General features: G+C 38.1%; 1 protein-coding gene and 2 long non-coding RNA genes across 4 annotated transcripts; 2 read left to right on the forward strand and 1 right to left on the reverse strand.

Moving 5' to 3' along the window:
• Positions 1–462: 462 nt before the first annotated feature.
• Positions 463–2,899, forward strand: LOC149496830 (uncharacterized). Its single transcript, XR_016320575.1, has 3 exons — positions 463–955; positions 1,093–1,172; positions 2,661–2,899. It is a non-coding gene; the product is annotated as an uncharacterized LOC149496830 (long non-coding RNA).
• A 35,141-nt stretch (positions 2,900–38,040) lies between these two features.
• On the reverse strand, positions 38,041–41,424 carry LOC105636767 (protein LIGHT-DEPENDENT SHORT HYPOCOTYLS 10). 2 transcript variants are annotated; one of them, XM_020680348.3, is made up of 2 exons: positions 40,691–41,424; positions 38,041–38,365 (listed from the first exon to the last, which is right to left on the reverse strand). In XM_020680348.3, the coding sequence occupies exon 1, from the start codon at positions 41,218–41,220 to the stop codon at positions 40,711–40,713; it is 510 nt and encodes a 169-aa protein (XP_020536007.1). In that variant the 5' UTR covers positions 41,221–41,424; the 3' UTR covers positions 38,041–38,365; positions 40,691–40,710. The 2 variants fall into 2 exon arrangements, with proteins under 2 accessions (XP_020536007.1, XP_012075501.1); XM_012220111.4 differs by having other exon boundaries at positions 38,041–38,354; positions 40,691–41,422.
• A 6,071-nt stretch (positions 41,425–47,495) lies between these two features.
• Positions 47,496–49,569, forward strand: LOC149496831 (uncharacterized). Its single transcript, XR_016320650.1, has 3 exons — positions 47,496–47,651; positions 47,789–47,868; positions 49,341–49,569. It is a non-coding gene; the product is annotated as an uncharacterized LOC149496831 (long non-coding RNA).
• Positions 49,570–72,089: the final 22,520 nt, after the last annotated feature.

A 72,089-nucleotide genomic window follows, 5' to 3' on the forward strand; every position in this document is an offset into this window, starting at 1 on the left:
AAAAGATATGGACAAATAATTCTGCTGCCTTATCCCATAAAGAAGATAAGATTAGATTTTAGCAAAAGATTAAATTGGATAAGTGTAATCTCCAAAAGATATTGACAAATTATAAATGCTGCCTTATTCCACATGTTGACGCGTGTCTTTAGGCCCCCACCTGATCCGATGAGGAAACGAGGATGAAAAATGAATGGGTTAATGATTATCTAGAAATCTTTTAATCCAAGGATTTAAATTAAACTGATTTTAAGTGTCTGACTGGGTCAGAGCTGCGTCACGCAACTATGACGGCACTATGGCTATGCACGCAGCTCTTGTAACAGACTGATTTTTTTTTTTTTTTAGTGTCGGTAATAGTGATTTACCGGTCTGTGAATAGTACCATCGGTCCGGAACTTGGTATTATTTTAGTCCGGAAAAATTACTATGCATAGTTAATATTTTATTTACTATTTTTGGAGCATGTTTGCATGATTTAGGTGGGTAGAAAATATTTAATGAATATTTTTGGAGAGTTTATGTATTGAATGCATAATATTTCTAGTGTGGTATATTAAGAAATAAATGAGGAATTATTTTAGTGGAGTTAATTTAATTAATTGGTGGAGTTAAATAAGAAGTAGAAGAGAATTATTTGAGGAATATTTAGAGCCATTGGATGAGATTACTTAGGACTTGATCTTAGCCACACATTTGCATGATTTTAGGAAGTCAAATTTGACTTTGGCACTTAAAGTAAACACCACAACACTTATTTCTTTCTTCTCTTCTCCTTATCCACGCCATCTCCATCTTCTTCCTCTTTCTTTCATTTCTTCATTTTCTTACCTCCAAATTTACCACCAAACTACCTAATTAAATCATAGATTAGTACTTAATTCTTAAGAATTAAGAAGTAGAAGTTGAGTTTGGTGATTAAAACCAAAGAGAAGTGAAGTTACCATTGAAGCAAGTAAGTTGTGGTTTTTGAGTTTTGTGAATTTTTAAGTAGAATTCATGGTTTAGACATGTTATTGATGCATTAAATCATGCTCCAACTATTTCTTTTGTTAAGTTTTGCTTGTAATGTTGATTTTTCATGCTTTGAAGAGGTTGGAGAACCATCCTCAAAGGGGAAAGAGAAAGCCAAGGAGTAAGGCTTTCCAAGCTTTTTCAAGCTTGTTAATAAGGTTAGTGCAATCATAATTTCACTTGTTTAAGTTGTTTTTACATGGTTAGGGTTTTGAATATATTTTGGGAACTTTGTATGTTTTGTTGAAATTGCTGAATTTTAATGTGAGATGTGTTCTGCCGTGGGATTGGAACTCATTTGTTTCTGACTTCTTCATGAAAGTTGTAGCTCTATTTCTCAGCTTTCCAAAACATATTCTTATGTCCAAGTTCAATACTTGTAGCTCAACTTATGAGTGAAATACCAAAACTGGTTCTGTTATGGTGTCTTCCCTGTATATCCGAAATGATTGTCCATTTTGACCACTCAAATGGCAAAATAACGTTTTATGTTCTTCATAAAAGTTATAGATTTACTTCTTATCTTTCCAACCCATCCTCTTGTGTCCAAATTGGAGATACATAGCTCAATTTATGGCTCAAACACCCAAACTGACTCTGTTGTGTCGAGCCACTTGCATTACTAAATTGAGTGCCCATTTTGACCACTATAATGATAAGATTAGGTTCTGAGTTCTTCATAAAAGTTGTTGCCCTGTGTCTTGATAATTCTCTCGTTTTGGATTGGTTTCATTTGAGTGTTTGGTGAAGTAGGAATTCAAGAAACATTGGACTTGGTTCTGCTGAATCAGGTCTGATCTGTTGGTCTGTGTTCTGAGCCTTTGTTTGCTATCTTACTCTGTGATCTGGGCTGTGGTCCCTTCTGAACATTTGTATCATTTTGTCTTATCTTTCTAATGAATCTGATTTCATGCAATTTGGAGACCCATAACTCAATTTATGTGTTAAAAACCCAGCAGAGGTCAAGTTTATGGAAATGCTGAAAAGTTCTTGATTTATGTACTTTTCTACTATATTAAGTATATATACATTTATAGTGTTTTGAGTAAAACTTTTGAACTGATGAGTACTAAATGAAGAGGTTTTGAGTTATAATTATTGCTTTTGTGAAAGAATGTTTTTGATTTGGGCTCTACTATGCATGATTGAAACGTGGTATGATGAGATGGATTTTCTTATTGTAAAGCTATGATCATATGCTAGGGTTATCAGCCCTTATAAATAGGCGGACGCGCTTATTGTGTGATGGGGTGGTGCTTTCATAGGCCACGGTGGTGCTTTCATAGGCCACGACTGTGTGATGGGGGTGGTGCTTTCATAGGCCACGGTGGTGCTTTCATAGGCCATGAGTATGTAATGGGGGTGGCGCTAATATAGGCCACGATCAAATCTGCTTATGTTCATTCTGCATGAGTATGAGCCTTAACGAAAAATGAAATTTTGTTGTTGCTATAAAAGAATGAAGACATATTTGTATTTATAATCTTCTCATTTCTTTCAAAGTATTTGAATTAAATGAATGCGATTTCGGTATTTATATAGTTGAGTAATTTAAGTTTTGCCTTGGCTTTTATTGTTAATTTAATTGTTGGTTATTTAGCACCACTGAGTCTTCCACTCAGCGCGTTGATTTTTATCACGCGCAGGTTAAGAGCGGAGGGTGTTCTTAAAGACCAGAGGACAAGCATCAGAGTAGAGATCACATTTTGGGTAGGATATTTTGTAAATGGTGATTTTTGGCATGTATGTAAAGATTGTATTATGGAGGTTGTATATAATAAGTTTATAATGTATTAAGAGTTATGATTATTGAAGGAAATAACATCTTATTATATTTTTGGTGTATGATGATTATATATTCCTTGAAAAGAATGTGTTTAGACTATGATGCGTATGTTGATGGATATTTAGAAGTGCTTGTGGTATGTTATGTTGAATTGGAGTTTTGGGGTTTGGAGAAAATTGGAAGTGTGTATATTTTCTTTGTGTGGCAAGTTAATTTTTAGGGGAAACTCTTGCGAAATTTTCGTAGGAATTTCCTTAAATATTATTTTCGTTAACAAAAAAAAAAAAAAAAAAAAAAAAAAACAAAACGTTAATTACTTGCCTCCTTATGAAAATTTAACCACTTCTAATTTGTGATCTAGCTTTAATAAGTGACATAAGACGGTGCTCCGGCACTGATTGTGGCATCCGCCGTCTGGTTCTCCGGAATTGGCCGGTGGGTGTTACATTTTGTGGTATCAGAGCATAGGTTTAGACGATTCTAGGATATATTATTTGGTATGAGAGTTTATCCGATTTGGAGTCATGATATAAGTGATTTAAGTTAAGTACATGCCATATTAGTCTGTTTTGGGAATTTCTCTCTGATGCGAATCCACTGGTCTTTGTAGGTATTTAGTGATGTCTCAGCGCCTGCCGGATGAGGAGGTGGACAGTTATGTCCCTCCAGAGGGTGCTATGTTAGAGGGCGGTAGGCCAGCCGGTGGTGATGCTGGTGGGATTTTGGGTTCTGATGCAGAGCGCGCCTCAGCTGTAGGGCAGGCTACTGCGGGTCCTGCGGGGCCTAATCAGGGTGATTTGGTACAGCAGTTGGTAGCTGCATTGAGGCAGGCTGCGGGAGCTATTCCCCAGGCTCCAGTCGCACCAGCCCCTGTTCCAGTTCATACCCCGGTAGAGAGACTGAGGAAGTATCGTGTTGAGGATTTTATGGGTCGGAGAGATGATGATCCTTCTGTAGCAGAATTTTGGCTCCAAGCTACAGAGAGGGTTTTGGACCAGATGCAGTGTACTCCTGCAGATAGATTGATTTGTGCTGTTTCCTTGCTAAAGGAAGAGGCTTACCTATGGTGGGAGTCTATGGTGAAGACAGCGAGAGCTGAGGATATTACTTGGGATTTCTTTCTCTCTGCTTTTCGGGAGAAATATGTAGGGGAGTTATACACAGATCAGAGGATAGCAGAGTTCCTTGAGCTTAGGCAGGGACGGATGACTGTCTCCGAGTATGAGCGGGAGTTTCTGCGGTTGAGTAGGTATGCTTCTAAGTTGGTCCCTACTGAGGCAGATCGGTGTAAGCGGTTTCGGAAGGGGTTACTAGATGAGTATAGGATGCACTTGACATCCCAGCCCCACACTACATTAGCTGGTTTGGTGAAGGCTGCTACAGAGCTTGAGCTTATTCGGAATGAGAGACAGGCCAGAGGTCAGAGGATCCAGCAGAGCAGTCAGTATAAGAGATTTCAGAGTGCTACGTCTGGACAGACTTCAGGGGTCCAGTCTAGTAGCAAGAGATTTAGAGGCGGACCGCAGATGGGGGCCAGACCGGGCCAGACAGTTGGTCGGGGTATAGTTCCGAGATCAGCTCCTCCGGTTTCATCTGTTGCTAGTGGTGGAGGTGCTACATGGCCAGGTCTACCGATTTGCAGTCAGTGTGGCAGGAGGCATGTTGGGGTGTGTTGGGGAACTACTATGAGAGCTTGCTATAGATGTGGATCCACTGAGCATATAATTAGGGATTGTCCTATGACTGTGACTCGTCCAGCTCACCAGGTTGGGAGGCCAGCTTCCTATGTTCAGAGAGGCAGAGGGAGAGGCCGTAGTGAGGGATATGGTACTAGGAGTGAGAGACCTGTGTCTGAGACTGTGGAGAGACCAGAGGCTAGAGCACAGGCGAGAGCTTATGCCATTAGGACCAGGGAGCAGCGGGATGCGGCGGACGTCATTGCAGGTACCTTCTCTATCTTTGACACTTTTGTACTTGCTTTGATTGATCCGGGCTCCACGCATTCATACATATGCATACATGTGGGTAGACTGGGTAGTATGCATGCTGAGACATTAGAGCACAGCGTTGAGGTTACTAGCCCTTTGGGTCAGAGTGTAGTAGTTGATCGGGTGTATAGAGATTGCCCTGTAGTCATTCATGGGTATGTATTTCCGGGTGATTTGATAGAGTTGCCTTTTCGGGAGTACGATGTGATATTGGTTATGGATTGGTTGTCTAGACATGGGGTCATTGTTGATTATAGATGTAAGAGGATTACAGTCCAGACTTCATCTGGTGAGGAGATTGTAGTTGTGGGTGAGAGGTCGGATTACCTCTCTAACGTTATTTCTGCTTCTACTGCGAGAAGACTTATCCAGCATGGTTGTGAGGCCTACTTAGCTTGTGTACTTGTTCCAGAGTCAGAAGCTCCTAGTGTCCATGATATACCCACAGTATGTGATTTTTCGGATGTGTTTCCAGAGGAGTTGCCTGGTTTACCTCCTGAGAGAGAGGTTGAGTTTGGTATTGAGGTTATGCCTGGTACTGCACCGATATCCATTGCTCCGTATCGGATGGCGCCTGCTGAATTGAAAGAGTTAAAGATTCAGATTCAGGAGTTGCTTGATAAGGGTTTTATTCGTCCTAGTGTATCTCCATGGGGTGCTCCAGTATTGTTTGTAAAAAAGAAGGATGGCTCACTTAGGTTGTGTATTGACTACAGACAACTTAACAAAGTTACTATGAAGAATCGATATCCATTGCCTCGGATAGATGATTTGTTTGATCAGTTGAGAGGGGCTAGTGTATTCTCGAAGATAGATCTGAGATCAGGCTATCATCAGCTAAGGGTGAAGGGATTAGATGTACCTAAGACTGCTTTCAGGACACGCTACGGTCACTATGAGTTTTTAGTGATGCCATTTGGGTTGACTAATGCTCCAGCAGTGTTTATGGACCTGATGAACCGGATCTTCCATCCTTATTTGGATCAGTTCGTGGTGGTTTTTATTGATGATATTTTGGTGTACTCTCCGACTAGAGAGGATCATGATCATCACCTACGAACAGTTCTGCAGACCTTGAGAGACCGACAGTTGTATGCCAAGCTCAGTAAGTGTGAATTTTGGTTGACTGAGATTGCTTTCTTAGGGCATGTTGTTTCTGCAGAGGGTATTCGGGTGGACCCGAAGAAGATTGAGGCAGTGCTTGATTGGAAGCCACCTACTAATGTCACAGAGATTCGCAGTTTCTTAGGTTTGGCTGGATATTACAGGAAGTTTGTCAAGGGGTTTTCTCTTATTGCAGCCCCTTTGACTAGACTTCTCCGTAAGGATGTCCGTTTTGAGTGGACTGATAGATGCCAGAGTAGCTTTGAGAAGCTTAAGGCGATGCTTACTGAGGCTCCAGTTTTGACACAGCCAGCTCCAGGCAGACCATATGATGTTTATAGTGATGCTTCGCATAATGGTTTGGGTTGTGTGCTTATGCAGGAGGGCAAGGTGATTGCTTATGCTTCCCGGCAGCTGAAGCCACATGAAAAGAACTACCCTACCCATGATTTGGAGTTAGCAGCTATTGTGTTTGCCTTGAAGATTTGGAGACATTACTTATATGGTGAGAAATGCCACTTGTATACAGATCATAAGAGCCTTAAGTATTTGCTTACACAGAGAGAGCTTAACCTGAGGCAGCGCAGATGGTTAGAGCTACTTAAGGACTATGAGTTCACTATTGATTACCACCCGGGTAGAGCTAATATAGTGGCAGATGCACTCAGTAGAAAGGCATTAGTTGCTCTTCGTGCTATGAATGCACACTTAACTGTGACTAAAGATGGTGCTCTTGTAGCAGAGCTTATGGTGAAACCTAGCCTACTGCAGCAGATTAGAGATGCACGGCAGGGTGATGAGACTATTGCCTTGTGGAAAGGCCTAGTCAGAGAGGGTAAGAAGAAGGGATTTGAGATTAGAGAGGACTGCTTGTACTTTGAGGATCGGATTTGTGTGCCTAAAATTTCAGAGTTGAGAAAGAGTATCTTAAAGGAAGCTCATAGTAGTCCCTATGCTATGCATCCTGGCAGTAATAAGATGTATCATGATTTGAAATCACAGTATTGGTGGCCGGCGATGAAGAGGGATATCACAGATTATGTGTCGAGGTGTTTGACATGCCAGCAAGTGAAAGCAGAGCATCAGTTTCCTTCTGGTTTGTTACACCCTACTTCTATTCCAGAGTGGAAATGGGATAAAGTTACTATGGATTTTGTGACTGGATTGCCTTTAACTCCTAAAAAGAAAGATGCTATATGGGTAATAGTTGACAGGCTAACTAAGTCGGCACACTTTCTTCCTGTTAGGACTGACTTCACCATGGAGCAGTATGCAGAGCTTTATATAGATGAGATAGTGAGATTACATGGGGTTCCTTCTTCCATCATTTCAGATAGAGATCCGAGATTTACTTCTAGATTTTGGAAGAAGCTACATGAGGCTTTGGGTACTAAACTGCATTTCAGCACAGCTTTTCATCCTCAGACTGATGGTCAGTCAGAGCGGGTTATTCAGATTTTGGAGGATATGTTAAGAGCTTGTGCTATTGAGTTTGAAGGCAGTTGGGAGAAGTACATTCGACTTACTGAATTTGCCTACAATAACAGTTATCAGTCGAGCATTCAGATGGCTCCCTTCGAAGCACTATATGGCAGGAGATGTAGGACTCCACTGTGTTGGTCGGAATTGAGTGAGGGTAAGATTATAGGTCCAGATTTGATTCGAGACACAGAGGATAAGGTCAGAATTATCAGAGATAGATTGAAAACAGCTTCAGATCGTCAGAAATCTTATGCGGATTTGAAGAGGAAAGATATAGAGTATGCAGTGGGAGATAAGGTTTTCCTTAAGGTATCTCCGTGGAAAAAGATATTGAGATTTGGAAGAAAGGGTAAGCTTAGTCCTAGGTTCATTGGTCCATATGAGATCATTGAGCGTGTGGGTCCATTAGCCTATAGACTAGCTTTACCACCAGACCTGGATAGGATACATAATGTTTTCCACGTGTCTATGTTGAGGAGGTATCGGTCCGACCCATCACATGTGATACCAGTTGATTCTGTTACCATAGAGCCAGATTTGACTTATGAGGAAGAACCAGTGAGGATACTTGCGAGGGAAATCAAGGAACTAAGGAATAAGAGAATTCCTTTGGTAAAGGTCCTTTGGAGAAACCATAAGACCGAGGAAGCTATATGGGAAAGTGAAGATATTATGAGACAACAGCATCCTCAGTTATTTACACCAGGTAAATTCGAGGACGAATTTCTTTTAAGGGGGGGAGAACTGTAACAGACTGATTTTTTTTTTTTTAGTGTCGGTAATAGTGATTTACCGGTCTGTGAATAGTACCATCGGTCCGGAACTTGGTATTATTTTAGTCCGAAAAAATTACTATGCATAGTTAATATTTTATTTACTATTTTTGGAGCATGTTTGCATGATTTAGGTGGGTAGAAAATATTTAATGAATATTTTTGGAGAGTTTATGTATTGAATGCATAATATTTCTAGCGTGGTATATTAAGAAATAAATGAGGAATTATTTTAGTGGAGTTAATTTAATTAATTGGTGGAGTTAAATAAGAAGTAGAAGAGAATTATTTGAGGAATATTTAGAGCCATTGGATGAGATTACTTAGGACTTGATCTTAGCCACACATTTGCATGATTTTAGGAAGTCAAATTTGACTTTGGCACTTAAAGTAAACACCACAACACTTATTTCTTTCTTCTCTTCTCCTTATCCACGCCATCTCCATCTTCTTCCTCTTTCTTTCATTTCTTCATTTTCTTACCTCCAAATTTACCACCAAACTACCTAATTAAATCATAGATTAGTACTTAATTCTTAAGAATTAAGAAGTAGAAGTTGAGTTTGGTGATTAAAACCAAAGAGAAGTGAAGTTACCATTGAAGCAAGTAAGTTGTGGTTTTTGAGTTTTGTGAATTTTTAAGTAGAATTCATGGTTTAGACATGTTATTGATGCATTAAATCATGCTCCAACTATTTCTTTTGTTAAGTTTTGCTTGTAATGTTGATTTTTCATGCTTTGAAGAGGTTGGAGAACCATCCTCAAAGGGGAAAGAGAAAGCCAAGGAGTAAGGCTTTCCAAGCTTTTTCAAGCTTGTTAATAAGTTTAGTGCAATCATAATTTCACTTGTTTAAGTTGTTTTTACATGGTTAGGGTTTTGAATATATTTTGGGAACTTTGTATGTTTTGTTGAAATTGCTGAATTTTAATGTGAGATGTGTTCTGCCGTGGGATTGGAACTCATTTTTGACCCCTTTATACTTCCCATTTGTTTCTGACTTCTTCATGAAAGTTGTAGCTCTATTTCTCAGCTTTCCAAAACATATTCTTATGTCCAAGTTCAATACTTGTAGCTCAACTTATGAGTGAAATACCAAAACTGGTTCTGTTATGGTGTCTTCCCTGTATATCCGAAATGATTGTCCATTTTGACCACTCAAATGGCAAAATAACGTTATAGATTTACTTCTTATCTTTCCAACCCATCCTCTTGTGTCCAAATTGGAGATACATAGCTCAATTTATGGCTCAAACACCCAAACTGACTCTGTTGTGTCGAGCCACATGCATTACTAAATTGAGTGCCCATTTTGACCACTATAATGATAAGATTAGGTTCTGAGTTCTTCATAAAAGTTGTTTCCCTGTGTCTTGAGAATTCTCTCGTTTTGGATTGGTTTCATTTGAGTGTTTGGTGAAGTAGGAATTCAAGAAACATTGGACTTGGTTCTGCTGAATCAGGTCTGATCTGTTGGTCTGTGTTCTGAGCTTTTGTTTGCTATCTTACTCTGTGATCTGGGCTGTGGTCCCTTCTGAACATTTGTAGAATTTGGTCTTAGCTTTCTAATGAATCTGATTTCATGCAATTTGGAGACCCATAACTCAATTTATGTGTTAAAAACCCAGCAGAGGTCAAGTTTATGGAAATGCTGAAAAGTTCTTGATTTATGTACTTTTCTACTATATTAAGTATATATACATTTATAGTGTTTTGAGTAAAACTTTTGAACTGATGAGTACTAAATGAAGAGGTTTTGAGTTATAATTATTGCTTTTGTGAAAGAATGTTTTTGATTTGGGCTCTACTATGCATGATTGAAACGTGGTATGATGAGATGGATTTTCTTATTGTGAAGCTATGATCCTATGCTAGGGTTATCAGCCCTTATAAATAGGCGGACGCGCTTATTGTGTGATGGGGTGGTGCTTTCATAGGCCACGGTGGTGCTTTCATAGGCCACGACTGTGTGATGGGGGTGGTGCTTTCATAGGCCACGGTGGTGCTTTCATAGGCCATGAGTATGTAATGGGGGTGGCGCTAATATAGGCCACGATCAAATCTGCTTATGTTCATTCTGCATGAGTATGAGCCTTAACGAAAAATGAAATTTTGTTGTTGCTATAAAAGAATGAAGACATATTTGTATTTATAATCTTCTCATTTCTTTCAAAGTATTTGAATTAAATGAATGCGATTTCGGTATTTATATAGTTGAGTAATTTAAGTTTTGCCTTGGCTTTTATTGTTAATTTAATTGTTGGTTATTTAGCACCACTGAGTCTTCCACTCAGCGCGTTGATTTTTATCACGCGCAGGTTAAGAGCGGAGGGTGTTCTTAAAGACCAGAGGACAAGCATCAGAGTAGAGATCACATTTTGGGTAGGATATTTTGTAAATGGTGATTTTTGGCATGTATGTAAAGATTGTATTATGGAGGTTGTATATAATAAGTTTATAATGTATTAAGAGTTATGATTATTGAAGGAAATAACATCTTATTATATTTTTGGTGTATGATGATTATATATTCCTTGAAAAGAATGTGTTTAGACTATGATGCGTATGTTGATGGATATTTAGAAGTGCTTGTGGTATGTTATGTTGAATTGGAGTTTTGGGGTTTGGAGAAAATTGGAAGTGTGTATATTTTCTTTGTGTGGCAAGTTAATTTTTAGGGGAAACTCTTGCGAAATTTTCGTAGGAATTTCCTTAAATATTATTTTCGTTAACAAAAAAAAAAAAAAAAAAAACAAAACAAAACGTTAATTACTTGCCTCCTTATGAAAATTTAACCACTTCTAATTTGTGATCTAGCTTTAATAAGTGACATAAGACGGTGCTCCGGCACTGATTGTGGCATCCGCCGTCTGGTTCTCCGGGATTGGCCGGTGGGTGTTACAGCTCTTACGCAACTCAGATTTGCATGTCGTCGTCAAGAATGACGACATGCCGTTTTTCATGCTAAACGACACATAGTTGTGGTACAACAAGTGAGCTGCGTCACGCGACTTACTAGATCCGTCACGCAGCTGTTAACTGTGTGACGCAGCTATGCTCTGTTGCCCTACTTCTATAAATAGATCTTTTTCTCACGTTTAAGGGACTTTTGGACGATTTTGAAAAAAAAACCCTAAAAATATTGTGCGGTCATATTTTCCTCCAAAAGCTCTTCTGAGTTCATTTTGAAGGAAAATTGCCATTAGATATCAAGTTTAGGTGAATTAAATCATAAAAAAAGAGAGAAAAAATCAAAAGACAAAAGAAAGAACTTGAATCCTTGGTAACGAAGCTTCTGGATCGCCTTAACCATTGTTCGTTAAGGCATTTAAGCCATTCACAATCCTCAATCTGAGGATTAGGTAATTTCTTTACACCTTTTGTGTTTTTATTTATTTATTTATTTATTTACTATTATTGTTTTATTAATTTAATCTTAGTTAAATTGTATTTTGTTCATCTGTGGTCACTTTCGATTCTCTTAAAAGCATATTTAAATAAAAAATGCCCTAAACAAATAATTTTAGAATAGGACTCGGACCAGAGCAACTGCGCACGCAGCCAGTAGATCCGTAACGGATCTGACAGATGCGTGACGGAGCTGTTCATATCCAAAATATCGTTTCTTTACCCAGATTAGTTGCGTCACGTAACTACTAGATCCGTAATGGATCTGGCAGATGCGTGACGAAACTGTTCATGTCAAAAATTTGTATTTTTCATGCCCAGTATTCTGTTTTCCAGATTATGAACAATTAGATCACGGAACTAGCAGCTGCGTGACGCAACTGTTCTTCAAAGAACAGCTGCGTGACGCGGCTGTTCTAGGGTTCCAGAAACGATTTTTGTCCTTTCAAAAAATAATAAATTTTGTACAAAATAAAATTTAATTTTTCCAATAAATCCGAAAATGACCAATTATGAACATATTGCAATTTAATTAGGTTTAGCGTATTAAAGAAATGTTTTATAAGACCGATTTATCGGCATCATATCCTATAAAATGTTTTTTCACCACTTTTCATAATTAAATCCCATTCCATCAAAAACAACAAGAGACGTTTTTCGAGTCGCTCTGGGGCGGCATGAAAACAGATTGGCGACTTCACTGGGGAATGCACTCGCTAATCCCCGGTTATTTTTAATAACTAGTCGGTTGCAATTAGGAATTAACTCTAAAAACCTACGATTTTCTAAAATTGTAAATAAAATTGGTTAGAAAGCCGTCGAAAAATTCTTTAATCGTCCTTGTTTGTTTATTTGCTTTCCTTTATTCTTTTCTAAGTTCTTACATTCATATTGCATTTCTCTCTTCTCACCACTTTCTACCCCAATTATCCCTCGGTATCATTGTTAACTTTGAAGGTGGATCCAGCCTAAACCTTGCGTTTTAGGCACATCCACCCGAGAATTAGCGATTTTACCGACTGCAAGCCTAGTAGTACCTTTAAAGGTGCGTCAAAAGTATTAGGCCCACGTGAAAGCCTGAATCCTGTTTGCAGAACCCAGACTTTGTAAGCCCAATGGACTAAAGCCCATGCATGTAGTTGAAAGCCTTAGTCACTTCCCATAAGGAAAACCTAAGTTTATTTGCTGTTGTTCTATCGCATTCATTCCGAGAATTTGTTTCGCCAATCTCAAAACCCCCTGCTAGTTGTCGAGATTAGACCAAATCCTAGGAAACATATGTCGGAATTTCTACCAACAGAACTCGTGTGTGGGAGAGAAAAGGTTGGAAGGCATGCATTTCCCAACTCCCGTTCCCCTGCGTGTTATAAATTGTTCATATGCTGTGACATTCATGCATCACGTGATACTTTTCATTTCAGCCATGCATTAATAAGGGCTAATTTTCGATATGGACGTTTGATCTTGATTTTGAGAGTGGACCTTTAATTCGTCTTGGATAACATAATGCAATCATTTATAGTGAATTGATACCCAAAAGAAAAGGGAGTTATAAGGGGGTTGCGATTCCTTTGTATTTTCACATTTCTCGCATTATCTGAAAGTGAGCGTGAGATCGCAAAAAATTTGTAATTAATCGAAATAAGATCCTGCTTGGGACCATCTGTTCCAAGGCAAAAAGTAAGGACACAAAAAAAATAATGAGAAATATCCCGCTTGGAAATTCCTTCATTCCAAGGCAAAAATTAGGGACTTGAGAGAAAATAGCCGACCGTAAAATCCAAAAGGAACGGTCGACGACAGATAATGCCAGAAATGTTTGAAGATAAAGTAACCTATTGCTATGTTATTCATACCGAATTTTAGTCCAGTTGTCGAAAACGAGATCTTATTTCCATACTGGTTATTAGCACATTAGATTCTTTGTCATAGCCCTGACCTGGTTAGTATTGTCCGCTTTAGGCTTTGCAACCCTCACGGATTTGTCCCTCAGGCAGGCTTTGCAACCCACCCAAAAGCGCGCTAACCAAGTTAGAGACTACCCCTCTTATGTATAGATCGTTTACCCCATCCTTAACCGATGTGGGATTTGCCTAAGTGTAGCCGGTGGCCCCCGTCACTACACCCCCTTGGGGACTCAGCGTCCTCGCTGAGGTTTGCCCCACCACCGGTCAGAGGGCATAAGGCCGGCTCTGATACCAATTGTTATAGCCCTGACCTAGTTAGTATTGTTCGCTTTAGGCTTTGCAACCCTCACGGATTTGTCCCTCAGGCAGGCTTTATAACCCGCCCAAAAGCGCGCTAACCAAGTTAGAGACTACCCCTCTTATGTATAGATCGTTTACTCCGTCCTTAACCGATGTGGGATTTGCCTAAGTGTAGCCGGTGGCCCCCGTCACTAGGGGGGTGTAGTGACGGGGGCCACTATTTTTAAAAGACTGGTCAGGCGCACCAATGCGATTCTGGGTAAGGGAATTGGGTACGCCGGCCCGTTGGAAGCCGACGCTCGAAAAAACCGGCCTCTATTATTAACCTATGATTTCTAATTTATTTTAGTTAGAAAAGCCAAATTATTTATTTACTTAAACCCAACCCAAATAAATCGGACCGAGTTCCTATTTAGAAAATTATTTAATCGTCCCAAACAAATCTAATTATCACATAACAATTATTCAAATTAAAGCAAATAAATCAAAGCAATCAAACCAAATAAATAAAAAGACCCGCTCTTGCCTTATGGTTCAAGGCGGGCGACAAACCGAATCAAAAATATTAAAGGGAATAAATAAATAACCCACTCTTGCCTTATGGTTAAAGGCGGGCCACAAACCGAAGAATAAATCAAATAAATAAAAGACCCGCTCTTGCCTTATGGTTCAAGGCGGGCCACAAACCGAATCCAAAAAATATATATAAATCGAATGAAAAATTAAATCTATAAGCCAATAAAAATAAAACCATACATAATTGTTATTTAATATCTAAATCACATTTTTATTTTTTTATTTTTAGATTTTTTGCATTCAATCAAAAATAATCAAATTCACACAAATAAACATATATAATCACATTTTAATATTTTAAACTCAATTAAATTATAAACTGTTCATAATTGGACATTCTCAAATTTATTGAAGAAATTAAACTTTATTTTTGTACAAAATTTATATTTTTTTTTATTATTTCTGGAAAAATTGATGAATAGTACTGTTCATCGATGAACAAACAGTTACTATTCATCGATCGATTCTGGGAAAAATAATGAATAGTGCGTGAATAGTGTGTGAATAGTATCAATTTCTAGAAAATTTAAGAACATTCACTGTTCATTGATGAACAAACAATTACTGTACATCGATTAAAATATTAAAATCACAAGAATATGTAAAAACACAAAAATATGTAAAAAAAAAAATACAAAAATGTTAAGAAAATTACCTGATCCTCAGATTGAGGATTATAAATGGATCAAGATCTCCAGAAGCTTTTTTCCAAGGATTGATATATTTTTTATCTTTTGATTTTTTTTCTTTTTATGATTTAAATCACCTAAAATTAATATCTAACACCAATTTCTCTTCAAATCAATTCATAAGAATTTTTTGGAGAGAAATTGTGCAACACAGTGTATTTTTTAGAGTTTTTGCCTTGTGAAAATTGTGTGTGTTGTTGTGTGAAAATTGTGAGAAAGAGATAAATTTATAGAGCTAGGTTAACACTGTAGCACACGTACACTGTAGCAAACCAAAACTGTAGCACACGGCTACTGTAACAAACGGAATACTGTAGCACGCGGCTACTGTAGCACGCAGCTACTTTTTCTTTTTTTTTTTAAATTAATTAATTTTAATTTTAATTAATTAATTTAATTTAATTTTTTAATTAATTAATTAATTTTTTATTTATTTTTTTATTTTTTTATAAAAATCCTTGGATGAAAAGACTTCTAAATACCATTAATTCATTTATCCTCGTGTCCTCATCGGATCAGGCGGGGCATAAAAAACACGCGTCAACATAACCAGGTCAGGGCTATGACATTCTTACTCATCATCCTATGTGCCTCTATTCTTCATGCTTACAAGCAAAACCTCCTTCAACTCAGGTCATTTTATCTGTCAGCCAAGATTGATCCGTCCCGGGAAACGACTTCGAGACCTTGGCGCCGACAGCCTGGTCAATGTCTGGTCAGAGTGTCCCCAATCCCCGAGCGTGCTCTGGGTAATTCTGTGGTCAGTTTAAGCTCGTCTGATTCGGTTCCTGATTGAGATCCGGTTGTAGTTGAGATGGCTAACAATAGCGTGAATGAGACTGGTTTTTGTCCGGCCCAGTTAAGGGCTATAGCTGATATAATAGCCACTGCTTTGGCTCAAGAGAGGGCACAGAATCAGGTTCCTCCTTCAAGCAATCAAACGTCTTCCCCTGTAATTGAGGAAAGGGAGACTCCAGAACCCACTTTGGGTAACCCAGCATCAGCTGGTAATGCTTCTCCGATTGAGAATGATCTGATTAAGCAGTTAGCAGAATTGAAGGATAAGGTGGAGAAGATGTCTGTTTCGAAAGAAAAGGATCCAGTCACCAATTTCCATGTGGCTGAATATGTCTTGAAGCCCACAAGCTCTACCTCTTCCAAGACCTTCAAACATACATTGTTTGAAGGAGATAATGACCCGAGGTCCCATTTGTCTGAGTTCATTCGTGTGGCCCAAATGAACCGATATGATGAAGAGGATGTGTTACGGGCATTTCCTCAGACATTGCACAAGAGCTATAGGAGATGGTATGACGGTTTGGAGATGGAGATACAGAGAGATTGGGTCAAGCTTCAGACTGCTTTTCTCAAACATTTTAAAACTGATGACAGTGATGAGTTTGGTCTTCGTGATTTGGAGAGCCTAAAGCAAGGAAAGGATGAAAGCTTCTCCGATTGCTACAGGAGATGGAGGACAAAGTTGTTTATGGTCCAGACAAGGCCAAAGGATCAAGAGCTGATCAGGATTTTTAGTCGAAGCCTATTACCTTACTTTAAGGAGAGGATGTTGGCTCAACCTCTCACCGACTTTTCTCTGGTACAGAGGGCTGGGTTAAACATTTAAGAATTGTACAACGAAGAGAAGAAGAAAAATCGGGGGTTTGGTAATTACCGGTCTTCCTACAATGATCAGAATAGAAATGCTGGTAATGCTGCTACGAACCAGTCGGGGAGTAGCAATACAATTGGAGCTGTTAACGAGAAAGTGAGAAGGGAATTCACTGATTTGGATAGACCTTTAAGCACAGTTATGAGATCCTGCATCAGGAATGGTGTGTTGTCGAAGCTACCAGTTAATCCGTCTAAACCTATTCGGGGCAGATTTGTTGATCAAGACTGTGAGTATCACTAGTGCAAAGGTCATTCTACTGATAATTGCTTCCAGCTCAGGCATGCTATACAAGATTTGATAGATAGTGGGAAGATCACCAAGCCTTCTAAACGTAATAAGCCGAGCACACGGAATAATCCTTTGCCGCAGTACCAGTATAACTATCCATCTCACTAGTCTCAAACAGGTGGATCAGTTAACGCGATTGGAAGTGGTTCACCGGAAGAGTTGGTATTGGCAGAGGCAGATTTGGAAGAGAGAATCTGTGATATGTCAAACATTCAGGATGACTGTGGCAGAGGAAGCCGAGAGGAAGATGCTGGAAGATGTCAAAGCGCACAGAGATGAAAGAAAAAGCTGCCCCAGAGACCGAGGATGTTCCTAGTACTAATGAAGTAATACAAGCCATTACAGATAGTTGTGATGAATGTATTGGACAAGCTCTTAATCCTATTTTTTATTTTTCTGAATGATGTTTTGAGAACGATTTGGATGGATTTCCTTTATTATTTTAATCAATGAGAGTGAATTTTGATTACTCATTTTCTTGTTTCTCCTGATTGTTATGTTCATGGCATTGACTATACCACACGCATATTTGGCATAAATGCATTGCATCATTTTGCATTTAATCTAAGCACCACCAAAAATCCCAAAATAATCGAAATCGGATCAGACTTTAAGCTTGAACTTAGAAAGGATCTCCAAGAATGTCTTAAGTGGAATTCAGAAGTTTTCGCCTGGAGTTATGCTGATATACCGGTGGTCAATAAATCAACGGGTCAGACTAGAGTGGCAAGACAAGATGAAGGCTGAGGTTCAGAAGTGGCTAGATGCAGGTTCCTTGGAGGTAGAGCATTACCCTGAATGGTTAGCAAACATAGTCCTTGTGCTCAAGAAGGATGGGAGACTAAGAGTCTGTGTCAACTACAGAGACTTAAACAAAGCCTTGTCCAAAGATGACTTGCCTCTTCCACATATGGATGTTCTGATCGACAGTGCTATAAGAATGGGATGTTATTCCATTACGGACAAAAGAAAAAAAATGATGATGAAATAAAAAATAAATAAATATGATAGTTGAAAAAAAAAAGAAAAATAATAAAGAGAAAAAGCCGAAAGTGAGTTTTTCAAAAAGCCTGTTTTATTCATCGACTGCCAAATAGTGGCTAGGAACATTTTCTGTCGCTATGGTGCTTCTCATCACATAGTTACAGACAACGGTTTTCACTTTCGAGCAAATGTCATCCTAGAGGGAAATTCAGGCCCAACTGGCATGGACCGTTCAGAATTCAAAAGCTATTGGCCAAGGGTGCCGCTGAATTGGTCACTACGGAAGGAAAGCCTTTTAATCGGATCATTAATCAAGACCAAATGAAAAGGTTCTATGTCTGAGATGATGATTTCGATCAAGGTCAAAAACCCGAAAAGGGCGACCTAGGTAAGAAATGAGCTCGCTAAGTTGAAAACCTGTAAAGGGCGGCCTAGACAAAAGTTAGAGTTTAAAAAAATAAAAGAAAAAATCTTTGAGATTAACGCAGGGTGTTTAGTTTAAATGCAAAATCTATGCCATGCATTTGTGACATACTTGCGACTGGTTACTCAATGCCATCAACCTGACTAGAAGGAGAATAGGCAAATGAGTAGTTAGAATAAACGACTCTTGTATTAAAGTAGTTTCTCTTTACTTTTGTATGATGGTAAAAGAAGTAAGATCAACAAAGAGATTGTTTTTCAGATTTTTCTTCTCTTTTGTTTTCGGGGGTATGATTGTTGATTACAAGACCTTCCTCTCTGCTTATTTGGTCAAAATTTGCTCATTAGTTTTGAAGATGTTTTGGTTGTTGATCCTGCTTGAGTGTTGAATTCTTTTAGACGGCGATCAGGAGGTCAAACGCTATTTTCTCGGTGGTTTCCTTGGAAGGATCAATAAAAAGGGGCCCATGGATAAAATCCCTAACGCTTAGATAGGTTCATGCATACATAAAGGAGTTGCATATTCTATCTCTTTCTGAATATTGCAGGTGATAACATGGTCACCCCATCTTTTTCAAAAAAAAAAATGTAAGTCTCGATCCTCAGTTAAATGGCCCGTTTTATTGTGCTTTCATTTTTTAAATCCAAGGGTAGGTGTGAACCCCTACCCCAAATATTAAAGCATATGAATGCATGTGACTAAGGGCAGAAATGCACGTGAATGTATGAGTCGCCACCTTGTTTAATTATTTTAGGGTAAACTAGGAAAAAACCCTAAGTGACTCCAATTTTAATTAACCTAATTACTAGATTAATTAACCCAATGCTTAAGGCATGGTCTACGAACCCGAGGTGGATCCCGAGATTATGTCATGTTGATGAACTAACCTATGAATGAATGCTTTGCAAGGTGATGATGTAATTGGACCAAAGAAATGTTTGAATGATTTCGACTTGCCGCTCGGGGTTAAATCCCGAACGTGCCTACGTACTTCTGTTTGAATGGAAGATCAAAGTCAACGTAGTTCGATAGGCCTTTTTAAAAGGGCTTTGAATGGGTATGCTTAATGCATGAGTGTGTGTATGCTTCGTGCACTTTGTTTAGGCATTTTGCCAAAAAGGTTGATTGATTTGTTGAGGCATTTGTTGCCAAAGGGAAGTGTTTGATTGGGCTTATTGTTGCCAAAATTGATGAATTGATTGGGCAATTTATTTGCCAAAAATGGATTAAGGCTTTTAGCCAAAGAGTTTTGTGATTTAGGCAATTTGTTTGCCAAAAGATTGGTTATTTAAAGGCTTTTAGCCAATATGTGTTGATTTGAAGGCTTTTAGCCAAAAGTGTTGATTTAGGCAATTTATTGCCAAAAATTGATGATTGGGCGATTGTCGCCAAAATTGATTGATTTAAGGCAATTTATTTGCCAAAAGCAATTGTTTGAAGGCTTTTAGCCAAGATTTCGATTTAAGCGATTTGTCGCTAAGAAAGATTAATCCTCTTATAGGCAATCTGTTTGCCAAAAGTGATTAATTGATTTGCAATGTAGGCAATTTATTGCCATGAAAACGTGATTAATTAAGGCCTTTTAGCCACAATTATTGATTAATTGGACTTAAGCCGAACTTCTTCGAAATAAAGGCGATCCTACCATAGTTATTGATTAACTAGGCTTTAGCCAATATTGTCGGATTTAGGCTTTAATACCACGATTATTAATTAATCGGGCATTTAGCCTAAAATCTTTTAATTGAGGCAGTTTATTTGCCTAATGATGACATGAATGCATTTATGCAGTTGTAGAATTACGAGTAGAAAAGAAGCATGCATGAAGTGCTAAAATTAAATAGGCGGAGTTTAGCTTATGTACCTGATTTAATCAACGGCCACTTCTTAACTCCAGGTTAAGCTCCTCGTTAAGGGAATATTAATTAATTCAACTTTAATGACCAATTAACAAAGCAAGAAAGCAATAAAGCTAAATTAAAAATGCAAAAAAGCAGTAAAGAATCGCAAGGAGCGTAGGGGAGAAGGAGCGTCCGTCAACACAGACTGAGTGAGTTGAAATGAAGACATCGGGGCCAATTTATAGGCAAAAAAACGGACTGTTCGGCCTCCGACCCGTGTGGACTGTTTGCAGTCCGGGAAAACTGGCTCTTTGAGCCTCAAAATTTGGGTATTCACAGTAGGAGGCCCAAATGCTAAATCCAGCAAATAATTTCAAAAGAAAGTATTTGTTGTTATCTTTTGGTGTCTTTAAGTGCAGCAAACAGGAATCGACAAAGAGGAAATGCTGGGATTATTCATTGAAAAGAAGAAAAAGAGAGAGGATACAACGATTGGGAGCACATGGCCCTCCGAAATACAGGAAGTTAAATAAAGCGAAAAGCAGCAACAGCAGTTATCACAGCGATTGCATCGCCAAACACTGACTTCTACAGGACCCAGTTTCATCACTGGAAATAAAACCAATCAGCATACTCGGGTGTCACGGTGTCATGCATCACCCCCTGACCCATGTACCAGGTATTTCGATTCCGCCAATGATCAGCTAGGTTGGTCAACAGACTCTGCATCATGGGACCTGTGAACCCCTCCCTCGAAAACATAGGCATATAAATGTATATGACTAAGGGCAGAAATGCACGTGAATGTGTGAGTCGCCACCTTGTTTAATTATTTTAGGGTAAACTAGGAAAAACCCTAAGTTGACTCTAATTTTAATTAACCTAATTACTAGATTAATTATCCCAATGTTTAAGGCATGGTTTACGAACCCGAGGTGGATCCCGAGACCATGTCATGTTGATGATCTAACCGATGAATGAATGCTTTGCAAGGTAAATGATGTAATTGGACCAATCAAATGTTTAAGTGATTTCGACTTGCCGCTCGGGGTTAAATCCCGAACGTGCCTACGTACTTCCGTTTGAATGGAAGATCAAAGTCAACGTAGTTCGATAGGCCTTTTTAAAAGGGCTTTGAATGGGTATGCTTAATGCATGAGTGTGTGTATGCTTTGTGCATTTTGTTTAGGCATTTTGCCAAAGAGTTGATTGATTTGATTAGGCGTTTGTTGCCAAAAGTGTTGATTTAAGGCTTTTAGCCAAAAAGATTGATTTAGGGAATTTGTTGCCAAAAGTTGATGTGATTTAGGCGATTGTCGCCAAAAATTGATGTGATTTAGGCGATTGTCGCCAAAATTGATTATTTGAAGGCTTTTAGCCAAAATGAGTTGATTTAGGCAATTTGCTTGCCAAAAGTGTTGATTGGGCGATTGTCGCCAAAATGAGTGATTTAAGGCTTTTAGCCAAAAGATTGATTAATTCAAGGCATTTTGCTAAAAATTCGATTTAAGCGATTTGTCGTTAAAAATGATTAATCTACTTATAGGCAATTTGTTTGCCAAAAGTGATCAATTGAATTGCAATATAGGCAATTTATTGCCAAAAACGTGTTTAATTAAGGCCATTTAGCCACAATTATTGATTAATTGGACTTAAGCCGGACTGTTCGAAATAAAGGCGATTATACCATAGCTATTAATTAACTAGGCTTTAGCCAATATTGTCGGAGTTTGGCATGAATACCACGATTATTGATTAACCGGGCATTTTAGCCTAAACTTATTTACTTAAGGCAGTTTGCTGCCAAAATGATTATGGTGGTGTGAATGCAGTTGTAGAATTAGGAGTAGAAGAGAAATATGCATGAAATACTGAAATTAAATAGACAGGGTTTAGTTATTACCTGAGTTAATCGGCGACCGCTTCTTAGCTTCAGCTTGAAAACTCCGGATTAAGCTCCTCGTTAGGGGAATATTAATTAAAATTAATTCGATTTTAAGTGACCAAGTATCACAATAACAAAATAAAAGCCTATACTAAATTTAGAAAAGCAGTAAAAGAATCGCAAGAAGCGTAGGGGAGAAGGAGCGTCCGTCAACACAGACTGAGTGAGTAAAATTGAGTGCCCGGGGCTGTATTTATAGGGAAAATCCGGGCTGGAGGGCGGCAGCCGCCGCCAGCGCCACCGCCGTGGCCGGCGGACTTGCTAGTCTTTTGTTCCAAAGGCTTTTTCGGGAGTTCTGTACCTCCAAAAAATATTCTGGGACCAGTTCTGCGATCCTCGTAATTTTCCGGACGTTTCAAGTGCCATATTGGCATACTTTCGGTGAACTTTCTGAACGGCCTCCGGTCCGGCCGGACTGTTTGCAGTCTGGGAAAACAGGCTTTTTGAGCCTCAAATTTTGAGTATTCACAGGACCGCTTTCGAAGTTATGGACTCTGGGAACGCGCTGAACAACACCATACTGGCGGCTGATTCTGTCTGGAAAATAGGCCATGGAACGATCAAGACTGGCATATAACACACAGTTGAGGTTCATGCTCCCGGTAGTGACCAGTCCAATCCTCCACCAAGGGCAAGTCCACCGAATCACGGGGTTGTCGCCAAAATCAAAGTGTCCTCGAGAACGAGTGTGAAAATTGGCAGGACCATAAGACAAGATTGAACGAGTTGGGACCGGAGCAATCAAGCTCAGATTGTCTAAAGCCCAGGCTTGCAGCAACATCGGGCAGCCCCGATGGTGAATGTTGAAGTTGGTAACCTGAAGGGCAATATCCCTAACCCAACACATGATCTCTCCCATAATCATCATGAAGACGGTGCGATGATACACCTGCATGTCTCAGACAACGGTCAATAGTCAGAAGTCTCCAATTCCAGGTTGGCGATTTTTCATGGCATACATATTCAGCAACATGAAACAACAAGCCCGAACCCAAGAGGGGTTCGCATCCATGGACAGAACCCTATTCAGGAAAGGCTCTAAGAGAAGGCCTTGACCCGGATCTATTCCATCAGGAAGGTAAACTGGACATAGTGCAGCAACCTCAGTCAGATCATATCTTGGGCCTGGGGGCAAAGCTGGAGTTTCATTTTGTTAAGGGTGGTGACCCATTATGGCGCACATTTCCTCATAGGTCGGCGTCACTTCAGAATCTTCAAATCGAAAAACCATAGTATTGGGATTGAAGTGCCCTACGAGCCAGGACAAGAAACCATGGTCAGGCGTCAAGTCTTTGAAATATTTCAGCCAGGCTAGTTGATTCATGGGGTGGATCCCCCACAGGTCATCAGGAAGGGATTGAACAAAAGATGAGACTTGGTTTCTGAAAGCCATGGAAGAAAAGGGGTATTGAAAAAAAAAGGGTTGTTTTGAATACGGTGGAGTGAGGAGAGAACGAAGAAGGGGACTGCTATTTATAGGAGTGGAAAGGCTTCAATGAGTGGGATGCTATTACCAGCTAGCTGGCATTTACTTTCGGTGGTGATAGGGTTCGGATTCACCATACAGATGGGCAACTGGCATCCGAATAAAGCGGGTGGACCACTCTCGCAAGTGAATGGGATTGCCTTTTGTCCGTTTTGGAATGCGGTAGATGGGCATTTATGCCCACATTAATAAGGTGGACCACCCTTACGAGTGAGTGGGATGTATCCTTTCTCTTTCTGTGGTTTTGTTTAGCTCTCATTTTATTGCCTTTTATCCGTTTTGGAATGCGGTAGATGGGCATTTATGCCCACATTAACAAGGTGGACCACCCTTGCGAGTGAGTGGGATGTATCCTTTTTCTTTCTGTGGTTTTGTTTAGCTCTCATTTTATTGCCTTTTGTCCATTTTGGAATGCGGTAGATGGGCATTTATGCCCACATTAACAAGGTGGACCACCCTTGCGAGTGAGTGGGATATATCCTTTTTCTTTCTGTGGTTTTGTTTAGCTCTCATTTTATTGCCTTTTGTTCGTTTTGGAATAAGGTAGATGGGCATTTATGCCCGCACTAACAAGGTGGACCACTCTCGCAAGTGGGTGGAATGCCTCTTTTTTTTATTGTTTCTGTGGTTTTGTTTTCTTTGTGCAGGAATAAATCGAAGTATTGAAAAAATGCGTGTAAATGTATACAATAAATGCATACAAATAAAAAGAAATGTAAATAATACTGTAGTGTGCTCCAAGGAGCTATAAAATATCATTAAAAAAATGCAAGCAAAAATGGAGGAGACCAGCTAACGTCGCATCCGACTGGGACCAGCTACCGCCTGCTTGACAGAAGATGGTGGAAGTGGTGGAGCATCATCAGACGAAGAATCATCATCATCCTCCTCCTCTTCATCTGAGGAGTCTAAGGGAATCCCCTCAACCTGTAGCCTGGTATGGAGCCTGTCATTCTCCATCTGGAGATGAGAAATGGCAGCGCCCGGGGGGGTCTGATGTCTCCGAAGCCTGTCGATCTCTAACTCCTGTGCAATAATAAAAAAAATGGGGGGGAAGAAGGTTAAGAGGAGTACACAAAGCAAGAAAGCAGAAAGCAAAAAGTAAAAGGACCGTACCGTCTCATGATGCTCAGGGTACAATCTGGCGATGTAGGCTCGGGCGAAGTAAAATCTCTGGTACAGCTCCTGATACCTCTGAGCAGGCACCTACAGGCAAAAACAAGGCATTCAGTGAAGAATCCTCCAGGTAAGTATTTCTAACTTAGTAAATTTATTTTTATACTTACATGTGTTGCATGCTCAGGATCCAGCTGTAGTTGTGGCGGCACCTGCCTGATATCAGCTGGAATAGCAAGGGTCGGTCCGAGCCCCAAAGCAGGATCCAAGGCAACCTCCATACCCGGAGGGAAGGGGACATCACCTAGCACAACACCCGTAGGCCCGGCAGGAACGTCAGCCTCCTCCTGCATCCTATAGAAGGCAGGAGTCCGATGCCTCTTCTTATCCTGCAACAAGTCAGAGAGACCCAGTTAATCACTCAGTAAAGTGTCGGAGAATCAATGATGAGGACGAAAGAGTTACCTGAGAATACTCCCGAACATCTGGAAGTCTAGTCCTCAGTCGGGTGGTGAGATAAGAGGCATAGTTGCCAGGCTCCAAATAGTCATTGGCTGGGAAGCCACCATACTCCAACAATATGTCTTCTGGCGTCATCCCGTCCAATGTACACATGTGGCGAGGGGGAGCTACAGGCACTCGCCTCTGAGCTGTAATGGTATGGGTCTCGAGGAACCTCTCTCCTAGATAGTACCGGTCCAGCCAGTAGCCCTGAAGTAAGACTCTGGACGGGGTCAGGGCCTCCGCGCGGACACGGGGAGCATAGGATGTCCAAGCATCCCCCTCCCATGGAGTCAGGAAGAGTTGCAGAACAGAGAAGTCAGCCAAATGGGCAGTAAAGATAAGAGGGAACACCAAGTAAGATGGCTACGAGCTCGGCTCCCAAAGCGATCGTCTGATACCGAGCATCTAAAGGAACTGCATCGCCGTCAAACCCAAGCCCGGTAATCGCAGTATAGTCAGCAGGAGTCAACGTAAGCTCTCCGAAGTCGAAAATGAAGGAGTGTGTACAGTCGTTCCACCGCTCCATCAGGGCGTAACACATAGCAGGTGGGAACTGGGGCTGAGTCCTACGGAGGCCCGATGCGTAGTCGCCAAATCCAGCGGCAATCACTCTCGACTGCATGGGAGGGTCTAATAAATCCCAAAAAGCAGAGGCATCAGTGGAGGACCCGCCAGCCCGGGCCTTGCTCAGATCGACCTGTGTAAGAAATTTATCCAAATAAAGAGTTAAGCTAACAGCTGTTTGTTTTGTTGCAGGAAAATAAAGCCCTCTGGTCAGGCACAGCTACGTCACGCAACTGTAGATGTGTCACGCAGCTAGCCAGAGCAGCTGCGTCACGCAACTAGCAGTTGCGTCACGCAGCTGTTATTCCAAAGCACAGCAACGTAACACATCCGTCGAAAGGCAGCGGGAAACCTAACACCCATTTTTCCATTCTTGTGTTTTTCTATCAGTTTACATGGCCAAAATCAACTAGATTCAACATGGCATGCTGTTCCAAGACAACAAATAAGGTCTCATGATGCACAAAATGGTCAAAATCAAGGTTCAGACCCGCATGGGCCATGCAGCTTCAAACAGATGCGTTACACAACTACTCAACAAAGAACAGCTGCGTCACGCAACTGTTCAACAAAGAACAGTCGCGTGACGCAGCTCTATCCTGCGTGACGCAACTGTAGGTGTACAGACAGTACGCAGAACACGATTGTTCCTCCAAAAGATCACCCAAAATCAAGCGGAAAGCAAGAAATTCAAACACAATTCATCATGGTAAAATCAAATGGAACAATTGCAAGCACGATCAAGATCAATAAACGCCATTTCTAAGATCAGATTAAAAAAAAAAAAAAAGAGAAGAAAACATAAGATTTTTATCTCAATCCGGAAACCGCGCATCGCATCGGTATTGTAACGGACTGGAAAATCAGAGCCCGGTGCCGGAAGGAATTGAAGAGGCCGCGTACCAGAGGTAAGGGTGTTGCGGCTCACAGGAATCCGATCACCCTCGAAGACAGGGATATCCAGGATCACGCCCAGAGTCTCCGTCTCGGGAGTGTAGGCAGAAGCAGGAATCTCAGGAATATGGGCCATAGTCGCTGGGATTCAGAGAGATTCTCTTTGTTTAAGTTGAAGTTTGAAAGTGAAAATGAAAAGAAAATGAAAAGTGAAAGCTTATTTATAAGGAAAAAGGGCCAATGGGCCCAAGCCCATCAAGAGCCCAACCAAGCCCATGTCAGCTTCTCTAGGCAATTTGGAGTCGGTGTGCGGCTCGTATACTTCAATAATTCCATCTACTCGCCACACAGCGGGCAAAAACATCAAAATTATCAAATACCCTCAGGTAAGTTTTTCTTCCAAACACTGCATCAGGAAGGGTATACCAGAAAATTTAGGGCTAGAAAAATTTAACAAAATTTTTGCTAAAATCTTAAAAATTTTTGCAATAGATAAAAAATAAAAATTTCAAGGTTTGCTTAAAAGATAATATTTTTGGCTCCAGGATGGAATTCCAAGCTGGGGGCAAAAATAAAATCTTTTGCCCTAATGCAAAATTTGAAATTTCAAAGTCTATGGTTATTAATGCATAGGGGCGTATGATGCTCCAACATCTAACAAAGGTGAGATCTGTTTGTACACAGAAATCGCTCTTTCCTCTTGAAAATATTTTCAGGTCAACCGGTGATGGTTACTCGAAGCCGTTTGGTCCCACCAAGCAGTGATGGTGTATTACGAAGCTGTTTGGATCCTTTTCTGGATTAGTGATGATACATTACGAAGTTGATCGAGTCAATCCTTTTCCTGATTAATGATGGTGGATTATGAAGTTGATCAGGACAATCTCAATACCAAACCCTCCAAAGCCGATCAGACTGAGCTTTGCTGTTTAGTTCTTTTTCTCGATTCGTGATGATGCATTACGAAGCGGATCGAGTCAATCCTTTTCCTGATTAATGATGGTGGATTACGAAGTTGATCAGGGCAATCAAATCAAAATCCTTCGAGCCAATCAGACCGAGCTTAGAAGGTATCTTCAAAACCAATCAGACCGAGTTTTAGAGATCGTTACCGATCCAACTAGAGCCAACAAAACCGATCAGACTAAGTTTTGGACGTGACCAAATGATCAAATCAAAATCCTTCGAGCCAAATAGACTGAGCTTCGGAGGTGACTTCAAAGCGAGATCTGTTTGTACACAGACTGAGCTTTGAAAATGATCACAGATCCGACTGGAGCCAACAAAGCCGATTAGACTGAGTTTTGTTCATGACCAGATGATCTCAACAGAACCTTGGACGTAGCCAGATGACCGCTGATGCTTAGAATGCTGATGTAGTCCGACTGGAGCCTTCAGGTCAATTCAAATCCTTTAAAGCCGATTAAACCGGGCTGAGCAGGTGAACCACAAAGCTGATTACACTGAGCTTTGGACTCCATCAAACCCTCTAAAGCCGATTAAACCGAGCTGAGGAGGTGAACCACAAAGCCGATTACACTGAGCTTTGGACTCCATCAAACCCTCTAAAGCCGATTAAGCTAAGCTGAGGAGGTGAACCACAAAGCCGATTACACCGAGCTTTGGACATCATCAAACCCTCTAAAGCCGATTACACGGAGCTGAGGAGGTGAACAACAAAGTCGATTACACCGAGCTTTGGACATCATTAAACCCTCTAAAGCCGATTACACTGAGCTGAGGAGGTGAACAACAAAGCCGATTACACTGAGCTTTGGACATCATCAAACCCTCTAAAGCCGATTACACTGAGCTGAGGAGGTGAACAACAAAGCCGATTACACCAAGCGTTGAACATCATCAAACCCTCTAAAGCCGATTACACTAAGCTGAGGAGGTGAACAACAAAGCCGATTACACTGAGCTTTGGACACCATCAAACCCTCCAAAGCCGATTAAACTGAGCTTTGGACGTGACCAGATTCAACCCAAGATTGAAGGCGCATCAATGGGCCACTTTAACATTAATTGTATTAACATTAATTGTTTATACGATTAATGATAAAGTGGGGGGGCAAACTGTTGACGCGTGTCTTTAGGCCCCCACCTGATCCGATGAGGAAATAAGGATGCAAAATGAATGGGTTAATGATTATCTAGAAGTCTTTTAATCCAAGGATTTAAATTAAACTGATTTTAAGTGTCTGACTGGGTCAGAGCTGCGTCACACAGCTATGAAGGTGCGTGACGGCACTATGGCTGCATCACGCAGCTCTTACGCAACTCAGATTTGCATGTCGTCGTCAAGAATGACGACATGCCGTTTTTCATGCTAAACGACACGTAGTTGTGGTACAGCAAGTGAGCTGCGTCACGCGACTTACTAGATCCGTCACGCAGCTGTTAACTGCATGACGCTGCTATGCTCTGTTGCCCTACTTTTATAAATAGATCTTTTTCTCACGTTTAAGAGACTTTTGGACGATTTTAAAAAAAAACCCTAAAAATATTATTCGGCCATATTTTCCTCCAGAAGCTCTTTTGAGTTCATTTTGAAGGAAAATTGCCATTAGATATCAAGTTTAGGTGAATTAAATCATAAAAAAAGAGAGAAAAAATCAAAAGACAAAAGAAAAAACTTGAATCCTTGGTAACGAAGCTTCTGGATCGCCTTAACCATTGTTCGTTAAGGCATTTAAGCCATTCACAATCCTTAATCTGAGGATTAGGTAATTTCTTTACACCTTTTGTGTTATTTATTTATTTATTTATTTATTTACTATTATTATTTTATTAATTTAATCTTAGTTAAATTGTATTTTGTTCATTCGTGGTCACTTTCGATTCTCTTAAAAGCATATTTAAATAAAAAACACCCTAAACAAATAATTTTAGAACAGGACTCGGACCAGAGCATCTGCGTCACACAGCCAGTAGATCCGTAACGGATCTGGCAGATGCGTGACGGAGCTGTTCATGTCCAAAATATCGTTTCTTTACCCAGATTAGTTGCGTCACGCAACTACTAGATCCGTAACGGATCTGGCAGATGCGTGACGGAGCTGTTCATGTCCAAAATATCGTTTCTTTACCCAGATTAGTTGCGTCACGCAACTACTAGATCCGTAACGGATCTGGCAGATGCGTGACGGAACTGTTCATGTCAAAAATTTGTATTTTTCATGCCCAGTATTCTGTTTTCCAGATTATGAACAGTTAGGTCATGGAACTAGCAGCTGCGTGACGCAACTGTTCTTCAAAGAACAACTGCGTGATGCGGCTGTTCTAGGGTTCCAGAAACGATTTTTGTCCTTTCAAAAAATAATAAATTTTGTACAAAATAAAATTTAATTTGTCCAATAAATCCGAAAATGACCAATTATGAACATATTGCAATTTAATTAGGTTTAGAGTATTAAAATGTAATTATGCATGATTTTGGTTTGTGGGTTTTTGGGTTTAAATTTTGAATTGGGTAGAATGTATTTTTAGGTTCGATTTGTGTCCCGCCTTTAACCATAAGGCAAAAGCGGGTCTTTTATTTAGTTGATTTAACTGCTTTGGTTTGGATGATTTAATTGATTATGGATGCAATGATTGGATTTGATTGGGACGATTAATTGATTTCCACATAAGAACTCGGTTCGATTCATTCGGGTTGGGTTTAAATAAATAAATAATTTGGCTTTTCTAACTAAAACAAATTAGAAATCATAGGTTAAAAGAAGCCGGATTTTTCCAGCGTCGGCTTCCAACGGGTCGGCGTACCCAATTCCCTTACCTAGAATCACATTGTTGCGCCTGACCAGTCTTTTTAATAATTTGGCCTTAAATAGAATTGGGTTTAAATGGAGTCATTTTTATAAAATAAAATTGGAAATGGTCCCATTGTAGAAATAATGGGTGGCGATTCAAAATGTTTTATAAGACCGATTTATCGGCATCGTATCCAATAAAATGTTTTGTCACCACTTTTCATAATAAAATCACATTCCATCAAAAACAACAAGAGACGTTTTTCGGGTCGCTCGGGGGCGGTAGGAAAACACCACAAAGTATATCTAAATCTAGATAAGGATAAGCTCTAACAAGTAGCAAAGTGGATAAGTTTAAATTCCACAAGATAAGGTCAAAATCTCTATGGATTAGGATCAAAACCACACAACAAAAAGACAACTTCAATGGTGGCCGAATTTTTCTTTGTTTTTTTTTAACAGATTTGATTAGAAAGATCTAAAGCCACAATTCCAAAATTTTTTTTTTTTTTTTTTTGAAGAAACAACAACTAATCAAGAAAACACAATAATGCAAAATTTAGAATTAAAACTAATCAAAACAATAAGATAAACACATAAAAGTCAAGAAAACAAGAAAAATCAAAAACCCTAAAACTAAGATAAATAAGAATTTACCTTAATCTTTAGCTCTGATACCAAACTAACGCAAAACCCTATGGCAATGAATCCCAAGAACTCTATGAGAAGATTGGAATAGTTCAAAGATCAAACTAAACTCCCCCTCTATGGCACCCAAAGCTTAAGGAAGCAAGAACACCAATAACAATGTAAAAGAATAAGATAAACACCACAAGTAAATTGATAAGTTTACCTTGATTATTGATGCAATTAGAGGAAAGTAATCTCACAATCACTCTAATCAAAGAACACGCCAAAAGCATGAACAAATCTGAAGATTTACTAATTCATAGAATGATTTGTTTAACAACATAACAAAGCTATTTATACTAAATCTAAAAGACCTGATGCTTAAAGGATTTAGAATAACTAATCCAAACAAATTAAGGATAAGGATTGACTAATCTAAACAACCTACGGATAAGAATAACTAAACTAACAAATTAAGGATAAAAAAAACAAGGGTGGCCGAATTATTGGTGGCCCAACCCATCAACATTATTACAACTCAAAATTAACACAATTGGACTAACTAATTTTCGCTAGAGACAGACTCTAGCACAGCCTGGGCATGCCAACTAGCACGGACGTGCTTCTTATTATTGTTTTCCCTTCCCAAGTCAGACTCTAGCATGGTCTGAGTGTGTTACACAACAAAGGTGTGTTTCATGTTGTTGTTTTTCCTCATTGAGTCAGGCTCTAGCACGGCCTGGGTGTGGTACCTAGCACGGGTGTGCTAATCTAGCACGATCTGGGCGTGGTACCTAGCACGGGCGTGCTAATCTAGCACGGTCTGGGCGTGCTATATGTTGTAGATCCAGTTTTTGCACGACTTCTTATAATTGGTCCACTAGGAAGTATCAATGGATTTCCCTTATTATGCTCCTTGCTCCCTTGAGCTCCATGGATGAGTGATGGCTGATCCATATCAAAGGGGTCCAGTGATTTGAGCTTAATGACGTTAAACAAAAGTGCTTATGGGAGACGACCCATGTTCTTTTTCTTTAAACTCTTGAATTTTCATTTTCATTTATCTTGTTATTTTTCTTTATCATTCTCCCCATCTTTTAATCATTTCTGTTCTTTTATTGTTATTACAATCTTTTTCAAGTCAATTGGGAGTTCAAAGGAGCTTAGATGCTAAGCGAAATCAGGCCCTAGCATGCCCTGAGCGTTCTACATAACAACCCCATGTTGTCTGTGGGTGAAAAGTTCAACCAGAGTCAGGGTCTAGCACTCTGTGTTAGGTAAGTGCAACTCTTTTGCCCTGCAGGATCAAGGACTAGCACGCCCTTGTTGTGCCAGATAGCACACCCGTGCTATAAAGAGATGACGAACCAAAAGCGTGTTCACCAAAGCATGGCCTGTGCTACCACTGCTCCCAAGACTCATGGTCTAGCACGCCCTATCCGTGCCATCCAGGACGCCCGTGCTAGGATCAGACCCCACTTTTTAAAACAGCGTGTCTAGACTCTTCGGCTACCATGAAAACCCTAAAACCTCTCCTCTATTTAAAGCTCACAAACCCTCTCCCACTTCTTTCAAAAAGCACGCCCCCACCACTCTCTCAATCTTCTTTCTTTTTCTCTACCTTTTTCTCCAAAATCTTAGCAAAACCTCTTCACCTTTTTCTCTTTCTTTGATTTTTACTTTTTCATCATGCCTCCAAGATATAAGAGAAGTAGATCTACTGCTTATTTAGCGGTATGAGTGCACTCTATGGCTCCCAATCCGACTCCGCCTCCTCCACCAACAACTATTTCTCTTACCACGGGAACTATTCCACCACCTTTTGCTGCTCCTTCTCTGCCACCGTTTCCTCTTACCACGCCGGAGCAAAAAGAAAGGTTCGAAGAACTCTCATTAAGGCCTATTCTTCTAAATCGCTTCATTGATGAAAATGCTGTAGCATATGTAGGCCTTAGAGATGCAGTTTTAGAACTATTGAAAAGACTTAGGTGGTAGAGATTCATTACCATGAAGGATTTTGTTTATGCACCACTTACATTAGAATTTTTGAGCCCTTATTCGAGTGATATCTTTTTGTTGCATGAAAATTAACCAAATAAAATTAAATTTAAACTTTTTGGAAAGATATATACATTGTAAGTGGATGAGGTTAGCTATAACTTTGGGTTCCCTACAGAGGCTGGCCAAAAGACTATCCTTAAGGATTTTAGAGCCGGCAGTAAATGGATTAGTTTAACCGGACTAAGTGTTTATAATCCTAGGTACTCTAAAGCTTCTAAGTTGAGAAACCTAGCATACAGGTATATTCATAAATTCCTAGCTAGCACAATCTTTGGGCGGCGCAAAAGTGATGTTGTGTTGAGTTTGAATGAATTACACTTTATTTGGGCTATTGATCAGGGGGTACATTTGAATGTGGGGTATTGGCTCTGTCAGCTTAGAGTAAAATTGCTAGGGCAGATAAGGGTGCTATCATGATGGGTTGTTTTGTTGCACGGATTGGGTCTTATATCAAAGCATTGGATCCTATTCGTCCTATTTATGATATTTTGGAAGGAGGAAAAAGCACACTAATTGATATAGATGCATTTCATCTGGTGAGACGTACAGCTGGGGAGGATGATGAGAGTGATAATGAGGAGGGAGATGATATTAACATGGAGGAGGATTTTCCACATACCTCTCCTAGTTTGGCTACTTTTTCTGGTGCAGGTACAGCTGGAGCTGGTTCATCATTCCAGTCGGCTTCAGAGATGTCCAATGAAGAGGTTCTCACACGCATGATTTCTAGATGGACATGTTTGATGCTCGCTTTCAGTGGATGGAAACCATGATTTCTGACCATTTTCAATCCATAGAGCTTATGCATGGGAGTCTTGAGTCTTACATGGACACCATGCAAGATCAATATCAGGGAATGAATAATCAGCTCCAGACAGTAATTTAGTTGCTGCAGCCACATCCACCTCCACCACATGCGGAGTGATATTTTTTGTTGTTTTCAGTTTTCTTGTTTTTCTTGTGTTTGTTTGAGTTTCTTTTGTTTATTAGTTTATTTTCGAACCTTGTTCTTGTTCACATTAAGTATTTTGGATATTACGTGCTTTGCTTTTAATTTTCTTTTTCGTAGCTTTGATAATTTCCAGCGCTCAGCTCTTATCGTATCTTTTCCTTGGTTCGCATTGTATTTTTCAATATAATGGTGGTAATAATTTCTCAACTCTCATATTATTCTGCCACCCTATTGATGTTATGATAAGTTTGGAGAATTGATTTTAGACACATCGAGGACAATGTGTTAGATTGAGTTTGGGGAAGGGAAATTTTAGTCAAAATTTTTGTTTATTTTTAGCTTAATATGGCTGAAATAATTATAAGCAAAATCAGAAAGTATCGTTATCTATGAAACTTGTGATATTTTGAATTTTTTTCTAGTCTAGTTATGTTTTAACTTAAACTTTAATTCTTAACTTAATATGATTCTTTGGTTTAAGCATTTGTTTTTAAGATCATAAACACCAATCTTTGTAAATTTTTGTGATAGATATGTATATTTGATCCAAATTTATTTAACCTTGGCATTCCTAGAACAATTTAGAATTCCCCTTAAGGCAAAATTTTTAAAAAATGCTCACATTAGAAAAAAAATATGATTTAGGCATTCCTTGTTTATAACTCATATTTAGCTTAAGCCACCTTAAGTTGAATTATGACCTTTGCAATCAATTTAAAGCATATAACCAAAATTTTCTTGTTAACCCTTATTAAAGCCTAGCCATAAAACCAATTTAAGATTCCATACCCTAAGTACAATAATGTATAATTGAAGGATTGGATTTTATTAAAACATAGCAAGAGAATAAAAGGGAGAATATTCCATAATCAATAGCAAGTGAAGAAATTAAGAAATTCAAAGAGAGACACCCCATATAAAAAAAGCAAGTAATCAAGATTCAAGTTTGGGAAATTTTTGAAGCAAGGGACAAATTATCAAAATATTATGAAGAACTTCAAGCAAATCTCCCTTTACAAATAAGAACAATATTTTGGTATAATTAAATCTGGATAGTATACATTCTTTGTACTTTTTGTCATCTTTTATTCCTTTTCTTTGTCAAACTAATCTTTAAACCCTCAAACCCCATTACAATCCTAATTAAAGACCTTTTGATTTTTTTCTAAATGTGCTGCATTTTAAATTGTGGAGAGGGGATCAATATTTTACCTATGGAAATGTTGAATCTGCATCACCTTATTTAAAGATTAATAATGTTTTGAAAATTCATATTTCTGTTTGTCATAATTCAAACATTGACTGGTGTTAAAGATTTTGTTAACTTTTGTTTATATTAAGGAATGTGTGCTATTAAGAATTGAGTTTTTGCTAAAATATAATTGGCAGAGGAAACACTTGATTTAGTCTCATCTTAATAAATTTTGATATTTTTGAATTTGTGAGTAATTATCCCCAACCATATTAAGCTAGCTTTGATAATTTCATTTCTAGTTATGTTTTTGCTTTTGTTTTGACTGTGTTACTTGAGGACAAGTAATGGTTTGAGTTTGGGGAATTTTGAAAGTTTTTATTTTTATAGTCATTTTTAGTAAACTTTATTTAAGTTTTTCATTTAATTTTTATTTCTTTTGTTTTATTTCAATTAATTTATTTATGTTTTTTAATAAAACTTCCTTAAATCATATTTCACTTGATTTTGAGAAATTTTGTAGGATTTTTATGGAAAATCAGCCAAAAATGCAGAAAAGAATGAATCTAAGCAAAAAGATTGGCACCCTCGTGTAGAGTTCAAGTAAAAATTCACTAAGGTTCAAGGACTAGCATGCCCGTGCTATGAGAAGATGATGAACCAAGAGCGTGCTCACCTAAGCACGACCTATGCCGCATCCACCTTCAGGTTCAGGGGCTAGCACGCCTAGCTCGTGCCATCTAGCACACCCGTGCTGAAGTCTAGATTTCATATTGGGCCGAAAACTTCAGTTATATCCTGTGCCGCTTACATGAGATGCTTTTTCGATGTGTCAATCAAGCTTAAACCCTATCTAGCCACTGGAGAGTCATAATTTGGAAGCAATACAAAGCCTAATCAGTTTCCTACCTCAAAACAATTTCTTCCTCATTAGAGATTTTATTTCCTAATCAAATTTGAAGATTTCCCAAGGAGTCTATATAAAGAGAGAGATTAGCTACGTTATGCGTATCAGTGGTTCTATTACTTTCTCTACATAGTTTTTTCTCTCTTTAAGACTTCAAGTATTTAAGTTGAAGATCAAGATTCAAGAAAGCCATTCAAGCCAATTGTTGGCTAGCTTTTATTCTTAAACCCTCCTTTTGTTTATTATTCTTTATGGGATTATTTATACATTTAATTGAGTTTGATTTATTTACTATGTCGGACTAAATCTTCTTACTAGAGATATGGTGTAGCTTAAATTCAACTCCAGTTTATAATATTAGATTTAATTTTCTATATTCAAGTAAATTTTATTATTGATCCTAATGCTTCTAGGCAGAGTTTCTCCCCTGGATTGATTTATTTCATTAATCATTGTCGAGAGAAGGGTTTTTGATATGAATAGGGCAATAAATTTTATGGGAATAACAACTTGATGCGAGAGCTAAATGGTTTGACTTGTGGGAGGTTTTCATAAAATTAAAGATTTTAATTTGTGAATTCCTAAATAATCACAATAACTTAATGATTTATTTATGTTTGATTGTGCCATTGAGAGATAAGCAATTGAAGTGGGTTAAAATTGCCAATAAAACATCGAGAGAGCTTATTAGTAAATTTAGGGTTATTTCTCCTTCTTGAATAATTAAAATTGATTTCAAAACGAATAGGATAAACTGGATAGAATTAAGTGAAGTCAAAATCCCTAGTAACTTTTAACCCTTGATTTCCTTTTCAACAACTTGTTGCTTGATCTCATTCTTATTATTTTTACTTTAATTCTTTTATTTTCAAATACATTCTCTTTATTGTCGTTTAAATAATAATAATTTAACACAATTTTGGTACTTGATATATAATTTTTGTAGGACGATACTCTACTCACTCTTTATTACTTGTTTACAATTTCGTATACTTATGAAAAAGCTTGTCGGTCTTTCTCACTTTTATATTCATTATTTAGATTGCTTGTGTAAAATAAATTATTAGAAAAATATTTTTCAGATTTTGAGATATTTAGGAAAATTCATTTTCCTGATCAAAGGAAAAACTAAGTAGTTTTATAGGAAAAAGACTTCCTATTTTTAAAAAAATAAAACTCAAATTGTAAAAATAAAAGAAGAATCAATGTGTGTATTCTAGCCCTCCTTTGATAAACTTTTTATTACTTCAAAAATTCACATTTATTAATTTAATAATCAATTATAGGCCACCACTAGTCTCTAGCGATTATCAAAATTTATTATTTTTTATGTATTTTTTTCTCATATTTAACAATAAATCTTCAATATATGAAATTTTTATAAATATAAAATTATGTAATTTAAAATATTTCTATAGTTTAATACATTAAAAATTTTAATATTCTTAATTAATTTTTTAATGATGTAACCAACAAAGTAGTAAAAAATAAGTTCTTTAAAAAATATTTTTTAAAAACAGGTTATTTTCCCTGAACAAAAGGAGCTTAATCCATACTTTAATGTAGAAATTCAGTTCCTTCAAACAACAGCATTCATATACATGTACGTAAATGAAGGACACAAACATAGAAGTGACTCAATTCATTTTAAATAACCTATACTTGAGATCTATTATGGTAATATCAGAAATTTGAAATTCAAACTTTTCGATAAATTCTCTTTAAATATTTTTGCTAACAAAAGGCAAAAAGAGTAACAAACCTTGCTAAACTTAGAAGCCCAAACGGGGATGTTACAGCTGCAGAAAATGACTGAAGTGATCAAAAGAAAAATATTCATATTACAATCATATAATATAAGGTTTTTCCAAAATCATATATTTAATGCAAATACATATAGACGCAGTGCTATGCTTACAAATTCAAGAAAGGACAAAATAGTAAACAGCAAGGAGACTCTTTAGAACCTATCAGTCTAGAAGAGTTCTTTAAATCCGCTTCCTTGATTCAACATAGTAGAAAAAACACAAACTTCCAAAAGACTGTTCACTCCCTTTTAACAGTATTTCTTTGATAACTTGATTCTCCTTAGCAACACATGCATCAACAAGATCCTGCAAAGTTTCTTATATTCATGCAAGTTTCAATATAGTGCTAAGGAAGAGGTTGAGAAGGGAATGCTAGAAGAAGATGAAGCCATAGTACTTATGATGGCTCTGATACCACGTGAAAACTGAGGATTAAAGTGATTTGTGTATTGTGTACAAATTTCAAAGAAATAAAGAAAGAAAGACAATAAAGAGTTGCATATAAGTGTAGGAATAAAGACAATAAAGGGTTCTATATACGACAACTATATCAATCCGTATAAATCTGACAAGGGATATACATGAATTTAAGTATAGCAGATTGTACAATTTATAAGCTCATATTCCGATAATGCGAAAGCCTCTTTAGTATGGTCTGCTAGAAGGGATGGCAAATGGGGTACCTTCCCTTCACTTTTGTCTAGGGGCCTGAGAACGTATATAACGTAGCAACTTTATTAGAGAAAAGAATATACTGTTTAGTCATGAAATTTTGGAAGAGGCAGAACTAGCAAACCCTAATATGATATTTTAAGTATATTGTGGCAGCCTATTCATCTCTGTGGAGTGACTGTGATTATCTCTTAGCAATTAATGTTTACATTCTATGCAGCAGATTGTTTCTTTCATCCGCAGAAGATATATGTTTTAAGTAATACGTGTGTGTTGCGAACCCTTGTCAAAGCCGACAAATATGGGATGCTTCGCATACTAGGCCTTAAATGAACTTGCAAGTGACAGTAACGCATGATAGTTAACATGGTGAAGAAAATTAGTGCTTTAATTCCAAGATTTGGAATTGATGTGGGTTAAGAAACTTCACACTACAGTTTTGTATGAAACTATAACCAAAATGCCTTTATAACTCAATCTTTCACTCTCTCTATATATGCTGAAACATCAAAGCATTCAACAAGAACAGATAAAGAGGAAGCCTTATTTGAATCTAGAAGAAATTAAGACAAGAACATCCAAGACTGTAGATGGATATTGATATGTCTATGTATACAGTGTGTGTGTATATATATATATATATATATATGTAGAGGAACAGAAAAACTCAATGTAATTAAATGGACATTATATGTATTTTTTTTAGGAGCATAAAACTCATCAGCTCTAATCACCAAAACATTAAAAAAAAAAAAAAAAAAAAAATTTGAGATGCAAACAAATACAAGATGCAAAGGAGAAGCTATGGTATGAATTAAATAGAATAAACCTTCTGTCCCACCAAATCTGATATTGGACAACATGCAAATCTTAGAAGGTACAAAGAGCAATATGCTAAATTTCAAAACTGCCCTCGCAAAGACCTTCTGCACTATAGAAAAGCAATTTGTGGGGGCATCAGTTAAATTGGGATTTTTTTAAAATATTGATTAAGTAATACAACAATTATTAAATTACTTGTAGCTTTTTCCCACATCCAGGAGATTCACAGTCATGGAATTCATAGAAAAATTCTAGATCAGAAAAGGCAAAAAGAAATCATTCTCAGACACCAATATCTCTATATATAAAAAAATATTTTCAAGAAACCTTAAAACTTTTTTTATCAATGTGCAATATCAATCAATAATTACTTTGTATATCTTATTTGCATTAACATGGAAAAGTGTATGATATCTCACTTGACCACTTATGAGAAGAAAATCCTGAGAATCTTAAAAGAGCTTATTAAATAGGGAAAGGTTAACTTACAAATTAAATAGTATATAAAATTTGGACTCCATAGATAGCTAGAGACGAATTTGCATGATTTGCTTAATTTTCTGTCTAAAAGAGTCTTCTTATCAATTATGTGTAGAACATGCTAGCTCTACTGTTTGTTGGACAAAAGATGTTTAGTAAACTACATTATTTTCACCATATAGCTTTTGATATGTCTTTTTGGTAGCAATCTTATTAAGTGACTGTTCAAATTAGGGTTCTTACATATTCTGGTTTTAAAATTAGCATAAGCAAAAATAAGATCTTACAGATGCAAGAAATTGATGATTCATTTTCTAAATATGGTTCTTGTATGTAAACAAATTATTTGATAGTTACAAGTTCAAACCCATATAAGAGTCTAATTAACCAGATGGACATATAAATATATTTGATGGCTTATGCTCCTCATTCTATGTATTCCTCTTGAACTTCTGGAAAAGAATTTAATTAAGGCTTTAATGCAGATCAAAGAAATTGTAGATGTTATTAGTTCATGAAATATTATTAGAAATTTAATCCAATTTTAATTAGGTTTGATTAAAAAATCTGAGTTTCTTTATTAGGACAGCAACAAGATTCAAATTAGATTCAAATTTAAAAAAAAAAAAAAAAAAAAAGAAAATTAAGGAAATGAAAGAAATTATTACCATATAGTAAAATGGAGAATCTAAGAGAAGTGCATGGCGGAGGTTGATTCATCAATTCCCTTGCTTGGAGTAGGCTTCTTCTTCTTCTTCTTATATGGAATCCCTCTTGCCTTAGCTTGACAGTCCCTTACTTCCCTTAGATAAACACGAATAGCACCACTAGCAAAAGGGTTAGTCTCAGGTGATCCTCCATTCTCTTCATAGGCAGCTCGAAGCCGACCGATAAGAGCATCAAGACTACCCCAAGCTTGTCTAAGAGGACAAGTACAAGGAGCAGGAGGTTCAGGCTGTCCATAAAACATACAACCTTGTACATGAACTTTAGTCTTTCCAAACTGATCTAAATACCTGAGAAAGTCAAGAACATGGTTGCAATTGCACTGGGATAGGGGTACCGGAGGCCTTTGATTCTTCAAGTACTGACCAAAAGTGTTCCAATCCCTTCTTTTCTGCGATTCATAACGGCTAGGAGTAGCTGCGGCTTGTTCATTGGATCCTTCTGCCAAATCTTTTCCTCTATCACCTGACATGATTTAATTTGGTAGCTAGCTATAGAATTATTGATCATCAATTAGTGATCTAAAAAACTATATGCTTGATTTTGCTCAATAAGGCAAAGAATGAGAATTAATCAGCGGAAGTCATGAGAGAGAATCAAAAGAGGTGAAAAGAATAGGGTAAGAGGAAGATGAACTTCACATCATGAGACTAGTGATGAGTAGACATACCATGGGACCATAAGCACTTGCTTTTCTTCATCTTTCTTTTTATTTTTCTTTTAATATAATATATAAATACAGTAATCTTTGGCCTTTGGCATTAACCATACGTTTTTCCCCTAAACAAACAATTATTGTATGTCATTTTGTCAACGTAAATTTTATTATTTGAGGTCGTATTAGATCATAATTACTATAATTGCCCTTATATATCTGTGCAAGTACCTTACCTCTCTCATTACTAGCCACTGGCCAGCTCTATTTGTATAAGGAATCACAATTGCTTACCTGAGATGGATATTCATCTTTTATATTTGTTTATTTCATATTTGTATTCATTTTCATAATTAGTTTTTTTGTATATAAATATATATGGAAGGCCTAATAGACCAGAATAACGTTATTTGTAACACGACAAGGACCAGAATAACATTTTACTAAATTGTTGATAAGGGCATTTCTAATGTGGTTGATATGTTGTGTGAGATAGAAGAAGTGAACGAGGATATGGTTGAATCTCTATTAATAGACCTTGACAAAAATCTTACTCCAATGCATTAGTTTTGGATCCTTCCATCCTTTTTTTTTTTAGGCCTACGATTCAATATGCAACCGATCACTATAGACTAATAAATGCCTACATTGTCTAAGAGTCTGCCTACATTATCTAAGAGACTCTCTAAAAACAGATAAGAATAATCAACTTTAGCATTTTTTATAAGACACAAGAAAATCAATCAGGTCTGACTAGCTATATTATCATAATTAGGCTTCGTTTATTTCCGTAAAATAACTTATAGAGAGTAAAATATTTTCCGGATATTGACAAATCTTATAAATCTATATTTTTTTAATTTATTAATTATCGCAGTCACTACTATCAGTCATCATTTACTACCGACCACCCACCGGCTACCACCACTGGCCACCACCACCAGCCACCGACACCTTTCATAATGTATATTTTTTTTTTTTGTGTTCTTCTCATATTTAATAATAAAATTTTTAAATTATAAAATTTTTATTATTATTAATATTTTTTATAGTCTTATGAGATAAAGACTTTAATATTTTTAATTAATACTCAATATTATAACCAAACAATGAAAATAAGTCATTTGGAAAATGTTTTTCATGGAAAATATTTTTCATGAAAAATATTTTTCAGTAAAGTATTTTCTTGCAAGTTATTTTACTGAAACAAATAGAACATTAGTTGTTTAAAAATTATCATGCTCTATTACTCCGTTCCATTTATACAGATAAAGTTCGTTTTTGCACATCAAAAATATTTTTTTTTTCCTAGTTTTTCCTTATTTACCTTTAACACATCAATAAATGAGTTTGTGACTACATAGAAACTTAAATACAGTTAATCCATTTAAGACAAAAAAAAAAAAAAAAAAAAAAAAAAAAAAAAAAGCAAAATGAACTTTGTACTTCAGTCAAAATCCATTTTAAGTAAATTTGACTATGTAAATGAAACCGCAAAACGAACGGAGTATTATTTAGTTTTATTTTTCAATAAAAAGATTTTTTTTTTTTGTCAAATATAATTATTATAGTTATTAATCCTGAATAAACTATGTACAAATAAGTCTTTTCCGCATGTGTGTACACCCTGACTTGGAGTTGATGCACGCTTGCTAAAGACTTCAACTCTGTTCTCTTCTGTATAATATTTTAATTTTATGGATCGAATGGTACGAACGAAAACTTCATTTTCCTACCAATCATTAAATCGTAAATTTTGATCGCCCTCTAGTTCGCCAGGTTTTTTTTTTAAAAAAAAATCTATGTATATAATATTGATTCTATATATAAAAAAAAACAATCCCAACCTAAAAAGTGAAGCCCTACAAATATATTATATTGCCTAAAAAGTAAGGCCTAACATATTTATATTTCCGATAAGGCCGCTATAAGATATAGTTTTGTATTTTTTCTTTAAATACTTTGCGATATATTCAATTACCAAGTCATAATATAATTATCGGGTCTTCAGTTTCGATATCATTTTATATTTTAATATAAATAGTAACTGATAATTATATTATATTACACTATATATAGTGTAACATATTTGTAACTATATCACGTACGTCAAAACATGATCCTTGGGTTTAATGACACTATAGGCATTGCACTTCATCATATTTACCTTTTCCTTAATTACATTTTCACAAAGCATGATGTTTTTACTATTCACAGTCAAATCGTATTTATTTTGATTAGTAAGTATTTCGTTTAAAAAATATACAATAGCTTGTGCTATATATAATCATAGCCCCAATACATATATAAATTCACTTATTTACTTTTAACGAAAAATCGTGTAGCACCTCTAATTTTTATTTTAATCCATTTAACATCTTAACCTACAAGATTGTATCTAATTAAATACTTTAATTGACTCACTAAATACTTCAACTTATAAATTACGTCGATTAAACACTTATTAAATAGTTAAAAATTATAAAAAATATTGTTTTAAAAAGATATATTAATCACATATTAAATCAATATTTTTTTTACACATATAAGCTAAAAATATTAAAAACTATTTTTGCTAGTGTGAGGAAGCGTGAGGTTATTAGAAAAAGCAAATTTCAGAGTGTTGCAAGATCGATTTTAAAGTTTAAGATGCCATAAGTTTTTTTTATTCTAATTTAAGGATTAAGTTATGAATTAGGCATATAATCATATATATAATAGTTTTTTTTTTAGTTGAGCTGTTACTTAAATTTGACTTAGCAAGTGAAATTAATTGATATGAATGAGATCCTCCATTTTATTTAGACATTATCTTGCTATTGATGGTGTCCTTGTCAATATATAGAATAAGGGAACTTAATTAATTGGTATATATATGTATTTACATATCACAAACCCTGAAAAACAAGAGAAACAACACATGACTTCTCTCTTCTATTTCGAACCTTTATGTCAGGTTTTTAGGAGCATCATGACATGCCTGACCCTCCAAAACAATTTTGTTTTCACCTTTTTTTTTTTTTTTTTTTTTTTTTTTTTTTTTGTGGTGTATGAACAAAACAATATATGAACACATGCAAGCCGTGAACAATTTAAAAACAAAATTAAAAAAAATGATTAATAGGGTAGCATATTCATTCGATTAAGTTTAAGCAAATGAACCAGTCCATAATTAATGAATTGTACTTTGTTTTAAAGAAAATCAAATTAAAATAAATATTTTATACATAAAATCAAATTGAATCAAACTAATCCAATATGATTCAATTTAACTTAATTTTTGAACAATAGCATTTTTAAGAATAAAATTGAAGTGAAGAAATTTTTATTTTTTTTTACATAAATAAAAAATGAACAAAATAGTATTAAAATTAAATTAAATTAAATCAAACAAAACCAATCAATAAATTTGATTCGATTTATTCCATCTGATTGATTTTGTCTAGCCCTAATCATTATTGGTTAAACTCTTTTCAACAATTTTAAGTAGGGATCATATGGCACTTTTATTGACAAAAAAAAAAAAAAAAAGAAGAAGATTAGGCTATCATGTGATCATGTTTTGGCATTAAACCTAATGTGGTTGATTTTGAATATAACATAACAAATTCTTACTTGCCATGATTTTTAGTGTGAGAGAAAACCTGAGGTACACGTCAATTTGATGGGATGACAGCTGACCAATCAAATTGGTCCCACGTATAAGATACAGGCTGACGTTGATATCCTCCATTTCTAACCGTCTGATTTTCCTATTCATCATAAACCAAACTTCTAATTCGTCTATATACAAATAAAAAGAAACGAGCTATACCAATTAATGTCAAATTGTTTTCACGAAAGATAGATAAATATTTTTTTCAAAATAAAGATAAATAAATATATTCTTTGCAAAATTGTTATGGGTCAATTGAGTTTGCATTTATTAGGGATATTTGAGGATATGTTGGATAAACACACCGGAAGAATAATAAAAAAGAAGAGTCAGGAGGAAGAAAAGCAAAAATGAGAGGGACAAGAGAGAAATATAAAAAGTTAAGAGGTTAAAGAAAAAGGGGGATTAAAGATGACTTGAATGCGATTAAATAATTTCACTACAAAAAAAAAAACGCGATTTTGCGACCACCACGTGTCAGTCGCAATATTGCAATGATGTTGCGACCATTTGCGATGAACATTGAAGTAACATAGGTTTAATATTCACCAACAGATTTGCGACCAATCTCCGATAAATTTCGCGATAGATTTGCCACCGACTGCATATCCGTCGCTAATTCTAGTGCTAATAACTCCTGCAAGTTTGGTTTTTATTTAGCGACTCAATTGCGATGAATTAGCGACATATATTTGCGACGGATGTGCGACCGTTTCATAGTTTATCGCTAAATTGCATACTGCAGTTTAGCGCCAAATTTATTTTTTGGTTTGTAAGGGATTAGTGACAGATTTGCGATCGATTTTTTTGGTCGCAAATCTGTCGCAATTGGTTTGATTACAAAACGACATCTCAGGATTAAAAATTGCAACCGATTTGTAATTGAATTACGATCGACAGGTCGGTTGCAAAAAAATAGGGTTTTATAATCCCCTGGGTTGCCATGGGCGTGAGCGCAATGCGCCCCTTCTCCCCTTTTCTCTGCCATTTCCAACAGTTCTCCTCTCTGTTGCAGTGTCGGTTGCCGGAGAAGCCCCTGTCGCCGAAGAAGCCGTGTCGTTCAGGTAGGTGGTGTTACACTTTTAGTTTATCTACAGTTTGTTCTGTAAAAATCCGGTATTATATAATTTATCCACCACATTATGTGATTTCACCTTGTACACTTGTGTGTATTTTCATTTTATCAATTTCTTTGAATCTAGATGCTTTTCTTTGAATATTATTGTGTTGTGATGTTTTAGAAATTATAATGTTTTGCTGAATATGGTTTTTATTGCTATTGAAAAATATGTTGAATATTATTGCTGAATATAATGTTTTATTTCTAAATATTATTGCTATTGAATATTATTGTTGTTGTGAACATTTAAATAATGAATAATGAACATGTAAATCCGACAAACAAAAATATGTAAATAATGAATTTGATCAAAACTAGAAATAGCAATTTTCTGTGATCTAAGGAATAGCAATTTTTTTTTTTTTAAATTTTGGGGAAAGAAATCCGAACTTGGAAAATATATTTTCAACCAAAAATCAACATAGGAAATATGTAAAATATTTAAATTTTATCATTCAAATTCCGTCCATCCAAATCATCTTACAATTATTTTTGGTCAACTGCATTTACATATCAAGCATGTAAGAAACAAAAACAGCCAAATGATATTTAACAGAATCTACATATCAATTACTGAATAATTTTTCTAAAATAGGGCAATAATTAGCATAGAGCAAGTTTTTTTCTCTCAAGAGACTAGATTGATGTCTATCCCGACGTAACTCCAACAATAAATCACTCTCTATAACAAAATAGTTTCTCACACAACAAAACCATTATAATTAATCATCATAGAAGGTTATCCATACCTATTAAATAGGCGCTACATTTATATATTTTCTGTTTCCCTTATAAGTTAAAATCCATTCTATATTCTATGCATCAATTAGATTGAGTTAGTGTAACAGACTGATTTTCTTTTAGTGTCGATAATAGTGATTTACCGGTCTGTGAATAGTACCATCGGTCCGGGACTTGGTATTATTTTAGTCCGGAAAAATTACTATGCTTAGTTAATATTTTATTTACTATTTTTGGAGCATGTTTGCATGATTTAGGTGGGTAGAAAATATTTAATGAATATTTTTGGGAGAGTATATGTATTAAATGCATAATATTTCTAGTGTGGTATATTAAGAAATAAATGAGGAATTATTTTAGTGGAGTTAATTTAATTAATTGGTGGAGTTAAATAAGAAGTAGAAGAGAATTATTTGAGGAATATTTAGAGCCATTGGATGAGATTACTTAGGACTTGATCTTAGCCACACATTTTACATGATTTTAGGAAGTCAAATTTGACTTTGGCACTTAAAGTAAACACCACAACATTTTTGTCTTTCTTCTCTTCTCTTCTCCACGCCATTTCCATTTTCTTCCTTCTTCTTTCATTTTCTTCATTTTCTTACCTCCAAATTTACCACCAAACTACCTAATTAAACCATAGAATAGGACTTAATGCTTAAGAATTAAGGAGTAGAAGTTGAGATTGGTGATTAAAAGCAAAGAGAAGTGAAGTTACCATTGAAGCAAGTAAGTTGTGGTTTTTGAGTTTTGTGAATTGTTAAGTAGAATTCATGGTTTAGATATGTTATTGATGCATTAAATCATGCTCCAACTATTTCTTTTGTCAAGTTTTGCTTGTAATGTTGATTTTTCATGCTTTGAAGAGGTTGGAGAACCATCCTCAAAGGGGAAAGAGAAAGCCAAGGAGTAAGGCTTTCCAAGCTTAATCAAGCTTGTTAATAAGGTTAGTGCAATCATAATTTCACTTGTTTAAGTTGTTTTACATGGTTAGAGTTTTGAATATATTTTGGGAACTTTGTATGTTTTGTTGAAATTGCTGAATTTTAATGTGAGATGTGTTCTGCCGTGGGATTGGAACTCATTTTTGACCCCTTTATACTTCCCATTTGTTTCTGACTTCTTCATGAAAGTTGTAGCTCTATTTCTCAGCTTTCCAAAACATATTCTTATGTCTAATTCCAATACTTGTAGCTCAACTTATGATTGAAATACCAAAACTGGTTCTGTTATGATGTCTTACCTGTATATCCGAAATTATTGTCCATTTTGACCACTCAAATGGCAAAATAACGTTTTTTGTTCTTCATAAAAGTTATATCTTTACTTCTTATCTTTCCAACCCATCCTCTTGTGTCCAAATTGGATATACATAGCTCAACTTATGGCTGAAACACCCAAACTGACTCTATTGTGTCGGGCCACATGCATTACTAAATTGAGTGCCCATTTTGACCACTATAATGATAAGATTAGGTTCTGAGTTCTTCATAAAAGTTGTTTCCCAGTGTCTTGAGAATTCTCTCGTTCTGGATTGGTTTCATTTGAGTGTTTGGTGAAGTAGGAATTCAAGAAACATTGGACTTGGTTCTGCTGAATCAGGTCTGATCTGTTGGTCTGTGTTCTGAGCTTTTGTTTGTTATCTTACTCTATGATCTGGGCTGTGGTCCCTTCTGAACATTTGTATCATTTTGTCTTAGATTTCTAATGAATCTAATTTCATTCAATTTGGAGACCCATAACTCAAATTATGTGTTAAAAACCCAGCAGAGGTCAAGTTTTGGAAATGCTGAAAAGTTCTTGATTTATGTACTTTTATACTATATTAAGTATATATACATTTATAGTGTTTTGAGTAAAACTTTTGAACTGATGAGTACTAAATGAAGAGGTTTTGATTAAGAATTATTGCTTTTGTGAAAGAATGATTTTGATTTGGGCTCTACTATGCATGATTGAGACGTGGTATGATGAGATGGATTTTCTTATTGTGAAGCTATGATCATATGCTAGGGTTATCAGCCCTTATAAATAGGCGGACGCGCTTATTTGTGTGATGGGGTGGTGCTTTCATAGGCCACGATTGTGTGATGGGGGTGGTGCTTTCATAGGCCACGAGTATGTGATGGGGGTGGCGCTAATATAGGCCACGATCAAATCTGCTTATGTTCATTCTGCATGAGTATGAGCCTTAACGAAAAAAAATGAAATTTTATTGTTGCTATAAAAGAATGAAGACATATTTGTATTTATAATCTTCTCATTGCTTTCAAAGTATTTGAATTAAATAAATGCGATTTCGGTATTTATATAGCTGAGTAATTTCAGATTTGACTTGGCTTTTCTATTTAATTTAATTGTTGGTTATTTAGCACCACTGAGTCTTCCACTCAGCGCGTTGATTTTTATCACGCGCAGGTTAGGAGCGGAGGGTGTTCTTCAAGACCAGAGGACAAGCATCAGAGTAGAGATCACATTTTGGGTAGGATATTTTGTAAATGGTGATTTTTGGCATGTATATAAAGATTGTATTATGGGGGTTGTATATAATAAGTTTATAATGTATTAAGAGTTATGATTATTGAAGGAAATAACATCTTATTATATTTTTGGTGTATGATGATTATATATTCCTTGAAAAGAATGTGTTTAGACTATGATGCGTATGTTGATGGATATTTAGAAGTGCTTGTGGTATGTTATGTTGAATTGGAGTTTTGGGGTTTGGAGAAAATTGGAAGTGTGTATATTTTCTTTGTGTGGCAAGTTAATTTTTAGGGGAAACTCTTGCCAAATTTTCGTAGAAATTTCCTTAAATATTATTTTCGTTAACAAAAAAAAAAAAAAAAACAAAACAAAATGTTAATTACTTGCCTCCTTATGAAAATTTAACCACTTCTAATTTGTGATCTAGCTTTAATAAGTGACATAAGACGGTGCTCCGGCACCGATTGTGGCATCCGCCGTCTAGTTCTCCGGGATTGGCCGGTGGGTGTTACAGTTAGGTTTTGATATGAACGAACTATCAAAGTTTGAGAGTACTCATAGGTTAGGTCAAATCTGACAAAAATTTGTACTTACATAAAACATATACTATTCCTCGGTTCTTTCATAGTTGTGCACAACTCACTCTTTTTTTATTTATTTTTTTGAAATTACTTTATTTTGATTCGTGTTTTCATTTGAGTGGAAATCATATGAATGATGCGTTTGAGTTTGAGGCCTAGTGGTGGCTATTTTGACTTTGGAGAATGTTGGGATGATATAGAAGTGTTTATGTGAGTGTGTTTTGACTTGAGATTTGATTATGTTATGTCGAAGTGCTGCCGAAATTTTTTTAAAAACTGAATATGAGGAATCGTGCACTTACTGATATTATAGTAAGTTTAAAACTAAATATTAAGTTTACACTTAATAAGTTTACTTATTATAGAAATAACCTTAGTAAGTTAGAAGTGTAAATGGAACATTACTTTTGGTCTGTTTTAAGGATGATTTAGGACTAATGCAATTACATATAATTTGCCCTTTATAAACAGAGTGTTAATTACATAAAAAATGCGGACCAATCGAGATTGGAAGTACTTGAGGTACGAGGCCAATGGGATATTAAGAAAACAATTCTTACAAGAACTGGAATCGTTTATACAGCTTGCCATTAGTAATCCCAGTTGTATGGATGGTAATAAGTTGAGGTGTTCATGTAATTACAAGAAGTGTCAAAATAAAGCCTTCGTGGAAAATTATTACGAATGGATACATCATTGTTGGCTCAAGGGTCAATTTTTTATCTCGATATTTTGATGATTAAAGCAAAATAAATAAATTTAATTATTTTATTTATGCTAATATTATTTTATGCAGATTTAAATATAGAAAATAATAAACAAAGCAAAATCCTACAAATCCAAGGATAATCGAAGATCATGAAGACCATTGAAGATTTTAGTGGTTAGCTCTTTAGGATTTGTTGTAGGATAGAGAGAATGTTCATTTATAAGCACAAAAATAATTCTTCTCTCTTTATCAAAAATATTTTCGAAAATGTTTTCTTAAAAAGTCAAAGTTTTCGTTCTTTAATTCTCTTACTGAAAATGAAAGAGATTATGCCTCAATCATTTTGGTAACAAAATCTTTAGAAAAAGAATTTCACATTTTCGGAAAATATCTATATAAAAATCCTATTCTTATTCACTTACCTAAATAAAAGAGATTTTGTCTCAATCGTTTTTGGTAATAGAATAATTTGAAAAAGATTTTTATGTTTTTATTTTCGGAAACTAATTTTTAAGGAAAGTTCAAAATCTTGCTTTTATTTACTTACCTAAATGAAAGAGATTTTATCTCAATCATTTTTGGTAATAGAATATTTTGAAAAAGATTTTCTTATTCTTATTTTTTTGAAAATTAATTTTTAGAGGAAAGTGTAAAATCTTCTCTTATTCGCTTACCTTAAAAGAAAAGATTTTGACTCAAAGAATTTTTGGTAACAAGATCTCCGTATCTTCTAAAATTAGAAAGTCAATATTCTGTTTTGAAAAGAAGAGATTTTACTTTCTAAAACGGGATTCTCATCCCTCTCTATATAAGGCGTCTTTCCTTTTAAAAGACGTAGGGTTTTTGTTTTAAGAGTATAGGTCCATTGATCAAATGTTTAATCTCTCAAAACTTACTCTCAACCCTCTTATTTCTTTTCATCTTATTACACGTATCATTTTTAAAAAGAAAAGAAAATTTAATAACAACTTTTTTTGAAAAACAGTTCTGATCTCTAAAACGATTTTCTAATCTTGATTGTAATGTTTTTCCTGTGCTTATATTTGTATTTCTCTCTGTTTATATAGATTCTGTAATCTATTGTAGACAAGTTTTTATTTAAAAAACATTTGTGTAATAGCTTAGGTGAAAAACTATTGTGAAATAGGTTATCAAGCGACCTTCTCTATATGTGAGATTCTAATGTCTTGATTTGAGTTTCTGTTCTCTGTCAAAAACAGAAAGGGTTGAGGTTAACTAGAAACTTTGGAAAATCTAGTGGGACAAAAGTAGATCTAGGTGTTGGTCTATTGCCTTGTACTGTTGGTTCATCTCTTACCCGTAAAAAGATAACATAGTGGAGGATCTCAAGATGAGTCTTGGGGAGTGGATGTAGGCGAGTTAGTGCCGAACCACTATAAATCGCTATGTTATTCTTTTTATTTTCTAAAGTTCTGCTTGATATTATTTTACTTACTCTTCTGTTAATGTATTAGAAATGCTAAGTTGTTAGTGGTTTTGTTGTTCTAAACTGTGGAATGAGCTCTATCTTTATCGAACATTAGAACTTTTGGACTTCTGTACAGTGAATACACCAAGTTCTAATATGTTCTTCTATATTCAGTATATCTCACTATTCGGGTTTTAAATCAAATTTCTAATCTTGCTTAAAGGCTTGTGAAGCAGTTCAAAAATTCTATAACTTTCACTCACATAATCTTTAATATTTATCTAAACTTTATGAGGTAGCTCTAAACGTAATAACTTTCCTTCATAAAGTAATTTTGAAATTGATTAAGATATTGTGAAGCATTTCTAATCAATAACTGTTCTTTACAAAGTCTTTCTATTTTCTGCATAAAGCTTTGTGAGAAAGTTCTAATCTTAATAACTTACTCTCACAAATGCATTCTATTTTCGCTTCAACAGAATTCTGATTTTATTTTTAAAAGTTAAATTTTTATTTTTTTTAGAAAATCCAATTCACCCCCCCTCTTGGGTTATGCCATTCATATACGGGATCCATAATCATGGTGAACCTCGAGTTTCCAGTGGGTCGGGCCACTCTATTTTTGTAAGTTCAGAAGGTAAACTTTTGCAATTTTAGTATGGTAATCGAGGCAATGATATGGTAATCAATGCGGGTAGAGCAGAATTCAATTGGGACTATATGAAAGAATCGCCAAACTATGCAACACAACAATTATTTGACAAGCTAAGTGCAGCTAATAGTGAACTGTGGCTTGGATACAAGAATCATTTAGTTTTATCTGTAGTGGCACGATTGCTGCACATGAAAGCCGAACACCATTTTTCAGAAAGGTGTTACGATGATTTTGTGTAGTTATAGAAAGAAATGTTGCCTGAAGGCCATTTGATGGTCGATAATTTTTACCAGACAAAAAAATTAGTTCGGGGATTAGGACTAACCATTGAAAAGATTGATTTTATCGAAATAATTGTATGATATATTAGGGTATTGACTCCGAATTAAGAGAATACAAGTTTTGTAATCTTCCAAGATATCAATGGTGGGGTCAAGGGACTGTAGAGTACAAAGAGAGAAGGCTTTCAAGAAGATGTATTATTTCCCTCTTGTTCCTCGCCTTCAAAGGTTATATGCATCAAAGGCGACAACTAAACACATGAGATGGCATGCTTTGCATGAATATGAGGATGGTATAATGACTCAGCTATCAGACTCTGAAGCCTAGAAAAACTTTGATAACAATCATACTATGTTTGCTGCTGAGATGCGAAATGTGAGATTGGGGCTTTGTACTGATTGGTTTCAACCGTTTGGCCAATCAAGACAACAATATTCATCTTGGCATGTCATTGTCACACCATATAATCTACCACCCTCAATGTGTATGAAAGATGAATACATGTTTTTGTGTGCTATTATACCTGGCCCTAATAATTCAAAATACAAAATTGATGTGTTTCTGCAACCTTTGATTGCCGAACTTAATTATTTATGCGAGCAGCTTTGCTTTGGACCATCAGTGATTTTCCAGCATTTGGATTGTTATCTGGGTGGATTACGGCAGAAAAATTGGCTTGTCCTCATTGCATGGAAAACACCAATGCATTTACACTAGAAAATGGGGGTAAACAATGTTGGTTTGATTGTCATCGCAAATTCTTACCAGAATCTCACCCTTAGAGGCAAAATCGATAATGCTTTAGAAAGAACACGACTATTGCTGATCCCCAGTCCACCTGTGAAGTCTGGAGCTAAAATATTACAAGAAATTAAAGATCTGGGGCTTATGAAAGTTACAGAGTTAGGTACAGAAGAGGTAAATGGTAGAATTGGCCAGAATAGCGAATGGAAAAAGTGAAGCATCTTATGGGATTTGCTATACTGGAGTTCACTTCTTATCCGTCATAACCTTGATGTGATGCCATTAGAAAACAATATGTTTGAAAATATGTTCAACACTATCGTGAATATTGAGGGGAAATCCAAGGATAATGCAAAAGCGAGAGCAGACATGAAAGAAATTTATTGTTGACCAGAACTCGAGCAATCTGTAGTTACTGGAAAGTTTCCAAAGGCATGTTATTCTTTAGATAAACCCCAAAGGCAAGTATTACGCGAATGGGTTCGATCATTGAGGTTTCTAGATGGATACTATTCAAATATGGGTAGATGTGTTGACATGAGGAAATACAGATTGTTTGGCATGAAAAGCCATGACTGTTTAAAGATTGATTCTTGTGGCATTTTGGGAATTGTTGCTAGGGAAAATTTAGGAAGCAATGACAAAATTGAGCCTCTTTTTCAAGGAATTGACGATGACCGTTATCCGATATGATGATATGGACCAATTAGCTCGAGAAATCCCAGTAGTGATATGCGAATTGGAGCTAATTTTTTTGCACAGCTTCTTTGATTCTATAGAGGATCTGCTAGTTCATTTGCCCTGTGAATGTCGTATACCAAGACTAGTACAATATAGACATCTCGATTATCAGTGAGTCAATTAGTTACAATTATAAAACTAATGTTTAATGAAATGACACCATATTAGTATATCATGCATAAAAATTCATTACAGGCTGAAAAATATGGTCGTGAGCCCACACCGATGGAGGTGTTCACTTACGCTCACACAAAGGACCATGATGGAAATACGTTTGTCGACAGGCGTGTGTTGGGCATCAATGTAAGTAACAATGAAGAATATTTACATTTACTTTCTAGTCTTCTCTTACATGTACAAGTTCAATATAATAAAGCTTGAAACTGCATTGATTAATTAATTTATTATTTTTAGGAGAACTACAGTATAGGTCACGAGCATGTTGTTTCTTCTTAGACTGGATCTAAAGCTGAGTCAAGAATTGATGAGCTAGCACTTTATGTGGAGGTCACAGGGGTCAAAAGAAAAGGAAAGTATATGGCATCGGATCTCAGGCATCATAATTTTACTACGGCTCAACATCTGACACTTCTGCAGCCTCCTCATGACCATAGCCCGACTACAATGCCGAGGAGATTAGTGCATTACGGGCTCGTGTTGATGAGTAGGAGAGACAGCTTACAGAGCTTAAAGCGTATGTCATGCGGATGTCCGATCATCATGGTGCTGGTACTTCTTCCTTTGCTCCTCCGTCGACTATAGATCCATATGTTTCTACAACTCTACATCAGCCACTATCGTCTCCTCTAGATCCCGATACTACAGATGATATATTGGTCACTCCTATAGACACTACGACACATCCAACAGCTGATACTGCTATTAATCCAGTAGACACTACACCGGATCTTCTAGAGGATCGAATCCATAGATTTGATTTCGAACCATTTTACGTGATTTTTCATATTTTGTATAGTACATTACATTTACAGTTCCTTCTTAGATTGTTATTATGTTGTGATGATGATTGTGATGTATATATATGTCGATTTTTGACAGTGGAAAAAAATATGGTTCTTAATATTAAATTATTTTTTTTACCTATAATTATTTTGCGACCGACTTGCGACCAAATTGCAACTAAATTATAACCGTTAAATTTAAATTTGCGACAGATCACTAACCAATCACTTTCAGAATTTGCAACCGATTTGCGACAATCTTCCAAAAAAAAAAAAAAAAAAAACGATGAAAATTAGCGACTGATATCTATAAGTTTACGACCTATAAATCGGTTGCCAATTTGCAACTGCCTAGTCATTCGGTCACAAATTATTTACGACGAGCACTTTTGCGACCGATTAATGTCTATGGCAAATCAGTCGCTATATCCAATTAGTGACTGATTTCTTATATTTAGCGACCAATTTGTCAATCGCATGTCAATTATAACTTTTGTTTTCCCTATTTATAGGATTCTAAGAGTGTCTGCCAAGCAATGTTCACCTTGTAGAAAATCTATTTAAAAATAAAAAATATTAATGTATACTATTCATGGTTTTTAGGCCCACGTAACCCTCTTGGCACTATTTTAACTATATGATAACTTTTTCCAAGCTTTCCCCAATGTAGAGCTTTAGTGTGGGCTTGATTTTTGGCATTAACAATGCCCTATGTATCTGGACTTTTACTAGGCTTCAAATCTCATATTTATTACGAAATGACCTTGGGATGATAAGCAATACTTCTAGTCACTTGGAAAGTCGCACCCTTCTAATTAGTTTCATACCCTAAATTGGCTATAAGTTCCTGTCCAAGTTTCTATCTTTAGTTGACTTTCTTTTTCTTTACTTGTCACATCCACATTTTTTAAACATGTCATTTACATGTATTGAATGATCAACAGTACTTTCGGCATGCCAAATTGTTGTACTACCTCGATAAATCTTTCTAACCAAGCTTGAGGGCTTTGTTTTACGCTATAAAGAGATTTGTGAATTCTACACACTTTAACCGACTCCCTCTGAGCAACAAAGCCTGGCAGTTGCTCCATATAAACTTCTTCCTGAAGATCTCTATGAAGAAAAACATTCTAAATATTCAGCTGATGTAAAGGCCAATCGAAAGTAATTGCCAAAGAAATAAACAAATGAATATAAGACAATTTGGCTACAGGAGAAAAAATGTCCGAGTAATCAAGTCCACATAAATCTGAGCATAGCCCTTAGCAACTAAACAAGCCTTGAGATAAGCAACAAACCTATCAAGATTCACTTTAACTGTGAAAATCCACTTACAATCAATAGCTCTTTTACCTATAGGGAGAGGCACAAGATCAGAAGGACTAGTAGCATCTAAGACAACCATTTTATCTTTCATTGTTGCATGCCAACTAAGATAGAACAAAGCTTGAACAATAGTGCTAGGGGTAGAAATAGAGTCTAGGTTACTCATAAAATAATGAGAAGAAGTAGAAAGGTGATCATAACTGAAAAAAAGAAGAAATAGGATAGGTACACTATGTGAGACCCCTCCTGAGTGCTATGGAAAGGATCCAAAGGACAGAGTCTATCTAGTGGATCCCATTGGTCGATTTCTCACGAAAAGATGGGAACTCCTTAAGATTCTTTTTGTTTGTTATCACTCAGTTAGCGCTTAAATGGTCGAATCAGCTCTTTGGAGTGCTTTGAGAGGTGTGTGATGTGTTTAGAGTCACCGCCTTAATTTGTTTTATTTTTGAAAAAAAAGATAAGGTAAAAACTCAGTGTTTGACTCCATTTTAGTTTACCTTTTAGGATAAAAGCACTAGCCTCAAATCATTGGGTTCGGGGACTAGGTTTTCGGCTTTTCTCGTAGAATATATGGTTTAGAATTAATCGTGTAATCAAAATCAGTGTTTTGCATGAATGTCAGATTATTAATGCATAAGCATACTTATAGTACATGGCAATATCAGATATATAGAGCATTGTAGATGCTTAAATTTTGCCCCTAATGGCTTAGTGATGATAAACCGTTTTTGACATAAGATTGGATTGGGACTTCCAATTACTCTGGTTTTCAGACCAATGGTCTGTGGCTAAGATAAGGCATGCGTTTAACCATTTTTTTTACTTTTTTGAATCACCGGTGTGAATACTCAAATTTTGAGGCTCAAAAAGCCTGTTTTTCCGGACTGCAAACAGTCCGGCCGGACCGAAGGCCATTTTGGAAGTTCGCCGGAAGTATACCAATATGGTACTTGAAACGTCCGGAAAATTATGAGGATCACAGAACTGGTCTCGGAATATTTTTTGGAGGTCCAGAACTCCCAAAAAAGCCTCTGGAGCGAAAAAACAAGGCACGGGTCGATGTGCCCGCCCTTACAGGGCGAGCCCGCCCACCCTTACAGGGCGGGCCCGCCCACCCTCAAGGGCGGTCCAGCCCGCCCAAGCAGGGCGGGCATGCCCGCTCGCCCAAGGCGGGCCTGCCCGCCTAGCAGGGCGGGCACACCCGCCCGACCCAGGCAGGCGCGCCTGACCGTCCCAAGCGGGCACCCCCGCCCATTTGGGGCGGGTACGCCCGCCTTGGAGGGCGGTCTAGCCCGCCCTCAAAAGGCAGCACGCTCGCCTTCGTGCCCGCCCTCCAGGGCGGGCAGAACCGCCCTCGAGTCGCCTCTTTTGTATAAAATTGGCCCCGGGGCCTCCGTTTTTACTCACTCAGTCTGTGTTGACGGACGCTCCTTCTCCCTCACGCTCTTTGCGATTCTTTACTGCTTTTTTTTGCATTTTTATTCAGCTTTATTATTTTTCTTGTTTTGTTATTTGGTCATTTAAAATCAAATTAATTAATATTACCTTAACGAGGAGCTTAACCTGGAGTTAAGAAGTGGCCGCTGATTAAATCAGGTACATGAACTAAAACTCTGCCTATTTAATTTTAGCATGTCATACATTCTTCTCTTCTACTCCTAATAATTCTATAACTGAATAAATGCATTCATGACATCTTTAGGCAAATAAACTGCCTCAATTAAATAAATTTAGGCTAAATGCCGGGTTAATAAATAATCGTGGTATTAAAGCCTAAACCCGACAATATTGGCTTAAAAGCCTAATTAATCAATAACTATGGTGGAATTGCCTTTATTTCGAACAAATCCGGCTTAAGTCCAATTAATCAATAATTGTGGCTAAATAGCCTTCATTAGACACGTTTTTTCTTGGCAATCAATTGCCTACATTGCAATTCAATTAATCAATTTTTGGCAAACAAATTGCCTATAAATTAGATTAACCATTTTAGCGACAAATCGCTTAAATCAATTCTTTAGCAAAAATGCCTTAAATTAATCAACCTTTTTGGCTAAAAGCCTTCGAATAATAAATTCTTGGCAACAATCGCCTAAATAATCATCTTTTGGCAAACAATTTGCCTAAATCAACCTTTTTTGGCTAAAAGCCTTCAAATTAATCAATCTTTTGGCTAAAAGCCTTAAAATCAAGCATTTTGGCGACAAACGCCCAATCAATCAATTTTTGGCAATATTTGCCTAAATCATTCTTTTTGGCTAAAAGCCTTAAATCAACAATTTTGGCATCAAATGCCTAAAAATAATTTTCAGGCAAAATGCCTAAACAAAATGCACAAAGCATACACATACTCATGCATAAAGCATACCCATTCAAAGCCCTCTAAAAGAGGCCTATCGAACTACGTTGACTTTGATCTTCCATTCAAACGGAAGTACGTAGGCACGTTCGGGATTTAACCTCGAGTGGCAAGTCGAAATCACTTAAAATTGGTCCAGATTACATTGATCACTTTGCAAAGCATTCATTCATGGTTAGTTTATCAGCATGACATAGTCTCGGGATCCATCTCGGGTTTGCACACCATGTCTTAGACATTGGGATTATTAATCTAGTAACTAGATTAATTAAAATCAGAGTCACTTAGGGTTTTTTCCTAGTTTACCCTAAAACAATTAAACAAGGTGGCGACTCATACATTCACGTGCATTTCTACCCTTAGTCACATGCATTCATATGCATTTGATGTTTTGGGGAGGGGTTCACAGTTTGGCGACTCTGCTGGGGATTATGACTTATGTAATCTTTTTGCATAAAAGTGGACTACAATTGTTAAATAAACTAACCTGCCCTTCTTTAGGGCATTATTTTACTATGCTTTGTTTTGCAGGGTACCTTGACATAAATCGAGTGTTCTTTCTTTAAGAATACTCGATGAGAGGAAATTTGAACTTAATTGACAAATTTGATTAAGACATGTAAATTTGTTGATTTATTTGCATGATTGAGAATCCTTTTCTCCATTGCATAAAAAAATGAATTTCAAATGAATTTCTTCTCTCTCTGTTCAAACTTCTGAGTCTGGATAGCAAGTAGCGCTGATCGGCAGGTCTCATTGATTATGTCGACGGACAGCCAAAGCGTCCTCCCTGTTACCGCAAACCGCCCCTAATCCTTTTGGGGGTGGCCCATGGGTATGCGTACCGTTGGACCCACGCGAAACTCTTTGTTTCACATGTGGTTAGGTATATCCATACTCAAGGTTCAAGGGTCCCTTATAAGCCGATTCTCTATTTGAGTCATAGCCTATAGAACCTATCCTTTAGGACTGTATGCACCCAATGATGTGAACCATACCATTAAACAGATTATGACATGTTGTTATGCGCATTCACGACATATCATAAACATGGGGTAAACACAAAGTGAGCATGAAACACTCTTCTCACCCATGCACAATCGGACAAAAGGGTCGATCTACATCAGTTACCTTGACACACCAACCACCGTACTTAATCCAACTACCCTTATCCTTACAGGTGCCCACGATGCCCACATCTGTGCCAGCTACACCTACAGTACTATCACCAGCTTCACCAGCTACACCAGCTTCACCTACAACTTCGACAGCTTTACCTACACCAATGGCATCGCTTGCTGATATCCAAACCCTCATTGAACAAATGGAGGCCAGAATGGAGACCAGAATGAATGAGGCCCTGGCCGCCCAAAGGGCTGCCCTGATAGCTGAATTGGGTAATGGGAATGGTAATGGAAATTCGGCCGGAGGAAGTGGACCTGCTGCCTCCAATCAGGGTCCTGCTGCTGAACCAACAAACCCCACCCTAAACCTGGATGATGTGCCACCCAAAACTGCTTCTGAGCTGGAAGCTCAGAGAGTGCGAGAGAAGCTAGAACTCCTGGAAAGGTCTATCACTGCTCTCAAAACCCACAAAGAAGTAGTGGACATGGACTCCTTGTCCTTGTTCCCCGAGGCAAGACTGCCAACCAAGTTCAAGATGCCCAACATGGACAAATTTGATGGAACTACTTGTCCTAAAACTCACTTGAAAATGTATGTGGGTGCTCTTAACCCGTTTGGTTTGAGCAGCAAGCTCCTTGCTCAGTTGTTCCAACAATCTCTCACCGGTGCTGCTTTGAGGTGGTTTGTTAGCCTGGACCGCTCTAAGATGAAAACATGGGAAGACATCTGTAATGCCTTCAATTCACAGTACCACTATAACATGGAGGTGGATGTCACTCGAAGAGAACTAGAAACTACCAAGCAAAAAAGCAATGAACCCTTTTCCTCGTTCCTTACGAGGTAGAGGGCCAAGGCCGCCCAGATGATTAATCGGCCCTCTAAGCAAGAGCAGGTAGACATAATAATAATCAAGAACCTACAATCTGTCTACCAACAGCAGTTGCAGACCCAGTATCTACCAACATTCCAGTCGCTCATTGCCACTGCTACGAAGGTAGAAGACCTAATTCAAATGGGGCAACTGAAAGAAGACTCAGGAACCTCAAAGTACAAGAAACCTAGCTAAGCTAGTAAAGTCCACGAAGTGGCAAGCATCACCCCCACTATCCCTTTGCGTGTGGGGAACATGAGAAATGGCAGCCAGTCCAGAAGAACCTATACTGATCTCAGGATGCCAATCCTTTTGGTTTTCCGAGAGGCTGTCAAGGCCAACTACATCAAGCCCTTAGAAGCAAGGCCACCACCAAACCCATTACCAAGAAATTACAAAGCTGATGAATACTGTGAGTACCATCAGGGGTATGGGCACAAGACTGAAGCGTGTTGGACCCTTAAGAACCGTATCCAAGACTTAGTGGACAACGACTCTATTATTCCAAGAAGTAAGCCAAATATTAGCACTATTATTCCAGGGAGGGAGGCAGTCATAATAACGCCCTGTATGTTACCGTCCAGACCAGAGACAAAACTGTGCCCATGGTTCTCATTGATAATAAGTCAGCACTAAACGTCTGCCCACTAAGGGTAGCCAGCTGTCTGGGGTTAGAGGAAATAGATTTCACTCCATCGGACCAAATAGTGAAAGCTTATGACAGTACCCGGAGGGAAGTGTTGGGGGTTGCTACACTGAAGTTAACAGTTGGGCCGGCTGTGATGGAAGTCCCATTCCAGGTAATTGATGTACCGACTAGCTTCGATCTGCTTCTAGGCCGACCCTGGATACATCACACTAAGGCAGTACCCTCGCCCTTGCACCAAAAGGTCAAGTTTCCCTATGAGGACAAGGTTATCACCATTCAGGGGGATGACTACAGCCAGCTGAAAAAGCCAAAGGGCCAGCCTCTCTTTGAGGTCAACCCTGAAACTGCCAACCTACCCCTCTCGGGATTTCAATATGACACTGTGCAGTTTATAGAGGGAAAGACTACAAGCTCTCGAATTCTCTTTGATTTCGGGACGGTGCAAATAAACTGCATAGTGCCTCTGATGCTGAAAATATCCTATCTGCCAGGAATGATTATGGCAAGATCCGGAAAAACGTACCCCGCACTGCAAGCTTGGGAGTGCCCGGTGAATGAGGGGACCTATGGACTAGGCTACGAACCTACTGACGAAGACCGGGCTAAAAGAGGTAAAAGGAGAGGGAAGGACAGTATACAGATGCGGCCTTACCTTTTGACTCTGAATGGTTACTTCTGCAAACCGGGAGAACCGATTCCTTATCGTGGCTTCCAAGAACCATTCCGCTGCCCGGCTGCTAAGAAAATGCTGCCTGGGTTAGAGATATTTTCGGATGTCTAGGGCAACAAGCCCGAAACCATAACTAAACTAAAGGCGGAAGACTTCATGCAGCCTAGTCTCTTTGACGAGGTTGCGGTTATCACCGGAAGTGACGAGAATCGAGACTTGCTCAGCCTAATCAAGCCAAGCGGAGGACCTCTCACCAACTGGTACGCCGAGGAGGATCGCACTGCTGATAGACCCCCTCCCGAGTCAAACCAAGAGTCAAAATCTGTAACAAAGTCCTGTACTGAATTCGAGTCTGACCCCGAGTCTGAAACCGAGTCAGAGTCCAGTTCCAGTTCTGAGTCGTCTGTGTCGGATCTAGAGGATCCAGATTTCAAATTTGATGTAACTTTTGAAGACGATTCCGTCATAATCAATAAAGTCTTGCAAATTCTTGACTACCCTGCGTGTCTATCTTTCCAAGCATTTCCAAGCAAAAATAATCAAATAAATGAAATAAAAAATGAAAAGGAAAAAATAATAATTGGCAAAGAGGAAAATGAACATACATACATTGCATCTGATTGTATGAACAGGGATCAGGTCAGTAAATGTTTGAAGAAGTTTGCCGATTGTTTCATGTGGAAGGCAAGTGACATCACGGGAATCGACCCTACAATAGTGGTGCACAAGATTCCGGTATACCCTGAGGCTAAGCCAGTAAAACAGAAGCTTAGAAGACTGAAGACAGAATGGTCTTTGAAAATCAAGGAGGAAGTTGCCAAGCAACTGGAGAGCAAGTTCATAGAACCCATTGCTTACCCGACATGGTTAGCAAACATTGTGCCGGTTCCTAAGAAGGATGGAAAAGTCAGAATGTGTGTGGATTACCGGGATTTGAATAAAGCGTGTCCGAAGGACGACTTCCCTCTGCCGCATATTGATTTATTGGTGGACCGAATGGCTGGACACGAGATGGTCTCCTTGACTGATCTCGCTGTCGGGTACAACCAAATAATGATGCATTTGCCAGACAAAGAGAAAACGGCATTCATCACAGAGTGGGGAACCTACTGCTACAGGGTCATGCCTTTTGGGCTCAAAAATGCCAGGGCAACCTATCAAAGAATGGCGACAACCATCTTCCATGACATGATTCACAAAGAAGTCAAAGTGTATGTGGACGACATGGTTGTCAAATCAAAAACAGCTGAAGAACATACAACAGCACTTGAGAAGTTCTTCCTTAGACTTCGAAAGTACAACTTAAAGCTCAACCCGGCGAAATGTCTATTTGGAGCTACATCCGGAGTATTTCTAGGGCACATGGTCAGTCGGAAGGGCATAGAGATTGACCCTTCAAAAGCCAAGGCCATTTTAGAAATGCCAGCACTAAGGACGGAAAAAGAAGTTCGGGGTTTCCTGGGAAGGCTACAGTACATCAGCCGGTTCATTAATCAATTGGCCGATACTTGTGGTCCGATCTTCAAATTACTCAGGAAAGGAGTAGCGGTTAAATGGAATGAGGATTGCCAGAAAGCTTTCGACCAAGTCAAGCAGTATCTGCTATCCCCGCCAGTTTTACAGCCACCAAGGCTAGGAAAGCCTTTATTATTATACCTATCAGTGACAGAAGAAGCGATGGGTGCAATGCTAGCTCAACAAGCAGAAGATACAAGAATAGAAAATGCCGTGTATTACCTTAGCAAGAGGATGCTGGAATACGAGCTAAAATACAACAAGATAGAGAAGTTGTGTCTGGCTCTAGTGTGGGCCTGTACAAAACTGCAGCACTACCTCTCGTCTTACACGACCTATGTCATTTCTGAATCGAACCCCTTGAAATTCCTTATGGAGAGGCCGGTTCTTGACTGCAAGATGGCTAAGTGGGTATCAGTGCTCGCAGCTTATGATTTAAAGTTTGTACAACGGAAGGCAGTAAAAGGTGGAGCCTTGGCTGACCAATTAGCAGAATTACCGGTCGAAGACCAGATGCCGGAGGTAGAATTTCCTGATGAAGACTTGTTAAGCTTGGAAAGTGAAGTCTGGGAGATGTACTTCGATGGAGCTTCAAACTACCATGGAAATGGGGTTGGTGTCGTATTCAAAACTCCTTGTGGAGAGTACGTCCCAATCGCAGTCAAACTAGATTTCGACTGTACCAACAACGAAGCGGAGTATGAAGCTTGCATCAAAGGGTTAGAAGCGGCCCTAGAGAGAGAAATAAAAATCCTTAGGGTTTTCGGAGATTCCAACCTGATAGTCTCTCAAGCTCTAAGGAAATGGAAAATTAAGGAAGAGCGGTTGGTTCCTTACCTACGACGCTTGGACGAATTAGCTCAGCAGTTTGAGGAATTATCCTTTCACTACTTGCCGCGAGCCAAAAATCAGTTTGCCGATGCGCTGGCTACTTTAGCTTCCATGGTTAATGTAGAAGGAGATCAAATCATTCGACCTCTAACAGTCCGGCTACAGAAGCAGTCGGCACATGTCATGCATCTAGTCGATGACAAGCCATGGTTTTGGGATATACAGAACTATCTTCAGAATGAAGCCTACCCGGAGGGGTCCAAAAAGACTGATCAACGAACATTGAGGCAGTTAGCAGCTGGATATTTCCTTACTGGGGGAGTTTTGTATAAAAGAAGTTGGAATGGCTTGCACCTAAGGTGCGTTGAGGAGGGAGAAGCTCAAGCCATCATGGATTCACTACATAATGGGGAGTCTGGTCCGCACATGCATGGGATAGCCTTGGCTCGAAAAATTATGAATTTGGGTTATTACTGGTCGACCATGAATGCAGATTGCGTGAGGCATGCGTGGAAGTGCCATGAGTGTCAAATTTTTGCCAAGCTGCAAAAGCAGCCTCCGGTCAATCTGAATCCCATTGCTTCGCCCTGGCCTTTCGCAACTTGGGGCATAGACATGATCGGAAAGATCCATCCAAAGGCTTCCAATGGCCATCAATTTATCCTGGTTGCTGTTGATTATTTCACTAAGTGGATTGAGGCAGCCTCCTATTCGGTCTTGAATGCCAAGAAGGTAGCACAGTTCGTTCGTACCAACATCCTTTGTCGGTATGGAACGCCATTCGAGATCATTACTGATAACGGGTCTCACTTTCAAAGTGAATTCTCGGATCTACTGAAGCAAAAGAAGATTCAGCATCACAAGTCTTCACCCTATCGTCCACAAACAAATGGGGCTGTAGAGGCTGCAAACAAGGCTATAAAGGTCATTTTGCAAAAGACAGTTCAAAAGCATAGAGCGTGGCATGAACAATTGCCAAATGCCTTGTGGGGATACAGGACTTCAATCAGAACACCTACTGGGGCAACCCCGTATTCCTTAGTATATGGCATGGAAGCAGTATTGCCTATTGAGCTGGAAGTTCAGTCGGCGAGGGTTATCCGGGAAAGCCAGATCAGCGAAGCAAATTGGGCTAAGAATTATCATTTGCAACTCTTAGGTATGGATGAAAAGCGATTGCAAGCAATCCACCAAACTCAAGTTTATCAAAGAAGAATAGCGCGACATTTCAATAAGAAGGTCAAAGACCGAAAACTGGAAGAAGGTTGTTTGGTTCTGAAGGAGATTAGACAGCCAATCATAGATCCACGTGGGAAGTTTCGTCCTCATTGGGCTGGACCCTATGTGTTGAAGAAGATATTGTCAGGCGGAGCCGTTATTTTGACTGATTTGGATGGTTTGGAATTCACTAACCCATGTAATTTAGATCAGTTAAAAAGATATTTTGTGTAATGGTAATCATGGCATAATGTATGATGAACTACATTAGACCTGATTCTCTTTGGAAAAAAGAAATTATGTATCGGAGATATGTAGGCAGCCCTCTTTGGGCACGGTCTAAACATTAATAAAAAAAAAATCATTTCATAATTTCATTCTTCTTTGCCAAAAAAAAAAGGAAGAAAACAAAAAAAAAAAGGAAGAAAACAAAAAAAAAAAGAAGAAAAACCCGCTAAGTCGAAAACCCGAAAGGGCGGCTTAGGCAAAAGTCGGGGCCTGCTAAGCTGAAAACCCAAAAAGGGCGGCTTAGACAAAAATGGGTAAGCTCGCTAAGTTGAAAACCCGAAAGGGCAGCTTAGGCAAAAATTAGAGCTTGAAATAAATAAAGTTGGAAAATGCTTGGAAAGCTAAATGATTTTCTCAATTTAAGCTAAAAAAGTCAAATCTCATTCCAATAGCAGCCCAAAGTCAGGCGGAAAGCAAAAGAGTCCAAACAACTAATGAAGTCTAAATCCAAGTCTAAAGCAAAAAAAAAAAAAACACATCCAAAAAAATCCATAAGCCAAATAAAAGTCAAAGTAAGAGAAAGATAGTAAAAGCCTATAGGAGTCTAGGTGTCCCGTCTCCTCCATGGGGCAACATCCTCTGAGTCTTCCATAGCTGTCAAACTCTGTCCATCCTTGCCTGTCCGAGGAGCCAACACAATCTCCTCACTAGTCCCAACCTCATCATCAGCGTCAACCTGAACCCAACCTTCGAGTACACTCAGCAGTGCAGTCCTCGTTGGTCTCTCAATCGGCCAGACAGCAGTTATGAACCAAGCTCGATACTCAGGAGAAGTCTGAACACTGGCAGGATTAGGTAAAGGCCTAACCATACGATGATCTCTAACCCAAGCCCTAAGGATGGCTCGGGTAACCCCCGGAGTAATGGCTGAATCAGCTGAAAAGTCATCCATAATCGGAACAGTCTGGTCTATCCCCATTTGCCTCAAAACGCGTGAAGCGCAGTACCAAGTACAGTGTGTGAGGCCTAAAAGGTAAACCCGAGAATGGCGAAAGCTGACCTGGATGAAGCGGGTGATGTTGTACCATGAGATGAACCACAATATCTCATTTGGACCCAACTCAATTAGCCATGAAGTCCATGAATCAGTAGATGGGTGGGTGATCAAAATCCTCCGCATACGATACTGAGTGGGATTATAGGGCAAGAGAGTAGGAGTAGCAACCACTTGAAGGTGGTCCTTCAACCAGACCTGAGTAATGGATCCTTTCTATTACAAGGGGATAAAGTAAAAAAAAAGAGAAGAAAAGATAAGAAAGATGACAAGGGGAAATACCTGGAGAATGATGGGCGAAACTGTCCAGTCATCAAACCCTAAAGCAGCCCTGTCAAGGCTCCTAATAGTCTTTGCCAGCACAATGCTACCAATACAACCCATATCCTCCATTTGTAGAACCATGGGGCAAAGCCTGGGTCCTGGTTAAATAAAAAGCCGGCCAATAAACAAAAAACCAGGGCCCGCATTCTTAGCCTCATCCGGCTAGGGTCTTCTGGGCAAGCCTCTGAAAATTCATCAATCAGGGGCAGCAGAATTGCCTTCTGGTCATCAACAATCATGGCCTTAGCTTGGGGTCGGCTGAACTGGAACAGGGTTTCAAACGACCTAACATACCCAATCTTCACCTTATGCTTGACCAAAGGGGCATTGGGATCACACCCTATGATAGCACAAAACTCCTTAAAGAGAGGGCACATCTCCTCCATCATGGCCCCAAACCGAAAAACGTGGGCTTCAGGGTCCCAAAGTCTAATACAAGCCCGTAAAAAATCCCAATGAACCATTATACCCCTAAGAGTAATAACGGGGGAAAGACCATACCTCCCCAAATTGATCTTTTCAACTTTGGAGAGACTCATAGTCTAGCTGTGCATGCTATGGTTGTAGAAGGGATTCATGTCCTTTTAATTATTCTTTTATTATTATTATTATTTATTATTCTCTAAAAAAAAATAATGTGATAACAATAAAAAAATAAAAAAAAAGAAGAAAGGGAGAGAAAAAAACTGACCAGGAATTTGTGGCTTGAAGAAAGAGAGAATAAAAAAAAAGGAGAAAGCAACTTTTTATATAGAAAGACGCGCCCGAGGGCGGCTGTACCCGCCCTCTGAGGCGGGCATATCCGCCTCGAGGGCGGGCACGCCCGCCCGGCCCAGGCGGGCATGACCGCCCTCAAGGGCGGGCCTGCCCGCCCAGCAGGGGCGGGCACGCACGCCCATCAGGGCGGGCATGCCCGCCCAGAAGGGGCGGACGCGCCCACTCGGCAGGGCTGGCACGCCCGCCCGGCCCAGGCGGCCACGCCCGCCCAGCAGGGCGGGCACACCCGCCGGGAAAAAAAAAAATTTCAATTTTATTTTTTAGTACATAGAAAAATGGGTCCTTTTCAATTTTCTTTTTTTTTTAAAAAAAAAAAGGGGGGGAATGTTTCATCTTTTTTATATATATAGTCATGCATACATATCTTTTCATTACTAACTGAGTGCAGGTACAAGTAAAGTTCGGTACAGGAACATAGCCAAAGTTCAGAAAATACCGCCGAGTTTCAGTAAAAAAAAAAAATCCAAAGGAAAGCAGGAAAATCTGGCATCTATCCGTGGCGGGGCCTCCTACTCCTCTGATCATCGAAGGCCCGCAGAGTCCAGGCTGAAGTTAGTTCCTCCTGCATACCGAGAATTAGCTCCATCATCTGACTGACTAATCCGACGGGAACCTAAAAAAAAAAGAAAAAAAAAAGATTTTTTTTAAGTCAGTATCAAGGCTCTTATGAATCCTTTTTGGGAAAGTTTCATTGATCTGTACCTCAGTGATGTCATCAGGAGGAAGAGCTAGGCGATTCACACGCCCTAGAGAGACCTCCCGAAGAGACGAAGTGCCATCAGGAGTGTAATAGGGAATGCTGTAGGGAAGGTGCAAATTAGCCAAGCCCGGATGAACTTTCCCGGCAGCTTCTAAAATAGCCTGAGGAACCCTGAAAGCACCAACTGAATGGCTAGGGCCAGCCCGAGACGGACCCTCCACTGGAGTGGAAGAAGAGGGACGGGTAGTAGGCCTCCTCCTTGGGGTCCTGGACGAAGGGCCTGAAGCCCGAGAAGAACGAGTGCCAAGCGGCCGGGAAGGAGTCGACCTCGAAAGACTGTCAAGCCGAGATCCAATAGGCTGCATCAAAAACATCTGACAAAATTCATCATAATCCCCACTCCGGATAAATTCCATATGCGGAATGCCCTCAGTATGGGCCTCGGTAAGAATCATCTGTTTGTCCGCCCGCATGTCCTCCGGAGGAGGATGAGGAACGGAGCGGCAGCCCCTAATCTGGAAGTCCACTCTCTCACCCAAATAATAGCGTCTCAAGACAGGATGTGACAGAACAACCCGCAGCCGAGACAAGGCCTCTGATCGCCGGAAATAGGGATCAGCCTCAATTAAACTTTGGATTCGGGCATTCATCGCCCTCGCCTCAACCTATGTGAGAGAAGCAAAATGTGTTAATAAATCCTTTTCCACATACTCAAGGAGATCTAAAAAGCACTCACCTGATCCATGGTACAAGTATCGAAAAAGGTCCGCAGGTCTCCTAAAGACTTCTTGCGTAGAACAGACCGGTGATTTTCTCGGTACCACCTCCAAGCCAAAGGTACCAGCCCTAATCCAAGATCAGTATGAGTCAGCTCTGGGCGGATGTAGGGAAAATACTCAAAAGCCCAAGTCTGCAAAACGAAAGAAGGGATCAGTGGAAAAAAAAGACAACATAGAAAGGGAATATGTTCTTTACATTACCTCCTAGAAATAGTAGGTCCCGCTGAGCTTACAGTGGCCTCGACTCAGATCGCACATATCATCATACATGCGGCTCAGAATAGCACCGGCCCAGTCATACTCAGTAAGATGGGCCAAATCCTCCAAACTCTTCAGAATAGAAGGATTAAATTTCTCCTTCCTGTTAGACCAGAAGGTCGAAGCAAATAGCAGCAACAGAGTGAATCTAGCTACCTGAGTAGCCGTTAGCTCCCCCTGCCGGTATCTAGCATAAATGTCGGGGGCCTGGAGGGATAGCCAGTGTCTCGAAATACTCAGAACCGGGGCAGAAGAGTTAGGATTGACAATTCGGGGCAGGTCAACCCCTATCAGCTCCATCATCCGATCAGGGGTGACCTCAGTCCTCCAATCGTCATACAGCTCGATCGGCCGAGTGCCAAAAGGAATCCCGGAGATCACCGAAAAGTCAGTCGGGGTCATCGTCATCTCACCCCAAGGGAAATGGAAAGTGTTGGTGGTGTCCCACCATCTCTCAGCCAGTGCACCCAGTAGGCTCTTGTAATTTTGCCTACCCAGCTCAAGATGTCTTAAAAAGTCCAGATGAGAGGGACTGATGATGGCCCCGACCGGGCTGTTATGGTCGAGTATGTCAATTGGGATCTCAGCAACAGAGGACTCGCCTACATCCAGCCTAATGTTTGGATCCTAAAAGGTAAAATGGCTTAAAATTATTCTTTAGTTCCTTACTAAGGATAATGTCTCAATTCTCCCCTAGCATGCATACTAATAAGACGGTAAATGCAGGAAAATAAAATTTGTCTTTCAGCCACAGAGGCCCAAGAAACCACGATTTGGCCTAAGGCTTGAGAATTCACAATCAGGCCACAGAGGCCCAAAATTTTCATCATTTTGGCCTAAGGCCCACATAATAAATAAATGAGAGTGACATGGGAACTGACCTGGGTATAGACACCGGTGACAGAAGCATGAGTGTCGACATCTGCTATCACACGAATTTCGTCAAGAGAAATCCCCAGGGACTCTAGAAAATCCTCATCGCTACTATAACTCGAAGAAGCCACGGATGAAGGGAGGATGGGAGAATTTGAGAGAGATCTTTGAAGTAAAAAGATAGAAATGAATGAAAATGGAAAATTTGAGCTATTTATAAAGAAAAAGGGCCAAAAGGCGGGTCTTCTGGACGCGTCTGTTTTTCGCCTCCAAAATTTGTATTTCAGACAACCACCGACGCCCATAAAACATCTTTATGGCCGCCGGTGGGGGGCAACTGTGAATACTCAAATTTTGAGGCTCAAAAAGCCTGTTTTTCCAGACTGCAAACAGTCCGGCCGGACCGAAGGCCATTTTGGAAGTTCGCCGGAAGTATACCAATATGGTACTTGAAACGTCTGGAAAATTGTGAGGATCGCAGAACTGGTCCCGGAATATTTTTTGGAGGTCTAGAACTCCCAAAAAAGCCTCTGGAGCGAAAAAACAAGGCACGGGTCGATGTGCCCGCCCTGTACCCACTCTCAAAGGGCGGTCTAGCCCGCCCTCAAAAGGCAGCATGCCCGCCCTCCAGGGCGGGCAGAACCGCCCTCGGGTCGCCTCTTTTCTATAAAATTGGCCCCAGGGCCTCCGTTTTTACTCACTCAGTCTGTGTTGATGGACGCTCCTTCTCCCTCACGCTCTTTGCGATTCTTTACTGGTTTTTTTTTGTATTTTTATTCAGCTTTATTATTTTTCTTGTTTTGTTATTTGGTCATTTAAAATCAAATTAATTAATATTACCTTAACGAGGAGCTTAACCTGGAGTTAAGAAGTGGCCGCCGATTAAATCAGGTACATGAACTAAAACTCTGCCTATTTAATTTTAGCATGTCATACATTCTTCTCTTTTACTCCTAATAATTCTATAACTGTATAAATGCATTCATGACATCTTTAGGCAAATAAACTGCCTCAATT

This window comes from Jatropha curcas, chromosome 4 (assembly GCF_041381405.1).
Source record: "Jatropha curcas cultivar XTBG-Jc1 chromosome 4, XTBG_Jcur_1.0, whole genome shotgun sequence".
In the NCBI taxonomy this organism is placed as follows: domain Eukaryota; kingdom Viridiplantae; phylum Streptophyta; class Magnoliopsida; order Malpighiales; family Euphorbiaceae; genus Jatropha; species Jatropha curcas.

Bases quoted from the DNA above. Each gene is read 5' to 3' on its own strand.
- LOC105636767 (XM_020680348.3), bottom strand. From the start codon at position 41,220: ATGTCAGGTGATAGAGGAAAAGATTTGGCAGAAGGATCCAATGAACAA.